Source organism: Phaethon aethereus, assembly GCF_964289735.1.
Source record: "Phaethon aethereus genome assembly, chromosome: 3".
Classification (NCBI taxonomy): domain Eukaryota; kingdom Metazoa; phylum Chordata; class Aves; order Phaethontiformes; family Phaethontidae; genus Phaethon; species Phaethon aethereus.
Window position 1 is genome coordinate 83,424,040 of NC_138576.1, and position 60,948 is coordinate 83,484,987.

At 49.0% G+C, this 60,948-nt stretch overlaps 3 protein-coding genes across 3 annotated transcripts; 1 reads left to right on the forward strand and 2 right to left on the reverse strand.

Annotated features, from left to right (window-relative positions):
- Positions 1-20,655: 20,655 nt before the first annotated feature.
- On the reverse strand, positions 20,656-25,562 carry RHOU (ras homolog family member U; the record flags this gene model as incomplete). Its single annotated transcript, XM_081997360.1, has 3 exons — positions 20,656-21,332; positions 24,423-24,481; positions 25,235-25,562. The coding sequence occupies 3 exons, from the start codon at positions 25,560-25,562 to the stop codon at positions 20,877-20,879; spliced, it is 843 nt and encodes a 280-aa protein (XP_081853486.1). The 3' UTR covers positions 20,656-20,876.
- A 27,097-nt stretch (positions 25,563-52,659) lies between these two features.
- On the reverse strand, positions 52,660-55,503 carry EXOC8 (exocyst complex component 8; the record flags this gene model as incomplete). The annotated part of the gene is made up of 2 exons (XM_081997941.1): positions 53,940-55,503; positions 52,660-53,268 (listed from the first exon to the last, which is right to left on the reverse strand). Exons 1-2 carry the CDS (start codon positions 55,449-55,451, stop codon positions 52,660-52,662), a joined length of 2,121 nt encoding a protein of 706 aa, XP_081854067.1. The 5' UTR covers positions 55,452-55,503.
- A 392-nt stretch (positions 55,504-55,895) lies between these two features.
- Positions 55,896-60,685, forward strand: SPRTN (SprT-like N-terminal domain; the record flags this gene model as incomplete). The annotated part of the gene is made up of 5 exons (XM_081998148.1): positions 55,896-56,152; positions 57,513-57,612; positions 58,441-58,569; positions 59,376-59,643; positions 59,949-60,685. The coding sequence occupies 5 exons, from the start codon at positions 55,896-55,898 to the stop codon at positions 60,683-60,685; spliced, it is 1,491 nt and encodes a 496-aa protein (XP_081854274.1).
- Positions 60,686-60,948: the final 263 nt, after the last annotated feature.

A 60,948-nucleotide genomic window follows, 5' to 3' on the forward strand; every position in this document is an offset into this window, starting at 1 on the left:
TTTGTGTTGTACACATACCTGCCTTACTTTTGACCTAATACTTCTAATACATCCAGGCTCTACTAGCAGCTTAATAAAACCAAGGTCTAATACTCAGAGTGAGGTCAGGGTAGCCTGCAACATCTGCTGTGAATATCTTCCAGCCATTGCTCTCTGCCAAGCCAGCCACCCTAACGCTGCACTGCAGGTCTTGCAGTGAAACTGGGGACAAGTGGGCTTTACTGGGCATGGAAGTCTGGCTACAGGAAATCCTTCATCCACATGGATCATTAACGCCTTTCTGAAATGGAGCCACTCTGCCAGGTCTCTCTCTGCCTCCACGTTCGCCCGCCAGTCAACCCAGACAAGCAGAGGGTCTGCCATCTCCATCCCTGGAGACTTTCAAGCCCTGACTGCATCAAGCCTGAGCAACCTGGCCTGACCTCAAAGCTGGCCTGGCTTTGAGCAGGCGTTGGTCTAAAGACTCCTGAGGTCTCTCCCAGCCTCAATTATCCTGTGATCCCATGATCCCAGCCCAGAAATTCCCTCCCAGACTTCTTGGAGGGCTCAGCCCCATCTCTGTCCCAGCAACAACTACAAGGCTTTATACTCTGAGCATTTTCTACCTCAGTATCAGAAACTAAAGGTGTGACTATACCACAGACTTTGTTTTTTCCTCACCTCACTTTCCCACAGGCAGGCAGTATTGATCTCTCCATCCTAGAAAGGACACTAAGGCACACTCGGGTGCCATAAGATGGGTCTGGTTGAGGAAGTAGAAAAAATCAAAGTTAATGGATCGTTGCAAGGAAAATAAGGATGGGTGACCAAAGGCCCACAATGACTCTGTCTAGTTTGATCAGTACTGTGGGAGGCCTTTGGCATACCTTAACTGAAGTCAAAGAGAGATTCCTGTTCAAAGGGGCACTTTCACATTGTGACCACAAACCCCGGTGCATGCCCCACTTGTCCTCACAATTGCTGATCACCTCAGCAATCTTCCCGCTGCCTGGACAAGCAATGTTTTAAAGTGTTTCTTTCAATTTTTTGACCCTCGTGCTCGTGTCTTTCTTAAGTTGCATCTACCTTTCTGTGCATGATGCCATGTATGTCACCTGAAAGCCTCAGTCTCCCGGTATATGTGGCACAACCTGCAAACCAAGTAGAGGATGAGGGCTTGGAAGCCATAGCTCTGTCCCCAGTATTAGCATCGCTTTTGCTTTCTGTGAGCTCACTTACACCAGTTCCTTTCTCTGCTTCCCTCTGTAGAAGGTGGAACCAAGCAGCAACCCACAGCGATGTGAGGATGTGAACATTTGCACGGCCTTAGCTGGAAGGTGCAAGAGAAGAGCAAAGCACTCTGCACATCAGATCAGCCCCCAGCTCCCTACTTTCTCTTCCCCTGAGAGGACGTACCCAGCCTCACTAAACTTCCACCTAGTTATGTTTCCTCCACTGCCTGCAGCACTCTGGCTGTGCTCCGCTGTATTTTTTCCACTTCAGTTGCCTCCTTTCTGTAGCAGCCAGAGCCGTGCGCCTACTCCAAAGGCAGCCCCCGCCAGCCATTATGCTGGGTCGTCGTCTTCCCCCCGACCTACACACAGGACTCCAGCAAGCCTTTTTTTTTGCCGCTAGGCTCTCTTTCAGAAACTTTGGGGAATACTTAGCACTTAGCTGCCTACACGTCCTGGCCTTTCTGCCTCTGGGAGCTCCACGGCAGGTGCCCGGCAGGCGGGGGCTGCGCGGCAGCCGCAGCTCTCCATAAAGCGCTCGCGCTGCCGCCAGCGCTGCCCTTTGAGCTCAACTACCAGCGCTTCACCTCCCAAGGCAAGAGGGAGATGAGGCCTTCCGTGAGCCTCTAGGTAACTTAGGGGAAGCATTTCAGGAGCTTTAGGAGCCCCATTTTCAGTGGTTTCCATGAAACTTAAGGACATATTCGCTTGGCGCTTTGTAAAATGGGGCTTGGGTGCTTGTGGGAAGTCTCTTCCCAGACTTTGCAGTAGATTCATCTGAAATGTCTTTACATGTGAGTGACATCTGCATGTGAGCCAGACACCCTGGTCTCAGTTAACAGAGATAAACAGGCATTTAAAGGAAACAATTCATCTTCTCCTATGGTAGATACCTAAAATACCCCAGAGCAGTCACAAAATGACTGCTTTCCTCCATAAACTATAAATTTAATTTAGAAAAGCAGCTCAACCCTCAACACATATTGGAGGATTCAGTTGCCTGGTGCTTTTTGAGCTGCCCTACCTCATCTTAGACATTCACATGGGCAGGCAGGTATATACATATATGTACAGGAGCCTGCAGGAAGCAAATGCCCTTGCAGCATGTCACCTGGACACCAGGTAAAGGATCCTGGATTCACTATCCTGTTACCAACAAGATGAGGGTTGCTGCTTTTGGAGTAGCTGGAATAATTTCCCTCCATTGCATCCCTGTATTTATATCCTACATGTGCTGGTGTAGCTGAAAACCAATGGCCCACAGTGTTCCACAACAAAGCAATGATTAGTGAAATAATAGTTGATTTTATTAAAAAGAAAATAAATCAAATGAGCTTCACGGCAACTGCCAGAGTAATGTGTGGGGGTATCATTCTGGTTCTGCAGATAACTACCCCAACCAGGAAATGTATGCAAGATGTCACGTTACAAGTGTTACATCATCAGGAAAAAATCTCAATGGCTGATCATCACCCGAGGGGCATGTCAGTGTTCCCACCTTCTGTGCAGAGAGAACTCTTATAGGAATTAACTCTTTCCTAGGTGATGCACACTGTTAGATTTTACCAGTATTTCTTCCACCTTGCTTGCCTAAAACGAATCGTTGCTCTCTTATTTTCCATTTTTCTCTTTCACTCAAGTCATAAACGGCATGACTTTGCAGTGACAGCTGTCTATCACATCTGCCGTGTGGCTGAGGACTTTTTCTCCTCCACTTCACTAGTGGATTTCTGCTGGATGCCGGGCAGGTGTTCACCACACACCTCATTCCCATAGAAGGCGATAAACGTCATCTGCTAAAAGCACCCCAGGCAGCCTCCCTGTTGTCTGGAGAGCTGTCCTTTGCCTTACATGAAGAAATATTCCCTGTGCCTCGCCAAAATGACCCATCCTGTGGTAATACTCAAGGCAGTGTGAACATATGTTTATTTTCCCTGAAATACATTCTGGGGGATGCAATGATAAAATGGGTTTTTACCAGCTCAGAGATCACACACTACAACTGGTCACTGCTGACACTGAGGGACTGATGCTGCCGGGATCAATGCCGTCCGCAGCCCCATGCCTAGGCAGGGCAAACCCTTCCAAATGAGGAAATCCCCCCTCATCCGGAGGAGCTGGAAGTGGTAGTGCCTTTCCTCAAGTTTCCACAGACTCCAAGCAATCTCCAGCCCCATAAAACTGTCCTTTCTAAGTCAGGGGAACAATGGAGAGAATATATTTCCTTCTCCTCCTTGACGTTTTGTACATAGAGACACTGATCTCAGTCCTCAGCAGGTGCCAAGGCATCTGAACTGTTCTTCATGCTGGATTGCTGTGGTTTGTGCCTGGAAACTGGAGTCCAAACAGTTCCTGCTCCCTCCAGTTCAAAGTTCACCTCTGTGCCCTGGGCCAGGCTCGCACAGGGCAGAGGGAGGTGTCCTGTGGGACAGAAGTGCCTGTAACCTCCAGCTTTTGTTCTCAGTTCTGCATCCCTCTTGCTTTCTCAGTCAGGTAGGACAGAAATTCCCAAGTGCCTTGTTTCATTTTACTCCTTTTTTTCCTTTCGCAGAACTGTGCTGCTGCATCTCTCGGTCTCTCCAAGGTTTCCCAAGCTGTCTATTGCATGGGCAGCATAGTCCACCTCCCCACTTACATATGTTACTGAGCCTCTTTTTAAGTTATCTTAAACCTGTGGTCTATGTCCAGAACACCCCTTCTCAGTTACCCAGTTTGCCACTGGCATGTTTTTTGCCCTTGTATTCACACCAAGAGGCCCAGTAAACTTGTGCTTACTTCTTCTAGAGGTCTTCCTCACTTTTGTCCTCTTCATCACATCCCTTCCTGCACACCAACTCCTGAAGACACCCTCTCCCTATCTCCCTGCTTTTTCTTTCTTGTGCATTCAAACAATATTTCCCTCCTCAGCCCTCACGTGCCTTCTCCCTCTCAGCTCCTCAGCGGTTATCTCCTTCCAAGCTTCGCTGAGCAAGGTCTGGGGGGTTGAATTCCCTTCCCTGCTCACAGCCACCAAGGCCAGAGATCACAGACACCTCCTGGACACTGAAGGCCATCAGTCCTGAGAAAGCCAGGGCCCAGGGGATGGATCTCCTCAACATCTCAGCCCCCAGGACCCCCTGCAACACATTGGCTCGCTCCTTCCTTCCTTCCTTCCTTCCTTCCTTCCTTCCTTCCTTCCTTCCTTCCTTCCTTCCTTCCTTCCTTCCTTCCTTCCTTCCTTCCTTCCTTCCTTCCTTCCTTCCTTCCTTCCTTCCTTCCTTCCTTCCTTCCTTCCTTCCCTCCCTCCCTCCCTCCCTCCCTTCCCTCCCTTCCCTTCCCTTCCCTTCCCTTCCCTTCCCTTCCCTTCCTTCCCTTCCCTTCCCTTCCCTTCCCTTCCCTTCCCTTCCCTTCCCTTCCCTTCCCTTCCCTTCCCTTCCCTTCCCTTCCCTTCCCTTCCCTTCCCTTCCCTTCCCTTCCCTTCCCTTCCCTTCCCTTCCTTCCCTTCCCTTCCCTTCCCTTCCCTTCCCTTCCCTTCCCTTCCCTTTCCCTTTCCCTTTCCCTTTCCCTTTCCCTTTCCCTTTCCCTTTCCCTTTCCCTTTCCCTTTCCCTTTCCCTTTCCCTTTCCCTTTCCCTTTCCCTTTCCCTTTCCCTTTCCCTTTCCCTTTCCCTTTCCCTTTCCCTTTCCCTTTCCCTTTCCCTTTCCCTTTCCCTTTCCCTTTCCCTTTCCCTTTCCCTTTCCCTTTCCCTTTCCCTTTCCCTTTCCCTTTCCCTTTCCCTTTCCCTTTCCCTTTCCCTTTCCCTTTCCCTTTCCCTTTCCCTTTCCCTTTCCCTTTCCCTTTCCCTTTCCCTTTCCCTTTCCCTTTCCCTTCCCTTCCCTTCCCTTCCCTTCTTTCTCTCGAATTCAATTCTTTCATTCTCTTTAATAATTCTCTCTCTTTCTCTCTAAGTCTCCAAACAAGTGACTGACTTTCCTCCAGAGGAACTAGAGGCCCCCCAGCACAAAGTACATACTGCGCTGCCCCTGAATGTCTCGATTCAGGAAGCTTTGAGCTCCCATTGTTTGCAGTTCACAGAGTTCACCTGCATTTTAGTCTCCTCATCTATTAAAGAAAACAAAGTGGAGAGAAGAGAGAAGGAGAAATACGGCTGTAAAAGCAGCAGTCGGTCAGAGAGCCCTCATGTTCCTGGTACCAGTTGTGGTCCAATCAGTCAGTCTCAAACAGCCCACTGGAGAATAACTGCCCAACTTACCCAAATTTATTTTCTTTAATAACAGAATCCTCCTGCGACCCTGTGGTTATTGCTGACACAAAGCAAGGCCTGCTCGAGCCTGATATCTGCTCCCTCGCTCCCTGCTGTGTGCTGAGCAACGGAGCCATCGCCCCTTGTTTTCTGCAGACGGCAGCTTTAAATCACTGCCGGCCACTTCTGCTGGCGAGGGCCGGGAGAGACGTTCCTGCACAGGTCACTCACTTGTGTGCGTTTGCCTGTGCGTGCTCAGGGAGACTTTAGCTTTTTCTGTTTTCTCCTTGCTCGGTAAAATAAAGCCCAAAATCCCAGGGACATCTGCTTACCGTTTGAGTACTTGGCTCCGTGAGGGCTATGAACACTGTTCAGGTGATGGAGGGACTGGACAATCACACAGATACTCAGCTGCAAAGAGAAAAGCGCTGTAAAATCTCCACGCTCGTGCTCCGGCCGAGTGGCATGGCTAGCTAGGAGGCTGGTGTGCACCAAGCTGCCAGACATCAAGATTAAACAAAGGAAAGTGCAAATTTCAGGGTTATAGGGCAGGTCCACACTGTGGGCAGAGTCTCGGGGCACAACATCCTATGTAATGTGTTTACTGCAAACTGTGATCCTTCTTTGGGGTGGGAGGTGTTCAAAAATCCTTGTGAGAAATGAGGAGGGGTGTTTTGGGGGGATTTCTGGAAGAGGAATCCTGCTCAGCCCTGGAGGTTCAACTATAAGGCAGGTCTTTGGTAGGTAAATGGATGTTCTTTAAGGGGTAGATTAAGGTTTCTTAGAGCTGACATAAAACCCACATTGCTCTTTATCTTAAAATAAAAAAGTGTCTATGCTTGTGTCTGTAGGGTAGGACAAATAAAAAACTTCTAGAACTAAACCTGCCTTTTTCAAACAGTATTGTTTTAGAAACTCGGAGGAAGTCCTCCTACAGACATTACCCCAGGCTTGAACCCTGCAGTGCAACCTCAGCACAAGAGTCCAAGTGCTGCACTACCTTCTTGCAAAGATTTGGTCACCCTGGAGGAGTCTGCTACCGCTAGCTGGAAGGCCCAAGGCACCGTAACAAAGCAGCACCCGTGAGCTCTCCCTCGGGGAATCCCAGGTGCTGGGCATAGGGCACACACGCTGCCTCAGCCATTGCCGCGGCACGACACAGCTCCAGCGAAAGGCACGTACCGAGCGCCTCGTGCTGCATGCGTGCGCCAAGCGATTCCTTTCCTACCAAGGTAGGAGAGTAAAGTTCTGAGGCTTCACACCAAGGGCTGTCCCCAGGCGCATGGTGTCCCTGCCACAGCCAGCAGTCGGGTGTGCATGGGAGTATCAGCTCTCTTCCGCTGCACAGCTCGGAGCTGGACGGGGCCGGGGAGCCTGGGTGTCCCGGAGCCCTGCCTGCGTGCCGCCCTCCACTCCGAGCCGCCCTGTGATGGCTGCCCTGGGGGACACCCTGTCCCCAGGGCAGGGCTGTGTCAAGCTCCTGCCTGCCTGGGCACCCCAGGAAAAGGCAGGGCTCCCTCTGCAATGCTGCTCGGACGTACAGCTTTCCCCTGGCTCCTGCCTTCCTGCCAAACGCCTTCTCCCTGTGGAAACCCAGGACCGTGTGACCACCAACCATAGGAGTGGTCTCAGCCAGATGAGTCGGGGTGGGAGCTGCCACGGCCGCGGTGCTGCCTGTCGCTGGAAGGGAAAATTTACACGTTGCTCATATGACTGGTCCTTCTGCTGGATGGCCTTCAAGGTTACATCACAGACTAAGCTTTGACTTCAGCTCCCACCTCTGAGAGCAGGCCTGCTGCCCAAGGATGGAGAGAGAACGTTTCACCCACTGAAGGACAGAGAGGTTTTTGACACTTGACTCGTTTGGCGAGAGGGAAGGCCTGGGTTACATTTTCTAGGCTTGTAGGTATAGACTAGATCTTGTGTTACGGTCCACTGGAAAGGAGTATTTGACCCTGCTGAGACAGTAAAACCAAAACACGGGCCAGCTTGGACACTTCACTTCAGTGAGGGTTTTAAAATCCTTTCCCTTTAAAGAGCTGCATTTTTTTCTAAAGCTCAAGGACTAATTACACAGGGAAATATCTGAGCTACGCCTGTACTGGAGAGCAGATTCAGGGAAAGGAAAATCCACTCCAAAAATGTAGGAATGGCCCCGCAAGGCAAAGTTTCAATCCAAACCCAAAGCCTTGCACGGTCCAGGAGAAGACGTGCTTTCCCTGGGAGGGAAGGACGGGGCCAAGCCCCTGCCCTGCCAAGGTTGGGCAAGACCAGAAGCGAGGAGGCAGAGAAGAAAAGCTGGAGCGCAAGGGAGGGAAGGCCGTTGGGGGTGCTCGGTAAGCCTGTAGTGAGAGAGCACGTGTGGCCCACAGGTATTTCAGGTATTTCCAGGTGAGGCAATCCCTTCTCCTGGGCTGCGTGGGCAGGGTGTGTGCTGCCGCACGCCCCAGGGCGCCTGGCTCAGGTCGCTGTGGGGACTGGGTGTAGCCGGGGCAGCACCGGGAGCGGGGAGCTGGGGAACTCCTCCACGTCCTCTGTGTAGCCGTCAGCCAGGGATGCAGGCAATTTAGGCTGGGCACATGCCGCTGACAGCTGAATAGCCGCAGCCCCTCCTGAAGTGAGCAGGACGGGTGTCTTTTTGCAGGACACTTGAGCGGGCAGGGCTGCTGCTTCTCACCCAGCGGAGACCTGCGGGTCAGCCCGTGGGGACGTCCTATCATCCTGTGACACATGGAATAATTAATGGACTTCAAGCTAAAAAGTTGGCACAGGCTGCGGACAAATGTGGTTTTTCCAGTCATTATCATACTTGTGCTTGGATGCAAGCCAATATGTATAAACCTTCCCGGGGACATTAATTGGCTTCTTATTGCCTGTCCCTCAATATGGTGGGGGGCGTGGGGCTGACGCTGTTTGGCTTTCCATAGGTTTGCTCAGTCCCCTAATCTTATGTGAAAATTATCTGGCATGAGTTCTGCAAGTCAGAATGGCAAAAGTATAATTAATTCCCTGTGTGGAATGAAAACAGCCAATTTTCCACAGCGTCAGCTTGAACATCAACAACTCATGGAAGTAATATGCAAAAAGCAGACAAAATTTGCACACAGACAGCAGATATACTGAATTTTTATGGGGCAGCAGTGTTTTATATGCTGCTGGATAAAAATGTCAATACAGATCTGAAGTGCTCTTCATTCCCTGCACAGGGGAATTACTTCAGTAAGTATCTCAATACAAGGAATTTGTTGAGAATGTATGCTCATGTGATATTTTTTCTAGATGTTAGCATTTTGCACACAGGTGCCCCACAGATTATCTCAGCATAGAATGGAAATTATTTTTCTCTAACCAGGGGTAGAGATTTGAATGTAAAACATTTTGGAAGCCCAAGCCCATCCCTTCCACTGCCTAAGGCTTTCTCTCCCTATAGCAGACTCTGTGTGCTTATGTGCTGTCTCCTTCCCACCTCGTGTTTGCTCCCGCCTTGCTGGTCAAGGGCTGGGCCCCTGGACCATTAGAAATTCATTTGCACAGTGTGCACCTGACTTAACAAAATCCGACAGCTCTAACAGAGGTCTTCATTCCTCTTTGATCCCCCAAAAGACATAGTGGTCACCACAGTCTGGCTGGCCTGCGGGCATGTCTGGAAGCCAGCTAAAACAGTCCCTGCGGGCTAATCCTGACCCTCCGACTGCTGGTTGCTCTGCATGGCTGATAACTTGATTTGGAGAGGATGGGTCTCCAAAGGAAAACCCGAGCTGTTGACGCACTGGGGAGGCCACGCTGTATTGCTTCTCATAATAAGTGGTGTTGAAAAGCACCTCTCAAGTCTCCATCCTGTTGTTTTGCTACAGGTGATTTGCAAAGCAAAGAAGAAAAGCGGGTTATGCTCAGATAGCGTCAAATACAACTTATTAACCGGGCCCTGGTGAGTATCTGGAACAGATGTTACAGATAGACGTCCCACCTCTCCGAAACCCTCTTGACACTTCCTGTTACATTCTGGGACAGTGGTGAAATTACATATTAGCACCAATGTCACAAAAGCCAGCATGTGCAAACAGTGAACTGAGACGTCTCTTTTTTTTTTTTTTTACTGCTATACTTAGAATAATGACTAGGTAGCGTAGGTGTAGGGTATATGCTGGCAAAGTGAATTCTTGGGTGCAACTACACCACTATGTATTACAGTGACAGTGTTGGTGTTCACAATGTCATTCTTTGTGACACTGCAAACCAACAATTTCAAATGAAACAATCTAATAAAGAGACTATGTATTCATATTTTCCTTTCCTCTACCTGCATATAGCCTTTATTAGTGGGAATAACAGAGGGAGAAATCCATTTGTTTCTTCACCCATTTCTACTTTACACTTCACAGGTCCCAGAAGCTTCTCACCATCTCAGGGACCACTTCTTCTTCTTCTCCTTTTTCAACAATTCTTAGCGAAAGGCCGTGATAGCTCTTTGCGTACGTAAAATGTAGCAGAAATATTAAACCAAAGATCAAAGGAAGTTCTGTTCCTCAGATATTTTCCCTGACCCTTTAAACTGGCTAGGTGCAGAATGAATAATAAGGACCAGACTCTGCCATCAATTACGCAGAGTTAAATCCAGAGTGGGCTGTTGTAAATCAAGTTACTTTAGAGTTCCACAGTGTAACTGGGAGGAGATTTGGGACCTGAATCTGCAGGCCAAAGAACCAGAGCGCAAAGGGAAAAACCTACCTCTCTTCCTCTTCATTTCACTTAAACTCTCTGGCTCTTCACATAAGCAGTCCCATCTGCCTGCTTAGAAAAGCACACAAAGCTAAGATCTTCCTCATCTACCCAGCCAGAGCAATCCCACCTTCAAGCACAGCCAAATGGACTACAGATAAATTAGATTTTTATTAAACTAATGTGGCAACATGCAGCCCAAAAGCACCATTTTATCAGCAGCTATAAAAGGTGGAGGGGAAAGGCCTGAATCGCTTGGGTACAAAGCTTACTGGAGGAGAAATAAAACCAAAAGACTTAAGTGTTGAGTAAAAGGTGTCTGGAAGGACATTCACACAATAAATTCCATCTCTCTCTCTTCCCATTACATGATGCTTTTCCCCTCACACAAGCCTAATGCTTTAATCTAGCTAAATATTTGCAAATTGGCACCACATCAGATCAAGACAATAGAGGGGAATAAGCAAAGTGATGCAAGTCATGATATACTTCTTATTACAGTGATAGTGTTTCACAAGATTAAAGGGGATTTTCTAGGCAATGGAGAAAAATCCAGCACCAGCTTTATTGAGCAAACGCCGCAGATGCTTCACCCGTTAATGTGTGGTAATGCAAACAGAGGAAATTATCTCCTTTTCCAAATGAGCACCATTAGTGCTGCTATTCCATTTATTACACATTTTCCCACTCAAGTGCTCACTTTTGAAAGGCGACGCGTGTTGTCTGTGGAGGCCTGGGTGGGCCAATGGAGTAGTCATTGAAGCAGAAGTCCCAGCCTGACTGCAGCACCCAGGGAATTTATCAGTCGGCAACACCGCTCTTGGGAGTAACATCGACAACCAGGATGAGGAAAGGAGAAAGGGGAAAAAAAAAGCAACCCCAAGCCCTTCCAACATGGGGATTTTATGGGCCACGTGTCCTGAGAACCTCCACTCTGGTCCACCCACTGAGACAAAGCTATTTGTAAACACCAGATTGTGCTGTCTTTTTGCCACCTTGAATGATAATCAACCAGAAACAGAAGTGCCTGGGTGAGAAACACAAAGTGTCAGGGGAAAATGAATGGGAACCTGCACAGGAACTGCTGTCCTCGCTATGGAAACACCCCTCTGAAGCCAACAGACTGGACTACAAAGCAAATGGGGGCTTGCATTAAAGCGGGACCCGAGGATCTAGCACTCCCCAGCCCCAAACACCTTTTTGTCCTGTTTATCACAGAAATGACAAGTGTCAGGACCACGAAGAGCCCCAGGGCCCTGCTTGGTTGCAGCCCTGCCCCTGCCCGCTGCCACTTCCGTTTCTCTCCACGTGCCCCTCTCTCCTCCATAGTCTTCTGCATCCAAAGCATAGGTCAAAATTTCAAGTCTCGTAAATGTTAAGACTCTCAGCTGTACAGTAAAGTGACGCAAAGGACCCATAAGAACGCTGCTGTGATGTGTCGATTCACTTTGAACTGTCGCAGATCGATAAGGATCTGGGGCTGCTGCCCTGGTTCACGCCAGAAAGCTTTATCAGCAAATGTAGCCTCCAGTCAGAACAACCTGGTCCCAATTAGGACCGACCTGTGACACTTTGAAGGAGTTTAGGGACTCCTTTAACTGATCCTTCAGATGAAGAACTCCAAAAATCTGGACTGGATCCCAAACAATAACCGTGCTTATCAAGGCATCCTTCTGTCATCAGGCTTGCCAAGGGCCTCCTGCCCGTTTCTCATCATTATTTTGATATTGCTGCTCCTAAAATCATTGAATGTAACAGTTGCTTCTCTGGATTCACAGGAGTAAAATACACGATCACCTCTACAGGCTGCACCTTGCATCCTGACAGTAAGTTCCCAGTGGGACAAGGGGGAGTTTCGCCTCTTTAAAAATTAGGTTAGAGTCCAACTTGATTGCTTCTTTTGCATTTTCCTGCTAAGGGTAGCAGTTATAATAATACCATATGCCATTTTTCCTAGCCTGGAGTAATAGTATATCAAATGCCCCCATTGCCTGAAGTCAAGCAACAGAAGATGTATAATCACTGAAAGCCTGGGACCACAATCTCCCAGAAAATTAGGAATACTTTAAGATTACTAGGCCAAATCTGCTCTCTGTGACCCCACTACAAACATTACATTTGCAGAAGTGCCTTTCACAACCAAATTTATTATGGGAACATTTTCAATGTCATTTTGATAAAATCTGCTGAGTTTCCATTCTAACTGGGCAAATGACACCTTCTGCACAAATTATTTGTCCAGTGAGTCAAAATCAGTTTTAAGTTATACTTTGAAGGACATGGAGAGCCCTTTCTCAAAGCACTTTGGCAGGAGAATATTATTTTGTGCTGTTGCTCTGCCTCCCACCTCAGGCACCTCAAGCATTTGTGCCTTCCCAAGGGCAAAATGTAACTGAGGATTTGTGCAATCAGATCTGGAACAATGACAAAGGGACTTGCTTTCCACCAGGTCAGGGATCAGTAAACCTGTTGAACAATCCCGGCTTGAGCTACCCACCAAAGTGGCCAAACACTTGTGTCACACCTGAAAATCTTGGCCTAGTGTGCTGGAGCCTTATAGTACTCCGGCACAATAGGAAATCTTCACTATCTGTGTCCTCCAGATGGAGGGGATGATGCAGAAAGCAGACACTTGACTTTCATCCTTGGTAAGATCACAGACCCGTATGAAAATTTGGATCAGAGGAACCGCTGGGCAGCTTCCCCTTCCCAGTACTGTACTGCTGTCACAACAAAGACTATTTCCCATATGTTCACGTGGAGGGTAGATACTAAAATAAAGAGTAACATAATGGACCACACAGGCAATACGGTCTGTTGGGAAAGTGCCGGCCTGCCTTCTCTGAAGGGAAATCCTTCTGGAAAGCTGCTGCAGTTGTAAGGGGTGAAGGGGGTCCCAGGACATAACATGATATGTATGGATTTCCAGAAAGTTTTTGACAAGTTTCAACACCAAAGCTTGTTGAAACGCCACCAGTAAAATGATGAGCATTACCAGGAAGAGTGCTGAAGAACAAAACATGGGGCATAGGCTTCTCCTGCGGCTCTGCTCTCCACCCCTCAGGAGTGGGACGGTGGGGTTTAGGGGAGACCCGGGGGGACGGCAACTGAAATGCTTGAGGGGATGGAGCAACTGTCCTATGAGGAGACTCTAAGAAAGGCTGTGATTCTTCACCCGGGGAGGAAAAAAGCAAATATGACAGCGGTTTACAAAACAGAGAAAGGCACTAGATCAAGTCACACTGTCATTTACCTGGTCATCTGGCCACCTATTTACCTGTATGGAATCTGCTCTTCACCACCTCCTACAATGCTGGAGCTGGGGGGCACGTGATGGAATGAACAGGAACTCAGTTTAAAACAAAGAAAAGCCAATACTTCTTTACGCAGCGGGTGTGGGACCTCTTGGGCTGGCTGTCCCGGGCAGCTGCGTAGACAGACGGCATCGGCAAGGGAGAAGGCAAATTCACAAATAACAGCTCCATGCAGATACTGAAAGGACCAGGCAGGGATGTACCCACCAATGTCTGCCTCGTACAACTGCCAGCCTCAGTCAAATGCTAGAGAAATGATTGATTTATACTTTAAAAACCCAAGGTTTCACATTACTTTGCATTTTCTGCTTGAATCCCTGCGTATCTTCTCGGGTGTTCAGCGACCCAGGTTTTGGCCTCCTTCTAGGTTACCCAGCCTAGATAAACATACGTGCTGCTGCAACTGTTTCCAGGAACACCTTCCTCTCCCTGCAGCCTCTTATCTCCCAGAGGAGATCGTCAGAGGGTACTTCAAAGCCCTTTGAAAATGGCCAGGGCTCTGCCTGTAGCCCAGCAGATACAGCCGCCGGTGCCGCCTTATCACCACCACCACGAGGAGCAGCGGGAGAGACTTTACCCCCTTGCTATCGCTGTCGCAATCTTCAGTCTTTGCTCTGCGGTACGCTGCCCGTCTTCTCCCCAGATTCACCCGGGTGGCTTGTGGCAGAGGGCGAAAATGAGGGGAAAGAAAAAAGAGTGCTTTTTCTCAGCCCTGAGGAACAGGGAAGCCTGAAGCCTGCTGAGCTTGTAATTAAAGTGTGGAAAGGCCATGACAGAGCTCAAAAGATGGAAGAATGGGATACAGGGAGCAGAAAAATGCTGAGCACCAGGCTTCGGGCGACATGCCGTTTTGAATTAAAAGTAAATGGGAAAATTGCCTATAGAGAGGGGAACGCAGGGGGAGCGGTGGCCATGGAAAGAGAGGATGACTGGGGTGGGGGGGCTACTGTTGGAGCACTGCCCTCAGATAAATCTGGTTCAGCATTCCTCCGCCGAAGGACTATGAGGCGTAGTGAGGCAGAGGAAAGCGGTGCAGCTGTTTCACGACGTTATTACCCCCGCTGTACCATGGAGGACCAAGTGCCTGCCAGAACAGAAGACAGGACTCCGTGCATGCAGTTCTCACTCCATCAGCAACTTGAGAATGGAAACGTCAAACATAAAAGTCACATTTCCGCCTGGAACTTGTTTTCTGCCATCGTTACCAAGTAGCACCACCACAGGGGCCGGCATCAGGGACACAGGCGAGGGTGGCCATTGAGGGCCCATGGCACACACGCAGCCAGGGACATCCCACCGTGATAGGAAAAGTAGCAGCTGTCTGGACAAGGCCCATGTCATATTTATCTCATCCATATTAACCTCATTTGGCCACTGCTGCTAAAATTACCATCTCAGAGAGAAGGATTTTAAAAAGATGTTTGGAGTTAACTGAGCACATTGTGGACAAGGAGTCAGAAAAATCAGATAGGTACATGGGGAGATTGGTGATTTTTTTAGAATGGGTGAGCAAAATAATTCGCAAGAGGTGTTGGGTTGGGATTGCATAAGCCAAGTGATTAAGCCTGTCCTCTGATGAACAATAACCAAAGGACTCCTACGTGACTCCGTGAGGCAGACACTGAAACTATCTCCTTTGGCTAATTAATGCTTATGCACAGAAATGGCAGGCTAAAATTTACAGAGGACTTGAAGTAGGTGGGCTGGACCCAGGGGACCACCAAGGGCAGCAAAACCCTGAGCAGCAGTAGAGGATCAATATTCATCCCTCCCAGTGAAGTTAGGGGGAAAGAGCCATATACAGGCAATGTCATTACAAGCACAGCTGCAACTCCAGAAGCTTAACAGGGATCCCTGCTTGAGACTTTTTCAGGCTACATAAACCTTCACAGGTCTGCAGCTTTCCTGATCTTGGTGAAATGATTCCTCTTTTGTCTCCAAATAATAAGGTCAGGATCCGACCTAAATGCACAACCTAAAGAACAACAGATGTTTGGGGACACTCTGGCACCCACCACTAGCGTCTGAATCGGTGTCTGCTGCAGGTCTCCTTGCTCTGTGCTGAAGAGCCCGAGGAGCTCCTCAGGAGATTGGTGCAGTCCCCTGCAGATCGGCAGAGCTGCTCCTCACACGTCCTCCTCTAAACACATTTCCCTTGCTCAATTAAAAAAGCTGGTTGAAGCTAGGACTTTATGCCTTTTTTTCATACACATCACTGATTAAAACAGTGTGGGGAAATAAATTGGTAACACTGGAGAATACTCTGCCTCAGACGGTAAAATTCATAGAATTACACAAGTGTTGTTCCCCAGGTTATACCATAGAGGACTGCACTAAACAGGTCATGAACAACCCTCATCACATTACATCGTCCCACTGGCTGCCAGCAATGTGGGAAGCTAAAGCTTCAGAAGGTCCTGTTGGATCTTGGGGCCCTGCTGTTGGCCTGAAACCCATCCTGCTCTTTCGAAAACATTAAATACATTAGGAGGGCCGTGCTGGTTGATGCCAAAAGTCCACCTCATCCCACATCCTGTCCCTAGCCAGCGCAGATGCTTGGGGAGAGAGTGTAAGAGCTGAGCAAACGCAGAGTGATTTTTCCCTATAGTGTGCAGTGATATTTCCTCCCAGCTTCCAGCTATCCGCAGCTTTGAGACTTCCTAAAGAAAAGGCTGTATTTTTGTACATAACAGCCCTCCTTGGGGCTGTTCATTTCCCCATGCACTTCTCTAATTGGGTTTTTAATCTGCTTAGGCCTAAAGTACGTAAAAGTACTTTCTATCACTCCCCATTGCCCAGGAGCCCTTTTGCCAGGTCTTCTGGGGCTTATAATGTCTCAGTCTCTCCTGAGAAGGTGTTTTTCCCCTCTCCCCACCTTGCTGCATGCCAGGGCAACACTAAAGGCAGAAGTCAATGGAGGTCTCTTCTGTACAAACCTCTGCGCGCATCGATTATGTGCTAGAGCTCAGAAAGGTTGCTCAATTGTAAGGGCACTCACATGCTTCAGCGATGTTCAGTGTTTAAGAATAATACATACAACAATATTAGGTCAGCTGCATGCCGTCATACAAAAAGGCCATCTCCTGCAGCAGTCTCTCCCTCTCTGTGGTCAGTAACTGATGTCTAGGAAGAAAATAAAAAGCAAAATAAGAGTGTGGTGAAGTTTCCTTAGAGACACCCTCCCTCAAAACTGCCACACTTCCTAATGTGTCAGCTCTAGTCAACCCTCAATCACACCCTAGAAGTATGTTCAATGCACAGAATACATGGGGAAAAATGGTAAAGGTGACAATTCTTTCCATGAGAAAAAAAAAAAGATCAATTTTTCCAAGACCACTTTAATTTGATATGAAAGAAAACAAAAATCCTCTCTTGGGAACTTCCGTCCATCACAAAGCAGCAGCGATTTCAGCATTCCTGGAAAACCTTATGTACAGCGGGCTTACTTCAGTACGCTCTTACCAGCTGCCGCTGCCAGCCCATCCGGTACCTGAGGCAGGGCAGCCGAAGGAGCACGCACAAAGTTACCCCGGCGTAAAGGATGACCCGAACTGCCTTAGCCCTGCCCAGATGTCGGGATGTGTAAGAGAGCAGCCCGTCTCAGCAGAAAAGCAACACCCCACAGGTAGCAGGGGGATTTTTGCGCCCGGATTTGGCAAGGGTGGGCTCGGAGCTCTCAGCTAGCGCAGCCCCTTCTCCTGCAAAGTCAGCGTGCAAAGGTGGGGCGATGACTGGGTCTCCAGCGAGCACACCCCGACTTCACGCCGTCCAGCACACAAACCCAGTGGAAGGGACTCTTCAAAGGCACCACGATGGCAGCGAGGATTCAACACCAGGCACTCGCCAGAAAGGAGCCCACTGGCGGGCCGGGCACTCGGGCAGGGTCGCCATGCTGCAGGCGTGACCAGGTGAACCAGCCCCCCGGCAGTCCCCGGCGTGTCGATTAACAACGCAGAAAAGAAGCCAAGGCTTTGTTTCAGTGAGGAACAGCACATCAGTCTCCTTCCTCCACTTCATGGAGGCCGCATGCGTTTTGATGGTTGAAAACACACCGGCCTTACGGGCCGGGAGACAGGCGGCATGGGAGGGCATCCCGGTGTGCCACCCCGATGCGCCCGCTCCGCTCAGCTCCCAGAAAAACAAACGCAGCGGTGACTGTTTACAAACCTTCATCCAGGGCGAAGGCCCTTCTCCGAAGCGGTTTCGCAGCAGGACCGCTGGCTCTGTGGGGACGCCCGGGGGTCTCGGTGCTGCTCCCCACTCAGCTAACACAGCCCCAGGGCAGCCATCACGGCACCGAAGGGCGGAAGGCCCCTGTGCCACGGCCACCCTGCGGCTGGGCACAACCAACCTCAAGCCTCGCGTGCTTTGGTCCTAGCACAAGGGACAGGACCCAGGGAGGAGGTGACCAGACCCTTGATGCCAAGAGGGAACGGGCTTCACTCTTCCAAAAATGCCCTCTGGCTCCCGGGGGGCACGCGTGGCGCAACGTGCGGCGGGCGAGACGCCATGCCACCCGCCTCAGTGTCCCCCCAGCGAGGCTGTGCTCCTCCTGCCCGCTCGCCCCACTTTCGGGGACCAGGCACAATGAGCCTGCCCGCGCCTCGCGGGACCACAGCAAGAGGCTGCCGTGCTGCCGGGGAGGCAGAAGGCCCGCCATCGCACCCTTCCCACCCAGCCCAGCCCGCTGGGGACGGGGCAGCACCGGGGGGAAAGTCTGTATTTTGTAAGCAGAGGCCTTTTGCTGGGCACCGGGAGCGCAGCCCCGGGCTGGCAGCATGGCTGCCTCCGCCCTGCCAGGTATCGGCATGGGGCTCGGCCAGGCACTGCCCGCCAGCCTCCCCGAGCGGGCAGCAGAGGCAGACGTGTACACAGGTCAGAATTTATTTCCAAATACCTCATTTATATCATTCTCACATGAAATATTTCTTTCAGAATATAGCCTACACTTAGAAAACAGAAGAGAGTTTTTTTTTAATAAGGCACATCAGATTATAGACTACATAGAGACATCTCCCCCTCACTTGTGCTCATAAAATACTGGTGATTTTAAAAGTAATATTTCTAAAACCTAGACCCTGTGTAGCCCCGTGTAGAGCAGTATTCGCAAAGTTATTAGACCTCAGTTTACACACACCTAGTAAAGGGCTATAACAAGTTGTATATACATCACATTTTCAGAAACAGTCACAGCTGGCTACATTTTAAAGTAATGCTACTCTGGGCTATGAAACAGGCTGCTTATAAAATATAACCTACTCCTTCCAGTACAGCATGATACAAAGCAGTATGATCTTGCAGAAGAAATATTGTTATTTTTGCAAATGGAAGCTGTTCAGATTTCCAGCCTGTCTCCTCCCCAAACCCACATTTTTGATCGACTGAGACCATTTTACAGAGAAAGCAAAGCACCCAAGAGAAATCTGGCTTTATGTTTTTCTCCAAGATGATGGTATGACCGCATATCTGAAATTCTGTCAAAGCATTCGAGTAAGAAATATAAAGGCTCAGATGTTAACTTCATGACCAGTAAACATTAAACCATTACCAACCAGATGCAACCAAGTTAAATGCATCCAGCTTCTGTGCTATGGAAACTGTTTTTCCAGGCTGTTCCAGTGCAGAAGCCAACACATTTTTATTGAATCAGGCCCTAGGTAAAGATTTCCATCCCATTTTCAAGTTTTCAGCAATGGAACATTACCCATTCTGCACTCATTTCGCTGTTGAGGAGGAAAAAATACTGCTTGTGGAGCCTATGCCAGTACAGCCCAGAATCCATTTACATAGTGTCATTTTCTTTAATGGGCCAGGAGGTAAACTGTGGTCAGCTTTATCAACAAAAATGGCTTCCACAGTTCTTCTTTATATCAGGCATTGATTCATTTCTGATGAAAAACGGGTTCTGGCTTTGTCACTGCAGTTTGGTTTAAGACTATGAAAAAGGTCACTTCAAGGCTATGGCCGAAGGAAAAACAAATTAAAAATCTGATCTTGAAATATCTAGGGGGGAAAAAAAAAGTAGTCAGGGCCATAAAAAAGCAGACAGACAGACAGCACATGCTAAACGTCCTCTGCAGAATAAGTTAAAATACTCATTCTTGCAGAGAGTCATGTTATCCCTCGGGTCTCTCGAATTTGCCAGGGCTGGAATTAGGCTTAGTTTAGTAGGAACCAGATCTAGTCAGAGAATAGGTGACACTCAACTCTGTACTATGTTGATCACTCAGCTACATTTTAGGCACATTTCAGTTATCTGTGGGACTGATCTGGGAAGAAAAAAATTATAATTTCCGGGGTGGCCTCAGCCAATTTCACAACTATGAGCTTGGACAAGATTCAACCACAAGCAACTGTTGCCTTTAGAAGGGAAACATAACTTGGTTGCACACAGCATCATGAAGAGGACACAGCAGCCTCAGTTTCTAGAGTCCAGTTTGTTATAAATCTTGATCTGCCTGATTTGTTATTTGTTTAGCAGCCTTAAAACGTAAGGGGGGGGCATCCTGCAATTATTGGCTGTAGACTTAAAACCAGATGTGGTTTACATGGTGCTGCATGGATATTTGTTACATTAAAAAAAAAAAAAAAATTAAAAAACCCCCAACACAACAGCATTTACATTCCTTTCAGCTGAGATAGATGAACTGTCATCACGTCTGCAACAGAGGAAATCGCCACTGCTCGAGGTAGCGAGTTAAAGCTTGGTCATGTCCTCGGGCTTCCACTCAGCTTCCTGGGAAGGGTAGGGGAAGGACAGAAAGGACTTTCACAAAGTCAAGAGGTGACAAACAAGATGTCAGCTCCATAAAGGATTAGGTTCCCTCACCGCATGCTGAAGGTATATTCATGACTTTTCCAACCATGGCATTTACGTATGGATTATGCCTCTCGCATACCCTTTTTAAAGCAATCCCTAAGAGCGTTGGCTTGGGAAGACACAACGAAGAGAGCAGAAGTGGGGTTTTAAAGCTACAAATGTCAGTTAGGAGGCACAGTGTTATTTTTCCCTTTGACCGTCCATGTACAGAGCTCTACGTTTCCGCCGTCGCTTGTGTGTTCCTCCTGCAAAGCCCTGGCAGCGAAGGCCTCTGGTGTGCTCCTCCCCATCGCATACACCTTATAACACAAGAAGTCGAATCCTTTTGACAAATCCCTCTACCCTTACAGACACGTGGCGCTCTTTAATGAGAGGTTTTAGTCACGAAACTGGATGCCAGACCTGATTTATAGGACTTATTTAACTAAGAATCCTTCTGCCACCCTCAAAAGGGCAACCGAGATATCCAGTAGCAACATATACACATACATACAGATCTACACTATACACTCGGGACAACACAGAATAAGAATTCAGCTAATATAGCCTCTATTCGATTTCCTCAGAGCAGCCCTCAGGTCCTTGCAACCCCTATACAAAACAGCAGTATTTTTTCCACCAGGATTTGGAGAGATTTTTCACCTTGTCTGGAGTCCTACACTTGGATTTCTTTGGTTGCTGCTGGGTATCCGAGTACTGAATACCAGCCACGATGGCTGCATCAAAGACCTCCTTGAGGTTTTTCTGAGTCAAAGCAGAGCACTCGATGTAGGAAGCAGCTTTTATTTCCTCGGCACAGAGCTTCGCAGCCTCCTCCGAGACCGGCTTTTCTTTGCACTTGTCCAGCTCTATGAGAACTTTGACATCCTCCCGGAGGTCCGACTGCGTCCCAACCAGGATAATGGGCGCCTTGGGGCAGTGGCATCGGATTTCGGGAACCCACTTCTCACTCACGTTCTGGAAGGACGAGGGGCTCACCACACTGAAGCACAGCAAGAAGATGTCCGTGTTGGTGTAGCACAGAGGCCTGAGCTTGTCAAATTCATCCTGCACGGAACGAAATCGCGTTAGCACCCAACAGAAAGAGCACATCAGCCCCGGAGGACACCCCGATATGCTCCCAGCTCTAGCCTGCCGCTGACGTTTGGAGGAGCTAAGGATCACCTGCCGCTGCCCTCTTGAGAGGCACCCTGGCATCAGCACCCAGACCACCCGATGTTAGGAGCAGAATCCGCCCGTACCCAGCCCGAGGTCTCACCCTGCACGGCTGCTAGCCAGCAGGCACCCCGCCACCATCGGGCACGCAGGACGAAGGTGGTGGCTTCCCCACGTAGCTGAGATTTTCTGACTAACGCCGCAGCTTGTTTCGAGTGCTTAAATATTTCCTTCGCTCTTTGTACACAGGCCCTCTGCCCTGTTTCAGCAAAGGAGCAACGCTGCGGGAAGCAGGTTACGGCACACAAGCGACGAAGCCAATGGTCGAAGTATGGGAGGGAGAAGGTACTTTGTACAGGTCCACCTCTTAGAGGGGTGAGTCAGTGAAGAGCCGCTCCGATGAGGAGCGCCCACCTACCTCAAAGCTGCTCTGCCGACACCCCTACCTGCAGGTACGGGCAAGAGTGGAGCAGCAAGAGCGGAGCAGTGAGTGTACCTTTCCTGGAATCAGCGTTTAAACTGGTGACTACTTAACAACATCCTACAGGATATGGGAATAACTTCCCTGCCATTGTGCCCAAGGATTTAAATCTGATGGCAGCAGTAACGACTCACAATGTGCAGGCTTAACATGCCAATGGCATAGAGTAAGAGCTTTACCTTTCCCTCCCACCCATGCCACATCAAACAAACTGCAAACAGGCCTCCCAGCACTACCTTTTTTTTTTTTTTTCCTTTTAGTGCAAACTCCAGCAAAGCAAGGCCCTTTTTCAGCTTCAGGAACTAGCCACAAGAAAGCCAAACACCTCATGGTAACAAAGGCGTGCTGATCCTCAGCGAAGAATGCAGCAAGAAGCAAGGGTTAACTCCAGGCAGGCTGTTTTTACGCTGACAGCAGGATAAAAGCAGGGTAACACTAGCAGCCTGAACAGGTAGGATTTGCCTCAGCGGTAGTGACATTTTAATTAAAACGGACCGTGTTCTCAAAAGCTCTGAACTGAAAGTGCAAAGAACACACACAGCTGAAAACATCTCCCTGGTACCAGCAGTTTACTGCTGAATTGCAAGTTCCATGTTAATCTTTGAGATGTGAAATTTTGCTTTAAAGCCTCTGGAGGCCCAGGATATGCAGTTTAAAGCTCCCTGGAAGCCTCAGAAGTCTTGTTCCGCTCGAATGAATTTCTTCCAGCAGTATCTCCGAGAGAGACAGTGATTTATAAAACACGAGTCAAGAAAGCAAGCTTCATTAGCTCTCTTGATTCTCAGATTAAGCCTCAGAGGAAACCAGGCTCTCACCGCTGGGCTGGAGAGAAACCCTGCATTTACTGAGAGATGCTGCTCTGAACGACAGGGCTGTTTACAGAAAGGCACCTTGCCATGTAATTACCTCTTCTTGCTGCGTGAGAAACCTCAAATGGGCTCGATTCAATGGGTTTGAAAGCCAAACACAGATCTTAAGGGTTTCTACCGAGGTGGAATAGTGCCCTTTATATCCCAAGTACACTCCTGCAGTTTCAACGGTAGGTACATGATGTGCCAGGGACTCTACACCTCTTCAGGCTGGTGATGCTGAAATACAAATTCCCCCTGCCTGGAGTGCTTTTTTAGCTGCACATTTCAGCAGCCATCTCACGGCAGCCGTTTTACCAAAGTATCCAGCTAGGTATCTTTTATTCAGGATGACTTCTGTCGGTTTAGATAATGCCTTCATTTTTAAGGCAGTGACTCTACCCATTCCAGCTGCAGTTCGGCAGCCAGAGCAAACACCTTAACCATTAAGGGCAGTGAAGGCAAGAGGTGACTGGGCCTGCCTGTCCCTCCTGCAGCTTGCGGCCGCGCCTCCCCAGGCGCTGTCTGTCCGCAGGCTGTCAGCCGACAGTGACTTCACCTGCCACACTCCGCTCATGAGCACAGACAGCCAAGGCTGCTGCGGTACCACCTCGTCACGAAATCATGGCACAGTTCTGCTGTTCTGCTTTGGATCGTTACCCGCAAAGGCTGCTTGTAGGATTTTAGCTTCGGTTTGTAGGGCACGTGGGTGTCCTACGCTGCTGTCTAGGACTGCACAGCCCTTCAAAGCCGTTTCCTAAGTAGGGCGCCCAGTTAGAACTCATCTAAATAGGTTTGTATGTTAAGGCCACTGAGATTTTTCAGGGTGGTTTTGGTGAAGGCGTAGACCCAGATCCACAAAGCTGCACAGGAACCTAACTCCCACTGCCTTCAAACATGAGCTTCGTAGCCAAATATTTTTGGCTACTTTTGGCTGTCCAGACTCAACCCCTGGCAAGCAGTGTTGCACGCTGCTCAGGGTGGTGCATGCCAGGGACTTGCACCAAATATGAAGTGGTATGAAACTGGCTCTTTTCATGTACCAGGCAAACTAGGAGCTGAGAGGCATCAGCCATCCTCAACCCTTCAGGACTTAGACTACAGCAAACCTCAGCTTTGGGGCGGCAGTGCTTTTTAAGGAGGTGGGAATGGCAAGTATGAAGTCTCCATGGACAAAACCCAAGAGGACTTTTTTTTCCCCTAAGCTCCTGCCCCTTCAAAAACACAGTCTCTATCTCCGGACACCTACAGCTGTGGATGATTTGCACATACACATCCGAAACACCGTAATTCCTAAACCGGCAGTTATTTAGCAAAAACAAAGACAGTGACAACTGCTCAAAGAGAAGACCAGGTGGCCCTTGAATCCCCAATATGTTCAGCCTTTCTAGTCAGGCTAAGCAGAGCAGCAGCTTGAGCCAGCAGAGCGGCAGCCTGTGCCCAGCCCCTATATGGAGGCGCAGTCTGTCCCCCACCCTTCAACAGACACCGGGCAAAGCAGTGGGTTAAGCAGCAGTGAAAATGCTAGCAGCTTAATAAGGCGATCAAACACTGGGAGTCCTTTCAAACCCATGAAGTCATCAGCAGGGCTACTTTTGCGCAACAACTCTTCCCCTCCCACTGTCACTTAAATCAAGTAAGTGGCTCACTGACCTGACCAGCCGTGTCGCAGAGCTGAAGTCTCACCGGCTTTCCATCAACAGACACGACAGCTTTGGAGAGAAAGGAGGAAAAAGTGCGGTTGAGTCCAACTTTACACGTTTTCCATTAAGGGAAAAAAAAAAAGAAAGGAAAGAAGATTTATCATCTTTCAGCTCATATAGTCTTCCATTAGTTTAGACTTAACAGAGCTGGAAGGGAGCCTATCGCCAACACTTGGGCAGACACAAGCCCTTCAGGGCTTCCCCATCCGTTTCACTGCAAGTGATGAGGTAGGCAATGACTGCGCCAGCCCTCAGCTGGCAGCGGGGGGGCGAGCCAAGGGCTCCCCTTTCCTGCTCCCCAGGCTTCAGTTAATTCTCGTCCTATACATCTTCAACGCGCCCGGGACGCAAAAAAAAAGAGAAAACCCAGAACCTCGCCCTTTGCAAGGGAGAGACAAGGCAAGCATTTCAGCTTCCCTTTCTGACGCGTCCCATCTGGCCGAGAGCTGGAAGTTTTAGACCGGAGAGTTCACAACTACAGCCCGGCTTATGGCCGCACGGCCGGGCGCGACACCAGCTGCCAGCCTGGCTCCGTTACACGGGAGATCAGCCGGTGCTGCGCGCTGCCGCGGCAGCCTAAGAAGCTCGGGACCTGCCCCGGTAGTGTCCTGCCGCCAAACAAATAAATGACAGAAATAACAGAAGCTGGACACCCCCCGCCCCAGCAGCCCCGCCACGGCCCCGGGCGGGCGGGCACCGGCGGGACGCGCCGCTACCCGCGGCGGCAGCACGCCCTTCATCCCGCGTCCCCCCGGCCCTTACCGGAGAAGTTGTCGAAGGCGGTGGGGATGTACTCGGTGGGGTACCCGTTGGTGGTGTAGCTCACCACCAGGCTGGTCTTTCCCACGGCGCCGTCCCCCACCAGCACGCACTTGATGCTGCGCCGCGGCTCGGCCCCCGCTCCGGCTCCGGCCCCCGCCGCGGCCCCGGCCCCGGTCCCCGCCGCCCGGCAGCGGCCGCCCAGCGCCGCCCCCAGTGCCGCCGCCGCCCGGCCGCTGCGCACCCTGCGCGGGGGCACCGGCGGCACCTCGCAGCCGCCCGGCACCGGCTTGCTGATGTAGCCCGCCTCGCCCTCCTGCTGCGGCGGCATCCGCGCGGCGACCCACAGCCCCGCCGGCCGGGGGACGGCGCGCGGCCCGGGGCCACCGGACGCGGGGAGACGGGGCGCGGCGGCGGGAGAGCGGTGCGGGGCCCCGGCGGGCCGGCAAGGGCGGCGCGACCGCCGCGAAGCCAGCCCCGGCGCCGCTACCTCTTCCCGGGCGCAGGCGGCGGCGGCGGCTCCCGGAGCAGGCAGCGGCGGCGGCGGGATCCCGGCTGCGCTGCACTCGCCTCGCCCCGCGCTACCTAGTCCCGACCGCCGGCCCCGCGCCACCGCGTGACATAGCGCCGCGCGGGGAGGAGCCGGCCCGGTACGGCCCGGCCCGGCCCGGCAGGCGGCGCCACAGCGCCCCGTGCCGCCCGCCCCGACGGCCGCGGGCAGGCGGGCAGGGGGCGGTGCCGCCGCCGCGCGGGCGCGCCCCTCATTGGCCCGCTCTCCCTGCCGCAGAGCGCGCCGACGGGCCGCGCGGCGCTATTGGCTGGCGCGGCGGGGGCGCGCCGTCCTCGCCGTCGGGGCTCGTGCCCGCCCCTCCGCGCCGCCGTGCGGGAGCGGGGCCTCCGCGGCAGCTCCGCCCGCCCCCGCGGCGTGCCCAAAGGCTCCCCGGTGCAAGGGAGCCCCTCGCCCCCGCCGGGAATAGCGCAGTCGATGGGGCGGGAGCGCGCTTACGTTTCGGCGGGCCCTCTCGGCGCGTTTGCCGCGGAAGCAGCGGGCGCTTGAGTAAGGTCCCACCTGCAGGCCTGGGGAGGGATAAACTGGGCCGTGTACCGTGGGAAAGGGGGGGGGGCTACGTTTTTAGCACCGTTGAAATAAATTGGCCTTTGGAGACTTTTGTGGTTGAGCCCAGAAAATTAAAGGCTGCTGAAAAGTTCGGCTTTGCCCTAAATTGGGAACATTATTAACATTATTTGGAACATTATTAACATTTTTTCTTCTTGGGGACCTTAACAGCACTGTACAAACACGAACGGTGCCACCTGGAGACTCTGGGATATGGCTGTTGGTATCCTCGTTTTGCAGACGGCGAGTACAGGTAGCCAAAACATCAGGATTTCAGCTTACCGTGTTCAGCATCACTGAGTTCCTCGTGCGACCTGGCGTGCTGGTTCCCCGTTGCCCTCACTGAAATGGAAACCCACATGATACAGCTAGTTTCGTACCGCAGCGCGTGCCGCGGCTGCCCGTCATGCCCCAACTGCCTGTCCCATGCTCGCTGGAGGAGCTGGAAATGTCGGACCTATGGGGCTATCATCTTGCTGCTTCTATAAACCCTGGAGCCACGTGGTCTGACCACTGAAGGCTCTGCCAAGTCTCGTCCCTCATGGAAATAAGCACTCGGTACAGCTAATTTTGCTCTCCTTATGTGGGGTCCTCCATAGGAACAGCCACTGTGGCTCTCCATAGAGACACTATTTTGGGCACTCCAAAGTAGGGCCAGAGCCAAGGTCCTCCCCGGCCAAAGGCAGCTAGGAAGACCCCAGGTTGTATTCCCTGTGCATGTGGGTGGAAAGGTGGGGAAGAAACAGCTCCCTGGAGTCCTGTGCCGGGGCAGCAGCAGCCACCCGCTCCCTGCAGGGAGCACAGCTGGGCAGAGGTGGAAGTACAGCAGCCAGCGGAGCACAGGGGCTTGGTGTGACCCCCATACTCAAGACCCATAGGGCCACCAACCCACGTATGGGACTCCCCAGTCCTGCAGAATTACCTTCCCCTAAATGAACAAAGACAGTGCAGTCACATGCAGGAGCTGGTGCCAGAGAGAGACATCACAGGGCAGCCATCTGCAACCCAGAGGCATTTCCCCACCGGGTGCTTTCATATATTGATCCCCCCAGTGATGAAGCCTGACAAGAGGAGATCACCCGGGCAGCTGAGCTTTGCCAGGATCGACAGCCAGAAGGATCGGAGTCGGAACATGCCTGCGCACAGGCATGTGCTAAAATAACAGAAATGGCTTAATTCCTACCTATGGTTATTTTGGTGCAAGTCCTCGTGGGGATGCCTAGGTTAGAACAAAAGCATTCTATTTAGTGTAATTATAGCCAGTCTACCTACAAGAGCAGAACTGCTTTAACAATACTGTTGCAGCATACTCCCTAGAGTATGGAAGCAGTTGTGCCGGGATAATGCTAATATGGTTTATGCTTGTCGGGAAGGGGAAAAACATTACGTGTGGAGGTGCAGGCTCACTTTGCAAACAGCTGCAGCTGTTTGAAAGGTTACCACCACGGCAGCCTGTTGCCGCACTTATTCCTGGGGTTGCTCCCTCCATAGCAGAGCCTGAAAGCCTGCATGCTCCACAGCCACCTGGCTGCAAAGTCACAGCATTTGTTTAATTCAGACAGCTTCAGCCCAGCAGAAGTTTCATTGAAAGGGGTGAGAAGCCTTTTGTGGCTGCTCTGCTGTAATGGTTGAGAGGGCTCAGAGCTACCTGGAGTGTAGTGACATCTTGAGCACCGATGCTGTTTCAACAGTGAGCCACACAGCTCAGTGTAGGAGTGATGCAGGTGACAAATCGCATCCCTGATCAAAATCAGGTACCAATCCCAGTACCAAAAATTGTTATAGGTCCTTCTTTTTCTTCAACTAAGCCAAGAGGAAAATGGGTGAATTGCAGAGAGACTTGTGTCCCTTCTTCTGAATGGACAACAAATCTCTTCAGTGAAACTTTGAAGGTAGTCAGGATCTATACAAGACAAGGAGTACTATCTTCGGTCATTTCTGAAGAACTGCATGAAGCACGGAGACTAGATGCTGTTATGTCTGATGTATTTGCTCCCTACTGCTCTGTGCAGGGGGCAGAGCCACATTTGCAGTCCAATGTCTCATTTTTGTTCTGCATGGTTCTGAGTGTCCACATAGCTGCATCTCTACACAAGACAAGGCGATGCTAACAAAAGGCACATACAATGGGAAAAGGTACGGCTTTTAAGACTAGTTCCCTGTGAGAGTTTAGTCTTCAGGCTCCGAGCAGCGCCCAAGAAAGTTGTCTCCCACATACATGAGATTTGATAGAAAGGCCTGTTGTGCCTGAGGAGCAGAGCTGTCAAGAGGAGTCTCCATCGCCATGCTGAGATGCTTGTTACGCTTCTCCTGCCAGAGCCCAGCAGTCGGTAGTTTTCCATCTCTAAAGATCCAGAGGAACTTTCCACCTCAGGGAACAAGAAATTGGAGAAAAGTCAACAGACCAGACTCGGTTCATACCACATTTATGCAAGGAAAGAAATAAAAGGAGAACTATAATTAAATTTTAAATATATTTTACTCTCAGCAGCATCCCATAAATCATGTACCTTGTTCATACTGTGGAATGGCATGTGATGCTGGAAGTCAGCGTGCAGTAAATAACGCTGATGGTAAATACGGTAAATACCGTATGCTGGTCGGCTCTGGCCATCTTGGGCAGCATGTGATGGCATGGTGCAGCCATGACAGCAGATGAATTTTTGTCCGTTTTGGACAGACATTCCTCAGTGTGCCAGCTGAAGGTGAGCAGACATACTGCGATCTCTGATGCCAGGATGGAATATGACTCTACTGAGGACACGAGGATGCCTGAGCAGTGTCACCTCTTATCTGCAGTGACAAATGGCAAATCCGTGGCCCGTATCAATGCTGCTATGAGAATTCGTTAGCATGAAAGACGCACAACCACAGGGGAAGCTCCTGTAGGTGGGAGATGAGAGGGCGGGCGCTATGCACTGGGTGACGATCCATTTGAACAGTGTCGAAAGACGATGTGAGAAAGCTCTTCACGCAAATGCTGCAAGCAAAAAACGCCACGTGCACATTTTTGAACACCTTCAGCAGACAAACAGTCAGTGCATTGAGCTAAGCGGGCTCCAGCGAGATGGCTATAACGGTCTGCATTGTTCCCATGCGCGGGGCGCGGGGCGTGAGTGGATTCAGGGCTGCATGGTTGCCCTATACCGTAATGTACCCCACCAAATACAGTAGCCTTTTGTGCAAAGGGGTGAGCTAAGCGGCTGCTCTGCAGAGGAGGGGGCCGTTTGCACCGCAGCGGCAAGTCGGAGCAGCTCCCGGGCAGCCGTGCTGGCGGTGGGCTGAGGGCGCGTTGATGGAGGGATGCTGTAACAGATAGCCGCTGTCTCCGAAGCTTTCGGCCGCAACCCTATCACACGCGCACGTCTTACAGGTTTGAACCCGATTGTTTTCAGAGCTGTGAGCTGGGGGATAAACAGGCTTAACTCCACATAGGTCAACACGGTGGCGGTTGTCTGTCTCAGGGCTGAATTTGGCGTGTTGTCAGCCAGTTCACAGAAAAGCTCTTGCTCTATCTTACTTGCTCGCGTTAGTCAAATATTATTCTTTGAGAAAAATGACAGAGAGAGGAAATCATTTTATCAGGACGTGAAGTAGGTCATTGTTATATCCTGGCTTATCATTTTCCCTGCGATATAAAAAATATGAACTGGATGCTGGCCTTGTAGAATGAAAGATTTCTTTTTTCTTTTTTTTTCTTGTAGAAACTTGAAAAGCCTGACACGGAGAGAGGCGAGGGAGTGAGGCGGCACGCTCCGAGCATGACGTGATGTACTGCTGCTTGTTCAAGGGAAGGGTACAGCCTGCTCTGCAGGGCTGTCACCAAGATCCAGCTCTTTGTCAGGAAGAGCAACCCCAAGGTCTGGAAAAAACCCATCTGTGATGCATCCCTTCATTTTCCAAAGAGCAGGATCACGGTGACACAGCTGAGCTGGCTTGTGGCAGGGGAGGTGGGGAGAAAAGAAAGGGGAAGTATGAGGGAGAAAAGAAAGGGGAAGTATGAGGGAGAAAAGAAAGGGCAACAACTTGGGAAAGAAAAGGCAGCTCGTATAAGGGGTAGCTCTGACCTGCTCTGACTCGAGAAGTGCTTTTCAGGCTGTTCTTTGAGAACTAGGAGGGAAAAGGGCTAGACAAGTACAAGATATTGCTGCTTGTATTATATATTTGATTTGTAATTAAAAAAAAAACATATTTGCCAGCACTTTTTTTAAAGAACATTTTCATCACCCAAGATATCTATCTCAGGGAAGTTTTCACTACCTGGGGAAAGGGATCAGTAAGCGGCATGCATTATTAACAAAATAAACTCTCCTCACCCCTCCAGCTAACTTCTGACAGAGAAGAGCTACCAAAAACTCACAGGCAAAAAGGATTGTTGAGATAAACCTGAAAAACAAAACAAAACGAAGTGCAATTGCTTCAAGCCTCCCAAATTCCTAGTTAATTCAGAAAACAAATTAATCCTAACCTCCTATCTGCAGTGCCTCCGCAGGGGAACCACGGTGGGAGGCAATCCCTTTATCTCGCTTTCAAAATCCTTTTCAGCTGATCTGGGGTCACAACTGCTGAAAAGTGCTGCATGTCCTGTGTTTTGTGTGACAGTCACCAATTTACTTGCTTGTCCTGAAGCCCCTCACTGCCCTAGGGCTGTCCCACACCCCTCCGGGTGCACCTGGGGTGGGAGCCCTGGTCTGAGCAGGGACACAGCGGTGGCCCCAGCAGGTCGCCTGGGCATTGCTGGGGACAGAGCGGGTAAGATCTCGGTGGTGGCAGAGAAATATCTCTGTAAGATAAATAACAAAGATACCAGTTTTGCCAAACATCTGAATGAAGGAACTGCTCCGGCCCTGTGGCATACTGCATTTCATTGTGCTCCCGCTTACTGGGGTTTATAACCCGGTTTACAGAAACAGCCCTTGTTTACAGAAACGATCTGGAGAGCAGGAAGTAACTCCAGGCACGAAGCTGGAGGAGAAGAAAACGTGCTCGGACGATGCGCTGCACATTGGTGGGGCTGGTGAGAGTGGCAGAGGAGAGAGCTGAGCAGAGAAATGGCATCTCAGTTTGGGCACACGTCTCTCAGGAGCCAGGGACAGAGCAGCTAGACCTCAAAACAGGCGTGGTATCTGCAGCACGGATGCTCTTTGCCACACTTCCTGTCAGCCCGTATGTGAATCCCCTTACTAGCTTTCCTTAGCTGCCACACCAGTTCCCGAGGTGGACTCCCAAAACAGCTGTCAAAACCCTAGTCTGCTGCTTTTTCCAGCAGCTGGGAAAAACTTTCCTTCCTACTACGCAACCCACTCCCTGTTAGGACAGACCAGTGGGCGATTTTTCTGCCACGGCCTTCCTGACATTTGTAGCGCTCCTGCTGCCTCTGCCGGTTCCTGCTCCAGCCCTGCTCTCATCCCTGCTGTGAGCGCTCTCTTCACCCGTGCTTGAGCTGAGGTGGCCTGCGTTTATGGGCATCTTCACGTGACCCCGCAGGTAGATCTCTATGGCCTTTGTGCCCAAGGCTAGGCTACGATCCGCCATCTCCTGTGTACACTCCTACCCCAGTCTTCAGTGTTGTAATCGGTGTTCCTGAAGTCGTCCGTATCTCAGAGGTACTCTCTGTACAGCAGGCATTTTCTTTTCTAGCCAATCTAAAAGACCTTTTTTCGTTTTCCTCTCAGGGTTATGCCAGGCATCTGTTTTGGTTTTATGCTAATTAGACACCCAGGGTCTCTGGGGATGAACCCCAGCAGTCCATGTGCACCAAAATTCATCACCGCCCACCATGTACCACCACCCGCACACCATACCCAAACCCCTCATCTTACCAGAGTTTCAGGCTTCAGGGCTACTTCAAAAGGGAGCCAAGTTCCAGAGCAACCTGCCAGACCTGGGGTTTTCTCCCCAAAATGTCCACCCTGGTGGCACCAGAGGTGTGAGGAGCCTGATCTCCCAGGTCTGCAGAGGGAGAGCGGGGAGGTGCTGGGAGGACTCCAGCTGCGCAACGGGAGATGCAGAGCTTGTGTCTGGACCAGGGAGTCCTCGGTGGCCAGACCTAAAAATGCTGACACTTCTACATGTTGATAAAGTAAATGCTCTTTGCAGTTTGGATCTGGGGCTGTATTTAAGAATAAGGTCCAGTTTGCAAATGAGTTGTGACAGAGGATAATGTGGTCAGACCTGGCTGGAGGCCGGGCTGATGGGGCAGAGCAGCGAGCACGGAGGGAGACAGTCAGCAATGAGGCAGCTGGAAGGAGGCAGGTTTTGCACGTCTTAAACCCAAATGCAAAGGGTTGCGAGAGGAAGGGGAATGCAAGGGAGCGGACACTCCGTGACTCCCGTAGGCGTTGGGAACCAGGACGCTGAACAGCCTCATAATGCTGAGCGGTATCTGACGGTGCTTGTAAAATATGCCCAGATCGGGCTGAAATGGTCGGTAGCCAGGGTGAACAGAGATCAGTACTCCCAGGGAGAACCCCACCGCCGCCCCACCGCTGGGCCGTGCACGTCCTTGCACGAGCCCACATTTCATGGGGGGTGAGAGCAGCTTCCTAACAGGGGACTTAACTTCTGTCAATGGTGCTGGGAGGTGAGGGGGGTGGAGAGACCCATCTCTCTGCAGGGACGCTCCCACGCTTGCTTCTGCAGCCACTGTCCCCAGTGAAGCTTGCCCCAGCCAACAGATCCGTGCTGACGTGCCTCCATGGGCAGTTTGGCCCGTGCATTTTTAGTTGGTTACTCTTAAAGCCTGAAAAACAACGATTGGTCCCGGTGTTATCTCTTTTGGAGCCGGACGTTTCCTCTTGCTATCAAACTTGGAAGAACCCCATGGCCACCGCTGAAAAGCCTTTTCCCTTTCCACGTTTAAAGATCTTTTCTGAAAGCAGTTGCTAAGGATCTTCTTGGTGATTAAAAGGCTTGGAACAAGCCAGCACAAGTGTCAGTTTTATTGAAAGTGAGCAGGCTGTGCTTCCCTGATAGCTGCCCGACTTCGAGGGCAGACGTCATGGGGCAGCATCCACAGCTGGCTCTGGGGCAGCTGAGCAGACGGGGAAAACCCGTGGCTTATTCTCTGCTGCGTGGTAACACGAAGGCAGGAAAGCAAAGAACATGATCCACTTGTTCAGGCAAACCCTGCCGTCCAAATCTGCAGTCCTGGCTCAGGTGTTTGTAGGGGTGCCTCCCAGGTGCCTCCCTGATCCCCAGCTTAGCTAAGCCAGTCCAGCGCTGAGTCCAGCCCATCTCCCCGGCGCTGACGGCCATAGCTGGGGAGGAGCAGGTACTTCCCAGCATGCTGTGCTTTGCCCCACCAGAAATCTGCTTCGGGAGAGGAACTGTAAACAGGTTTGGGATACTGGAAAGCAGTTAGCCAGGTGTTATGTTTCTCTTCTTTTTCAGGGTCGGGATAAAAACCTTCAATTCCCAGGTTTCCAGGCCAGAAATTTTCAGCCATAATAGGTATACATAATCAGATGTAGAAGCCAGCCACAATCTAAATTAATTTTTCCCTTTCAAGCACCCTGTGTCTACCTATGAGTCCCTTACTAACTGCTCTGTTAGCAGCCAGAGTGTCGCCTGGCCAGCGTACAAGGCCAGGCTCAGGAAATTGTCATTCTAGTCCCAGCTTTCCTGCTCACAAACCTCCCTCTGTCTGAGGATTTAGCTGGATTTAGAAAGAAAGAGTTGCCAGAGTGGTACTACCAACACGACTTTACAAGGCAAGCCCTTCCAGACTGGTTTATTTTCACCATCCTGCCTAGTTTAAAAGTTTTCTGAACATGTTGAGATTCAAAGGACTTCTTTGCTGGATAACCTTGCCAGACTAGCATCCTCTGTTAGCTGGGGAGGGAGGGAGGGAGGGAAAAGGCAGAATTCACGTGCCTAAAAACACAGCTCTACAGGAAAACTTGTATAGAGTGACAACTGAGCCTCAGTTTATCAGTGTATGAGAAGATACTTCTTAGATGTCTTGAAGTCCTCAGATTAAAAGTGTAAACAAGGGCAAAGCATTAGTGGTAAATAATGTGATCCTGGCTTCAAACCTACTTCTCCTGCAGCTTTACAGCTCTCCATACCTTTGAAAGAGAGTGCCAGAGCAAGGGGGACGAAACTGCTGAACCTCCCCCGGCTCCAACGGTGAAGGAGAGAGGTTTTTACGGAAAGGTGACCTAGGGGCTTTGAGCACCAGCCTCTCTTCGCTACAAATACAAACCACTAAAAGGCACCAGAGCTTTCCCACTGAAGCGAAGGCATCAGGAGCAGGAGATTAATAGGTTGCCAGCTGTGTCGGCATGATAAGCCAAGCGAGGACCCAGACGCTTGCAGTCGAACGTGGATTGAGACCTCAGCAGGGACACATGGCAAATGAGCCAGAAGCCACGCATGGAAAATGGAGCCAGGCAGCACGGGCAAACAGTTCTTATCTTCGCTTTACATCGATAGAAATGGCATTGTAAACGAGGCAGCAAAGTATTTGCTAGAGAGGAGGAGGGAAACGTCCACAAGCTTTTTTGGCTGTACGTGTGGCTTTTAACATGCTACTGTTTTCCTCAGAAACTTGTCTTTGAAAGCGACAGAGGCAGAAATCACCCAGCGAGTTCCTCCAGAAGGCTGCTTGGTTGCTTGCTTCGGTGGCTTTAGCTGGGCTGTGCCGGCAGGAATGCTGCCTGCCACTGCTGTTGCGCTCCAGAGGCAGCCGGGAAAGTACAACCTCTTAAACCAGCCCAAAACACAGCTGCAATAATTACCCCATCTACTCTGATTTAACAGGGAATGGGACTCGGGGGAGAGGCAGACCTCAGAAATCTGGGGCTCTCTGCAAGGTGATGCTTTCCGCAGCTGTCTCCCCATTTCCCACAGCTCCTGCTTCTCCAGCAGCAGAGCCCAATTACCTCTGTCGGCTTTTGCCTTGTTTTGCTTTCTGCTTTTATTGTTTTCTTTAAGGCTAATTAACAGAAGAGTGGATGAGGCCCAGATCTCTCGCCTGGATTTTTTTATTTGTTGGGAGTAGTTTTCATTTTGCTGAGTGTTCTTTTTCTTCTTAAGCTGCGTTGATCATGCAAGAAAAACATCTTTCCTACCAGAGGCGGTACCGAGCAAGGAGAAAACTCAGCAAGGAGAAGAATAATTAGGGAAAGGCCATAAGCATGTTTCACCTCCTCGACAGGGTACAATTTTGCAGCCCCACCCTGTGTGGTGATGGGCCCTCGCTGCACCTCCGCTGTCAGAGCCCTGGAGCAGGGAAAGGCACAAATATTCCCACCACGTAGGAGGTGTGCAGGTGTCAGCGGGAGGTGAGCCGGGAGGAACAGAAGGCCGGGATAAATACAGCTGAAACCTCACAGCCTGGATCCACGTGGTCCCTGGATCCATCCCTGCCCTGCGGAGCCTCGGGCTGCAAAGCTCGTCCATGGGCTACGGCCAGGGGTGGGCTCGTGGCAGCTGGGTAGGGCTTGGGGCAGGGCCACCCACCGGGCCACCAGCGGGGATCTGCGGCTCCCGACACCTCCCTCCTCCTGCCCCAAATCCTTGCCGCAGACGCGCAGGGCTCTGCAGGGACATTAAGTGTGAAGTAACCTGAGGGTGCTCTGTCAAAAGGTCCAGCTGTGACTTTTCAGGTATCAGAATAATGGTATTGCTTACTAAAAAAATCTCAAAATAGGATCGCAGAAAAAACAGTGCATTTTCACATAATGCGTTAATGGAAGAACACAGATTCTATGTATTCACAGTCCCTGGCACCATGGTGATGGGCACGATTCAAGAGCAGAGACTGATGACCCAGTAGCTAAAAGACTGATCACCTTCCTGTTAACACAGGCATGGAGAAAATTAACGTGGAAAGTTCATGATGCTGAACTGCTTTCTGTTTATCTCAGCAGAGGAACTCCAGGCAACGCAGCTGTAAAGCGCTGAGCACCCTCTGCTCTTCCTGACCCCACCAATTTCCTCTGCACAGACTATCCGTATGGATTTGACACGTGGTCTCCAAGAGGCCCTGAGGCCTCGTACATCCCAGTAAGACAAAGCGTACGGGGTGGAGGAGCCAGACCCCCACCTAACCTTCTGCAAGTCCCTAAGGGTCAAGTTAAGTGCAAGCCTGACCCTGTTCTCAAGACCAGACTTGCCCGGCACGTGCTTTAAGCCTCCCAGCCTCACCAGGCTGGGTTTTGTCTCAGCCACAGAGCTCCGAGGAGGTGACCCCGTCTCCCCTGTGCGCTCCGGGGCAGCTCAGCATCCCCACCAGACCTGGGGCACATCTCCTTGGCTGGCTCATCCTCACCATCCCGACGGGCTTCGGGCCCTGGGGCTGGGGCAGGAGGTGGGGAAACAAACGGGCTGTGGGATCTGAAGGCTTCTCTGGAGCCACGTCGCCCTGTCAGCCTGTTTCTCCCCTCAGACCCAGGGGCTGAGCAGCACTTCCCTGCCCTGCAGCCATGCTGGGGTAAGTCCATCAAAAGCTGTGCCGTGCTGAGACACCGAGGCTACAGCTGCACAAATTAATAAGACCGGCCAGAGGATGTTTTCCACGCTCGAGCCCCACCGGCGTGCCCAGCCATCCCCAGAGGGACGAGCTCTTGTACCCAAACCACCTGCCGGGAACCCTCCCTGGCCCACTCCAGCTCCCCAAACGTGCATGGGCTGCAGGGACATTCTCTTGGTTTGGGACAAACTCATGCAAGGGCAATGCCAACCATTTCACTGTATGGGCAACCGCCTGGGCCTGCGCCCTGCCTCCGCTTCGTTTATTAGTTTATTAGTACCTTGCTGCTGGCCTACGCTAGTCCAGACAGAGCGTCTGCCATTAACAAGGGCAATAAAATACCTACGAGGGAAAAGTCCAAAGCATTTAATCTGGGTTTATAAGAAAAAGGTGCTCCTTCCTCTGGGGTTTAAACTCTTTTGTCCTGGCCACTCCAGAGCCCAGTAGTGTGATTTTTTGTGCCGTGCCTAGCAGAAGGAGCCCCGGCTGCTGCGCATCGCTGACATCCCAGCAAGCAATAATACAGACACGTTTAAGACAGGCCTGCCTTCCAAGAATATAATGATCTGAGTGACCAGCTTACCAAAGGGAACAAAGAAATTATTATAGGGTCAGGTGAAAAATAAGAGGAAAAAAAACCTAGAAGAAAACAAAGAGACATTGACAAGGGGCACAAATGAGTTAGGTCTCCAGTGTCATTCTCCATCTGATAAAACAAAAATGTCCAGAGCAACAATTAACAAGAAAATAGGAGGGGTAAAATATCTCTGTTTAGCTCCAGGTACTGACTATACACAGAGCTGCTTTTTTTTTGTTTCTTTTTGTTCTTATGCTTGGGTCTTGGTTAATGTGGAGCTGGTTGCGTGTGTGTGCGCGTGCGTGGTGCAGTCCCCGTGGGTTTGGGAGCTGCCTTTTGTGAAGGGAAGCAAAGGACCAAAGTGGGTGCAGAGGAAAGGGGAATGTGCTTTGGGTGATCCTGGGAAATATAGCTCGGGGACAGGAATGAGAGCTTGAAAAGGACTCAAAACAAGAGGCAAATCCAGCAGGTGGTCAAGGAAGACAGCAATGAATAAAACCAAAGCAACAGAAAAGGAAGGGTGCAGACAGTGCCGTCCCGGGCTGCTCTGGGGTAAGGCGGCCGTCACTGGCTCGCTGGCAGGCAGCGAGGTGAAGGAGGCATGGGCTGCCCCCATGAAAGGGCCGCGTGAACAGCGGGGAGCTGAATACAGCTTGGCTTTGCCACTTTGAAGAGAAAGGGAATAATCTGTTCTCCACAGCACGTGGAGGTAAATAAGGCAAGAAATGATGAGCTAAATTGCAGCAGGGAAAACTCAATACAGATGGCAGGACAAACTTCCTAATGGTACGGACAGTTGCGTATTGCAGTTGCCTCCAGGGGCTGCGGCATCTCCCCAAGGTGAGACCCCGGGGCTGTCAGGACTGGTTAGGGACAGCTGATTGTATTTCTGGGCAGCTGGGATGTGCTGGTGTTTCCTGACAGCTTCTCTTCCAACTATGCGTTCGGAAAACAACCCAAGGCCTGTAACGTGCAATGGCTCCGTGATGATGTTCACTGACAACGCTACAGAAACCGGACAAAGCCTAGGATACATTTCAGTACTCTTGCTCTCTCACTGTAGTATTTGTTTGCATGTGGGAAAGTACTTGCGCCCGTTTGACTCACTACTTCTCCGCGCGCTCCACCGATCACCTCCTCTTGCCCCGTGGATCACCGGCGTGTCCCTGGAGGGCAGCCTGAAAACCACAGGGCTCGGTGTCCTCCTAGAAGCCCTTTTGGGTCCCTTCCCCGTGCGAGTGTGGCCAGTTGCCCAGCGCCGGGCACTGCCTGCGGCCAGGGCTCCGCTCGGCTCTGTGGGCGAGACGCAGGCGGGTGCTGGGTGCTGGAAGCTGCCCAAGAAGCCTGCGAGAAGACCTAGTCAAGAGCTGTCAGATGTACAGCTAGATCCTGTGAAATGCTGTCTGTTCCAGATTTCAGATTGCTCCCTCTCAGAGAAAGATCACAGAAACAAGAAATGACGCTTGCCTCTTGCAGTTTAGTGTTTGGAAGCAGCAGTTGTTCTTACCTATGTTATATCATTTACCTATGTTATATCATTTACCTGTATCATACCGTCGCTGTACGGTCTCGCTGGAAAAAAAGCCTCATTTGGTTTGCAGTGATTCCTCTCTCTCCTTCCCTGATGGATCGACAGACTCAGCTGGTGCCCCCGAAATTGGTCTGAATTCCTTCTACTTTTCACAGCAGCTAGTGGCGTCGTGAGTTATTCAGTCAAAGTTTGCCCAACAATCTTGCTGCCGTGGCACGAAGCAGAAGGGAGAAGCCCCATCTTTATTGCATTAGCTGTTGTAGTACAAATAGGTAACGCTTCTTTTGTCAGTAAACTGAAGAAACATGAAGATGAACAAATAAAAATACCTTTTTTTCTTCCGATGCAACAAGGGCTGGATTCCGCAAAGCCTCGTGCAGCTTGCTTCCCCGTTAACCCACGCGTGCGTCTTCTTGCGTTCAAGGCTTGACCCGAGCTCTTCTGCACGGCTTGTCCTTCAAAAGCTAAATGGCAGTAATAAATTGTCCTACTTAAACAAGGGACCTATTTCACCTTTCCACCACACTCATTAAAAAATGGCGGTGCTGAAGACGCTTAAAGATCAAAGGCCCAGTATGCAAAACAGGTCCTGTGTGCCCAACTGACGGGCTTCTGATGGATTTGTTGCTATGGTGTCACTGCCTTGACAAGTTAAAATATCCCTCGTCAGCCTCCGTGGGAGCCCAGGCAGAAAAGTAACCATCAAAAAATAACCGAATATTGTCTTTGCCTACAGCCACCGAGCAGTTAATTTTTGTATTAAGCTTTAATTAGCCTTAACATCACGTTTGGCTATTAACCCACCAACTGATCGTTAACTATACGGACTGAATGACTGATTTCCAGAGGATCGGTCCAAAGGTGGGTTGGCCTTTAGTTTTTATCTCAGGGACTTTAATATCTCCCACCAGCACACAGGCAACCTATTGAATCCCCCGTAAGACTCTGGGGCTGGGCACGGAGGTACTTGCAGGTTATCTGCCTAGGAACACACTGCTCGGAGCTGATAAACTCGCTGCGGCTCTATCCTGCTTTCCAGTTTACCCCAAGCCTGGCTAAGCGGCAGGAGTAACCTGACTGAATTGTTGTGGGTCACAGCTTGAGGTCTTTAATCAACATTCCCAGCTTAATCGGCGGGAGTTCAGCTCGCCTGAAACCCAAATCAGGCTATTTCTGCTATTTACCCTGGTGTTTGTCCTTTTCCTTTCAGGACAACTGGTTATGGATAAATGTAATATCGCTGCAGAAATGATCAAATGTCAGTTGGACGACTTTTTTTTTTACTCCCTCCAGCTTTGAAATGCCTACAGCTGAAATTTTCTAGCGTCAGCTTGCTTAGGCTGGTTAGAGACATCTGCTAACAAATGAAAGGAGCAAATTTTTTTTCATGAATAAACTCTTCTGACTCACAGTCCTTATCCTAAGCCACAAGACCATCCTTCCCTCCTGACTTAAGATCCGTAAGACCTAAGAAGCTGACTCTGACTCACGGGAGGAGGGCTGGGATTGGGCTCTATCTGCTACATGCATCTTTCTTCCGAACACCACGCAGCCAGAGCTAAGGTGGGAGAAAACCTCCGGTGCACTGGCCCTGGTTTCTCTCTGGGAATCACTGGGGTTTTGATTGCTCCCTTTGGTATGAGAATGAATTAAGCTTGCATTTGTAAATAGCAGTATAAACACCCCTGCGCCGACAGGCACAAACATCAGGAAATATGTAGTTCCACCAGCACTGCACCTTTGATCTTTAATTGTAAGTACCTCTGTCATACCAGGGGAAGCAGAACAACACATCTGGAACTAAAAGCTTCCTGCTAGATAGACTTCTCACACTAACTATTTCCAGGTTTTTTCCAGATAGAAGTTTTCAGCAAATTTTTTTCTCATTGAAAAACACTGGTTCCTTAAAACTGTTGTTTTTCTTGTGGGAGCTACAAAAGAAAACATGCCCAATACATTTCTCAAATAAAAATAAGGAAAAAAATTATGAATATCAAAGCATCATGTTTTTCCATTGTTGACATTTAGAATAGTGTTTTCTTTATTCAAACATCTACAATTTAAATAATTTTACTTTTAAGCAATCAAAAAAACCAGCTTGAAAGTATTGCAATGAAATATTTCTGTTGACTCAAACTTGGTTTTTATTGTTTGCCTGCAAATAATTTCCACGGCTTGACTTTCTATCCCGTTTTGTGACTTGAGGGACTTTCTCCATTTCAAGTACCTTCTCTCCACAGAAAATAGTAACCAGATATTTTGTGCCTGCATAAAAAATAGGATGAAGTTCCAGCTAAGACAGCCCACATGTGCCCTTGGAGTGCGCTCATAGAGGAGCAGCACACCGGTGCCATCGCTTTGGGTATACAGCAGGGCTCTGCTGCAAGTCAGGCAGGAGAGGAGCGCTCCATCAGATCAAACATGCTACCGGCCCCCTGCGAGGAGTTGCCAGCGTGAGGCTCAGCAGGACAAGAAAGTGGACAGGAATAGGCGAAAAACTGGGGGAGAATCATTTTTCTGCATATATTTACTGAATTTTCCATTTGCAGAAATGCAATCATGTCGATTCACAGTCATCAGGCTGAATGTCCCAGTGTAACAAGAGCACCCGGTTTCCAGTATTCATTTCTAATGCTAAAGTCCTGCAGAAAAGTCCATCACTCTGCAGAGGGAGGGACTGTTCCTGATGGTGACAACACTCACAGTGAAGTACCAGGCTGTAGCACCGGAGCCAAGATGACGCAGTGGCAGCTGCTTCTGCCTTTCTCTACCCACGTCGCATGCCTGCCTCCAGCCCTGCGCAGCGGTGGGACCGGGAGCGCACGAGTAAGTCTGGCTGCATCCCACACGTTTGTAAAGCTGCAGCAAGAGATTTTTCCAGCTCCCAGGGATGAAGTAGCACCTCTGCCAGTAGAGTTTATGACAAGGTCTCGGGCAAAAAAGTCCCAGTATAACTACAACCACCTCCACGGTCACAGTTGTCATCACCCCTGAGCGCAGAAACCACAATAATACCTAGACCCATGAGCAGCAGCACTGTGCCAGCCACACCTGCTGCACGCCCGGGGCTGGGACGCCAAGATGCTTGGGCTGCTGAGCTGCTGGGTGCGGCGCTGTGGGGATGCTGAGCTGCAGAGCTGCAGAGCTTTGGGGCTGCTAGACGGCTTGGATGTTGCACTGGATGGTGGGATGTGGGGATGCTGGGTGGTAGGGCTGCCGGACTGCAGGGCTCCTGGGCTGTAGGGCTGCTGGGATTCAGGGATGGGGGCCTGGATGCTCGGCTGTGGGGTCTGCCGGGCTAAAGATTGCACATTTGGATGCAGGGCTGCCGGGGTGCTTGGCTGTGGGACTGCTGGGAGGCTGCGCTGGGGGACTGCGAGGCTGCTGGGCAGGTGGGAGCACCGGGCGGGCGGCGGGTGGGAGGTGCGGGACCGCCGAGCTGCCGCGCTGGCTGCGGGGGGGCCCGGCCGCTGGGGTGCGGGGCGGCCCGGGCGCTGGGGTGCCGGGCGGGCGGCGGCGGCCGCCCCCTGCTGTCGATGCCGCCGCGGCCTCCTTTTGCAAGATCCTGACATACCGTGGGTTGTGGGGTTTTTCACCCATTGTGCCTAGAGCTGGCAAGAAAAGAGCCTGCGTTTTTCCGTGCGAGATGTCCTGTGGTGCCATTAGGTTACTGATTTATACCATTAGTCACAGCTTAGAGATCACAGCGTGGCACTCGGGGGCTATTTGTCCGCTAGCCGGAGTCACTCACAGGACACCAAACCTCAGCATCGTCCCCGTTTTCAGCTCGCTGTGGCCATGTGCGTGGCAGAGCTGCAAGCAAGAATGCCACCCGGCATCCTCAGCACCCCTCTTTCCAAACTGCAGGGCATCCCCATTAAGCAGCACGACAAACTTGTGCTTACAGGTCATTCCTTCCCCCAGGGACCCTGCAAGCTCCCTGGCCACCCATGGTAGGGCTACATTTTTATTCTCTTCTTGTATACTTTTGCTTTCTACCCTAAAAAAAAACCCACCTTCACTATCAGAAATGTCCTGTTACAAGTACAAATAGGCTGTGCTGCACTGCTTTCTTAATCTGCTCTTGGGTGAACTAAATAATTACTCACCTGGTTAACTACTTCTCATCAAATACAGACAGTACCAGCCCCTAGGACACTGCATGAAGTACAGTGAGTTTCCCAGAGCTGTCCTGTACCACTTGTGCAGTGTTAGCAGCACAGCTAGACCTCAGGGGATGAGATCCAGTACAGCGTGTTTCTCAGCCCTCGCATTGCTCTCTGGGCTGCTTCTGGAGTCTTTTCAAGCAGCCAAAATCTGATGCTTGAACTGCTCACCAACAGCAGGAGGAAAATGGTTTTTATCCAGTTTTAATTTGCAGACCCCAATATTTTCCAGTGGAGGTGCAGACCATCTGTCATGAATTTAGGGCAACTGACAACAGGGTTGATTTTCTTAGCTCCCTTTTCCCTACAGATAAGCCACAGATCCCCCCAGGGCCTGCAGACAATAGGTTGCAAACCGTTGGCGTTGATAGATGAGCTTCCTCCCCCTTCGCACAGCCTGGAAAACTGTTTGCTTGTCTCTTACTTAAACAAATTAAATATTCCAACCCCAAACAATGCTAGAGCTAATAACGAAAACAGGGACCAGTTTAGGATTTCAGTTTCCTACCTCGCAAACCTTTCCATCCCCACCCCTCTGCTCCAACACCCACTTTGTAGATTTTCATTTAATAACAAAGTGCACAGACGTATGGATGTGTGTGTGCGGACTCACAACGTTAAACAGAACATCTGAGTGAGGCAAGGGACAAAAAAAAATCATTCCAAAGATATCAGTGCTTCAAACTGCGGCCTTGATGCAGGGTTTGAGCTGACAAGGTGGTGAATTACATTCTTTTCTACAACAGCAACAAGAAAAAATCACTTTTTGCCTTTCCTATTCCTGAGATGCTCTTTTGCCTCAGCCAACCTATATTCCCCGTATCAGCGCCCAGGCATGGGAGCCGGTTGTAGGCAGAACCAAACACGTATAGCTGCAGCACCAGCACGAACACAGATATACAGGAGCAAGGACACATTTAGTGCTGTAGACTCCTGGAGGCAAGCTTGGCTTGCAGCTCCCCTACCCGTGTGCCAAGGTACTTGTATACTCTGCAGTACAGGCTTGTTCAAATCCTTGCACCACAAAATACTGAAACTATTTTAAGGGTGTGAAAGCATCTGGCCAGCAAACAAGATTTGTGTGTTTGGCCTGGCTTGATTAAAAACCTTGTTTCTTCCAGAATATTGGAAGTAATGAAAGTGCCTGCAGTAAAATACCCGATAAGTCTCTCCTCCTCTATAGAGAGAGTAAATGCATGTCATTTTCCAATTAGCTCTTGCTCTGAGCAATTATGTTGATCAAATAATTGAATAAGTGACAGGAATGTGAATTCTGGAGACAGTTAATTTCATTCATCTGCCAGTTTATAGTCTGACTTGCATGAACACATAAACCAGGCTAATGCGTTATTTATAACTTCGAAAATACAATTATAATAGTCAAACATGAAGAGTTGTGTGTCAGGCATGCAGAGAGGAAGGTTTCTGCCAGTAAATTATAACAGCAGCATAATGAGGGAGTTTGTTGTTCCTAGCCAGCATGTCAGACAGGAAGGATGTGTGGCTTGTGTTTGAAAATGCGAACAAGGTTGGTGTCAGCATTAGGAGGGGGGGAAATGGCCCTGACCTGAATGTGGGGAAGAGGGGGAGCTGAAGCCTTACCCTCCTGTTTTGTGAGACATGGTGTATGTGCTGCCCCAGGGACCATCAATGAGCGGCTAAACCTTTCCCCAGCTCTCCTTGCCCTGGTACATACATACCTCTCTCAAAAGTTAGACTGAGCATCATTTTTGAGGGAGAACCAGGACTGTGATCCTTTGCATGGAGGTGGGTGCAGAAGAGACGAACTAGGTGTTTTCTACTTGGGAGCGGTCTTGGACAAGCACCAGGGTATTCTGGAAAAAGCCCCAGTCAAGTGTGCTCGACATCGAAGTACTGGAACAAGTCTCACAAATCTGGTCCTGACTTCCATCAAAAGCATGAATCCTGTTTGGGAGTTGTCTTCAGAAATAATAATAATACTTAAAAAAAAAAGTTCTCAGCAGGAAAACAAACCATTTGTTTTTCTTCTTAAAGCTATCTTTAGATTGTCTTAACTGATTGTACCTTTTATCTGAACCCCCTGTAGCAACCTGGCCTACCATCCAACAGGAACTAATTAGCAGAGATATACAGTAATAAAAGTAGTGCACAGGCGTGAGCCATCGCCTCACAGGGAGAATTACCTGGATGAGCGCTAGGCTGACTGCAAGGAGGAAATTTGTGCAATTAATTGCTTCCTGATTAAAGGCATTTGCAGTCTGGCCCTTAAATCTTCGAGGCCTAAAAGCACACACAGAGGTAAACACGGAATTCGCCCACAGTAGTCAAAAACATTGCCCCAGACAGCAGGATTCAGTGCTGTAATTTTGGTTGGGAATAAACACTTTCCTGTCTCAGCACATTATAGCCCAAGCCAAGTACGTAGAAAGTGCTCCAGTCAAAACTAAAGAGCCACAGAAGGTCTTGCGTGGGTTTAAAACACTTTCTAAACCAGTTTGGTTGAACCTGTACCATTCTCCTGTGAGGACAGGATCTTAGGGGAATTAATTTCACAGAGTGTGAAGCAGCAGAGCCAGAAACCCCCCAGGATGTCTCGGGCTGGAAGGCTATTCAAGTGGTGATAAACTCCAGGGGAAAACAAAAAATGGTGACTGATTACAGGCACACCAGGAGAGGGGCTATTTGGCGTGAAGATGCCAGGCGGTGGCACAGGGGCCTTCTGCCCTGCCGCGCACATCACTTGTCGCCAAGCAAACGAGACGGGGTTTAATCCCCCCGGGAGGGACGAGACGTATTTGAGGCCGGGCGGACGGCAGGAGGGAAGCGCTGGCGGAGGGAGACGCTGGGTTTGGGTAAAACGAGGGAGGATGGAGGTGTGGGCGGGAGGCCGGGACTGCCGCCCCTGGTGCCAGCCGGCACTGGTGTGGGGCTCCGGTGGAGCCACGTCCCAGAACAGCAGCTGATCCAGCCTCGCTGTGCACCCTTCGTTACGCGGCAGGGTTTTCCCCGGGGCATTTCCACCACCCTGACGCAGCCCCACGTATCGCACCCGGTCAGATGAAGGAACTTTATTTTAGTGCGTCCAACTCTATTATTGCTGCCTCCCGGACAGTTGCAACGCTGGTGATTTATGGCCCCTACTGCTCCTGCTGAAGAAGGGGCAGGCTTTGTTTGGGACCACAGTTTGTCACACTAGAGCTGATGTGTCACAGAAACGCGCACTTTGTTTGTTCCTGTGCCGCTGTTGCTCTAGCATCGCCCCGCTATCGCTTCTTTCCCAGTTGGTTTTGCAAAATTGAACGGAAATTTACTGATGCTTCACGCATGAAAAGCACTTTAACATCTATTAACTCTGAGTAGAGGAGTGGGCCTCTCGGATTTAGAGGTACGTATTACGTTCTTCAATGTGTGCTTAAGCACCTTGCTGGATGGAAGTCAGAGGGACAAAGATCACAGATCCTTCCTTGCAACCCCCCAGTTCCCCTCCTCCCCACATAGACTGTCATTAGCGAGAGCGGGCAGGGAGGTACACGGCCTGAAGGACGTTAAGACAGATGCACGGACTGTAACTTAAGATGCAGTTTGGCTTCCTTCCTCCACAAAGCCAATCTGGCACCTCTGCTGGAGAAGTTACGTTGCGGAGTGGGAAAACAAACGATCCTGCCAATTGTTAGTGAGGGGGGAAAAAAAAAAGCAGAACAGGAGCTGCTTATCAGTGACCCACATTTTGAGAGGAAAATTCACTGAATCATGAGGAAGGAAGGATTCTCTGCAGAGCTTCAAGCGGTCTTCTGACAGCCCCATCCTGCAAGGAGCTGGGGCAGGGAGCTGGGCCTCTTCCTATTGTGAAAACTGGGTCTGGAGAGCTGAAAATGAACATAACAACAGGAGTCCCCAGACTGTAGCAGTGCTGTAAAGCTGTAATAAAAAATAAAAAAGACCCAAACACATTAGTCTTAACAAATCTGACTGGCACAGATGGTTGTCTATGAATTGTGATTTTAGAAACAGTAGGAATGATGCAAAGCCCAGAGAACTGGAAGTCTAGAAGTGTTTGAGGCAAAGTTTTCCCCTCGGCCCACAGTCAGGCTGGGGAGTGTCTGAAGTTCAGATCTCAATTTTGCCCCAAGTTTGCAGGTGTTGAGATTCACATGCCTCGTATCCCAAAGGACTTGGCAAACTCTCTCTCACCTTCACGAGGATTTCAATTTTGACTGGATCAGCTTTCTGGGAAGACAGAGAAAGAACTGTGTTTGTTGATGCAGCTAGCTGAAGAGCTGCATGATTTATTTTTTTTAAATAACTTGAAATCATCATTAATCCAAGCATCTCCAGGGACTTCCCAAGCAGCAGTGAAGTCAGTGCTACCTGCTCTTCCTCCTGGTCCACCTCCCTAACGCAATACATTTCAATAATCATGTGCCAACATATTAGCACATCCGAACAAGAGTCCCAACAGCTGCAGGGCCAAATTATATTTTGGGTAATCTAAGCCGATGCCTCAGAGTCCAGCTCTCTTCTCTGACATGAAGAGATTAATATCTCGGCTTTCATACCTGCTTTTAGCTCTTGTATTGGTCTATGAGAACAAATTGAATGCAATCGTGTCTGCTTGCATGTCCAGCGGATGCCTGTTTTCCCTGCGCCGAGGTGATGGTCACCAATGCAGGGCTCTTCCGGGACCCCCACTGGTAACCATGTGCCATCACAGCTCTCTTCAAGCAATTCGGGAGCAGGTGCTCACCATCCTCCCATATAATCTTCTGCTTGGGTGAGAAGTGGGGTGCTCAGGCCATCGAATGGAATGCAGCTGTGATCCAGCTACTGCAGAGAGGGACAGAGGATAAATACCACAGGGTCACAGAAGAGTGATCTAAAATTGCCTTAAAGCTGTCCTGTCAGTCACATAAACCACTGGGAAGGGGAATACTGCACAGGCCAGGCCTCTTGCTAGTACTTTCTCCTTGCTGTGTCAGACAGAGCACGTGTGCAGCAGAGAATCTAGTTCAGCCTGTGACCCTGAAATTGTGCCCTGTAACACAGTTCTTGCTGAGGCCACTGAAGTTTTATTAGCAAAGTTTCCTAACTACTCCAGAGGCAATTACTCTGTGTCCGAGATGGCTCAATCAAATTCTCATCTATTACTCTAGTCAGCATCCCTTGTAATTATAAAGGGCGTAAATCTATTTTCACAAAAACAGTATACTACATAAGATTGAGAAACATTCTTTCCACAGTTTGCAGTGTTTCTCCACTACATTTCAGAGTTTGTAGGATTGAATGCATATCACAATTCTTGAATTTCTGGAGTAAAGGATATATCCACAGGCTATGCACACAAAGCTCATTGACAGATAAGCCCCATTCTGGATTTGATTTTCTTCACAGAAAACACACTGGGAATTTGCAGAACTACTAATATTTTCAAGTAAAAGGTAAGCAAATTAAAACACAGGAGTTGTACAGCAAAAGGAACATAAAAAGTGCATAAGTTATGAAGATTGGTGGGGGGGACCTTCTGCATTATTGTGCTGGAGTGCAAAGCTGCACTTTAAGCATGAACTCCCATTGGAATTTCAGTCCAATATTGAAATAAAATGACATGAGGCCACACAAACTTGACTTTGAAAAGTCATTAAGATGAACATCTTACACGAGACAGCTGAAGATGGAACAAGCAATTTCTCACATCTCTGCAGGGCCTTGCAGTCCAGCAGAGTGTCTCTCAGGCAGAACAAAAGTCACATATTGATACATACCTTTAGAAAAAGTAGAAAGCTGAGATCCTCTGCAGGATGCCTGCCGATGATATGGAAACACAGCAGGAAAAGAAAACATGAAGAGTTAAGAAATTAACAGCACAAAAATTAGAAAATTAAGAAGAAAAGCACCACCAAGGAAGGAAAAAGAGTTGACCCTAACATCTGAATCATTCAGTGCAGCATCTTCATTCCCCAGCGTGCTACAAAAGCATCCCAAGCCACGCAGTAAGGTAGCACTGATTTAATGCCTGTGCCTGCCCACAGCATACTGAGGTTTCAGTGGAAAAAACTCCACCTAGCGAGGAGATGGACTGTACTGCACATTCAGCATTTGAGTTACGTATGAATGGACTCTGGTGACAAAATAATCTCTGCAAGGTAACAAACCTTATAGCGTTACGCTGCCCCGGTGTTAAGACCTCACCTATCTACCCAAAGTCCTACTAGACTGGAGTACAGCCTCTCCTCAATTTGAATCAGATACAATGTTGAAAAACATTTTCTTTCAACTTCACCTTATTACGACACACACTGACTTCGTAAGAATGTAACCGAAGTGATATCTTTGGCTTTCATCACTTGGCTGCCTCTTACATCTCCCTCACTAAGGACTGACCTGAAGCTCCTTGACTTCACTGGAAATTTATTAGTAGACTTGAACTTTGAACCAACATCCTCTTTCTGATGATGATGTAATAAAAACAGAAATACAGCACTAGTGTTGTATGTCCAAAAGTTTTAATACATGGTCCTCACTGTTGAGAAAAGGTATCACATTAAATTCTAATACATAAATCCACCTGAATTAAAAAAAAAAACAAAAACAAAAACTTCACTGTACACATCACAATTTTGTCACAGCAGTTAAAGGAAACCAGATTTTATATGCAACTGTCTCAAAACAAAAAAAAAAAAAAAAAACAAAAAACACAAAACAACCAGCTCTTCCCCAAATCAACAGAATTGCTATCGTATTATTCAGTAGTTACTGCAAATATCAACTTGAACAACAGTATCCCCACGAGTGTGGAGCTCAGGAAAAGTGCAATTCCAAATTACCATCTGCAAATCCAAAATTTATTAAACCATGACTCTCAGCATATGTTGACTTTTTCTGTTAACTGAATTAACATACCAAGCATGTTTAATTTAATTGCACACCATTTTCCTTAAGTTATTGTTTTTCTTTTATTATGACTTGAATAGATTCACAAGTTACAAAATATCAGTGCTACCTACAGCAGTTTATACAAATCCACGTGTGCTGAATTGCGACAGGCACACGAACATGATATTTGACCATCCAAATGAAAGGCCAGATTCCCTGATCTGTTAAAACCTACATCAATGTAAGTCCACTACTCCATGGATGATGGCACAGACAAGATCAGTAGACCCTGCACGCCATGAATAGATTGATGAAGGGAGCAGTGACAGAGGCATAACATAGCATATGGCAGAATTAAGTTCTACATTTCATCCTCTGACGAGGATAAGATGTGCTACACCAGCTTGCAACAGAAGCATGAATAGGGTTCTCCACCTATTCAATCTTACGCCGGAGCTGGGAATTGGGAAACTACAATTCATCTTCTTACACAAAATCCTCAAGCATCACAATAATAAAGTCTTGAGCTGCAGTTCCACAGGTTACCCTTCTCTGGCATGGAAAAAAAAAAAAAAATTACATAAGGCTCATCTGTGTTCATTCTGCTTTCTTCTACTGTAAAGAAAACAATAAAATACACCTGTCTTCGGAGAAAAAAACCCCTCCCTTCTCCCTCATCCAAAATACCCATCATCATGGAGAGCTCTCACTTGTAAACCACTTGAAATTATTTCTCAGGTTAAGTAAGGCCAGGTTGCTACCTTTGCCCACTTTAAACAGATGACAGAGAATACAATATTTGATATACTTCACTAGGTTCTGGTATCAAAAATAGTTCACAAGTCAAATAATGCCTGTGTGGCTCTCTCTTGGACATAACATGTTCACACAAGTTCTAACTCTCACTGTCCTCGTACCTTAAAATAAAATTATAGCTATTCCAGTGGTTTTCGATCAGTTTTAGCAACGAGCAAAGAGTTACCCTTTAAAACCACTTTGTATGCTTTTTTTCTGTGATTTGTTAGCAAAAGGCCCAAACCCCAGAAAGCAAGTGAGCAGAGACAGTAGGATGCTTTGCAAAAATCTGACAGTTCAAAAGGCATCCAAAGAGCAAGAGAACAAAGACTAGCCACTGAAGTGAAAACTGCGTTGAACTGGCACTGTGAAAATAGGGAGAAATGAAGAAACTCCAGTATAAGCAGTTATGCAGAATGTTTTACTAGTGATATCTTCTGTTTGTTCAGGCTGTCACAAGACATTTATTACCATGATACAAATTGCAAAAGCTTTCATTTGAAAGAGCAAGAGGAACAGGGGAACAGGATACTTGATTATTCCAGTTAAGAACACTGACTGAGAGTCTAATACAAGGTTACTTAGCTGTAACATGATTTTCTCACAACTAAGAAAGTCTGCACTAATGGCGAAAAAGTTTACACAGCTTCGAAGATGATGCTGACAGCTTTCCAAAGCCAGCCTTTACTAAGACTTGGATTATTTTATTTTCAGAGACACATACTGAACGAGATACCCATCACCATGCAGTCCAAACATAGAAGCATTTGCATAAACTTCCCCCATCTACATTAAGAGTTCCCAGCTGAATAAGATAGTACTTCTTGGTTATTGCTGTATTACAGGAAACAATACTAATATTTGCAGGAGAGACAGAGTATGGATTTTGAAGATTACATCATTCACAAAAAGCCTCACACCCAGTCTCTTCATCCTGTGCTGCTTCTGTACAGCAGAAATAGCATTGTTTCTTCCAAAGGAAACAGTATCTTCAGACCCTCGCCCTGCACTGCACAATCTCAAGAGCATTGATGCCTCTTCATTACAGTTTCCATGAGTAGGTAATGGCCCATAATGCATTTATGACAGCACCTCAAGCAAGAATGCACCCTTCATCAAGTGGACTTGACCCCAATGAAGACCATGAGAAAACAAGGAAGGGAAGAAAGTTATTCTCACTTCTCCTCTGAAGGGAACAAAAGTTTCTCATGGCAGAAGACTTGTTTTTGGATAGCTGTAATTTAAGTTGACAGGCCAGCTTATTAAATAGAAGCAGCCCCTTCACCCAAACACAAAAACCTATACAAAAAGCATTTTTAAATTAGATCTGCCTCTGAAATGAATGAAGAGAATTTGAATGTTGGAGAAACTGAAGAATCTGCTTTGCCACCAAGCAAATCAGACCGTGCAAATCCATGTTGTTTATCTGCAGTGCTGAGTCACATCTGGATGGTGGACGTGCCTCACCGAATACCACACCCTGTAAGCATTTCAGCACTTCCCCCTCCTATCAGAATGCTGCCTTAAAAAAGAATTCCTACGCTGACATGATGAGACGTGACCTTTTCCTGCCATATGGTGTACATATATTTAAGACTGTCACAAACATTTAGCCAAAACTTGTGTATTACAGTATTTCCCCAGTCACAAACACTATACAAGCCAGTCTTACAGCATATGCTGTCCAAGGGGATGTGACCCTGGCCTTACTTCTTGCTCCCCCTACCCCCCATCCACCAAGAAAAGCATTGCATCCTTGCAGGCTTTGATTGTATGTCTTCAGCTTCTGGAATGCAGCAGTTAGACTTCTGCATTTTTCAGGGACTCAGAAAACCCATTTAGTTCATATATTCAATGTACAACATTTTCAGTAAGTGCTTTCACACTCTGTTCATAAGAGCAGTTAGTCCACTTCACACCACAGAGGTGGTACTTTCTGGATTTACACGCATCAGTCTTGAAGCATTTCTCAGATCCTGTAGCTGCTTGGCTGGCTTTCCAACTCCTTCCTCAAATCTTTTTTCCACAACAGGAAGGACAGTTTCATACAGGAAGGATGCATTCTGCCTAATGAATGCTTTCTTCTCAGGGTCCTGTTCACACCGTAAACTGTAATCAACATGCTGGACAGCCACCAGGATGATTTCCACGAGACTCTCCAAAAGAACCATATGCAGCTCTGGAAAGTAAAGCTTTAATGCCTCCTCCAAGAAGGCCATAGTCTGCTTAGTGAAAGCTACTACAGTATAGCTAAGGTTGACCCAGCAGTCATCACCTGTGTATTGGTCAAAATTGCCCACCCCACAGCTCCTCATCTCCTCCCTGAGTTTCCCCAGTGCCTCTGGAGTCATTAGGTTCATCTTTCTCCACATCTCCTCCGAGTTGCGGTGTTTGGTGGCCTCGATGATGATATCTTTGTAGCTCTGTAAAGCACCTTTGATATCCTTCACCAGAAGGGCATGGATGATGAAGGTGAGATCCAGTCCAATCTCGCTAAGCTGCTTGCAGTGCTCTTTAGCTACCTTGGGTATTAACAAAAAGCAAAGGGTGTTAATAGTGTGCAGGCCCCCTTTACATTTTACACTTTCACCAAATTTATTATTCTCAGAAAACGGGGAAGCATAAGTCATACTTCATTTATTTCTCTTGCTTTAAGAAATTCCTTATTAATGAGAAATTAATAACTGAAAGATAAAACCTGCCCGTAAAAACTACTCTGGACAATTACATTATAGCCTCCAGACACAGGTTTGGGGTTTTTTTTTTCCCTATAAGCAGATGGAAGAAACCATAACCTGAGAAAGTTAGTCTTGCAAAAAATTATGGAAATATAGTCCAGGACAGGCTTGGAAAACAAACAAAAATTCTTCAAAATACTCATCATTCAGATGTAGCTTGTGTAAATTTTATCACCTCCTACTGGTTAAAGGCAAATTAAGAATAAACACATTTTGCATTTCTGATAAAGGCAGGGTTTTTCTTGCTGTGTATTTTCATCTTAATGCTTTCCTCTGTTAAATTGAAAAAAAACCAAACCAAGCCCAAATTAAATATTAACTTTTCAAAGCATGAAACCTCTCCAGAGACCCACTCGAGAGTCAACAACTAATCTAGGGTTAGAAAAGAGGATTTACAAGTTTTGCAGCCTTTGTGTTGGCCATCATGTTGCACTACCCTCTTTGGACCCTCTTACCTTGACGCACTCTGCTGCAGTCGACAAGCTCTCTTTACTATCAAATACTTGCTTGCTGAAGGCATCTACAAACATCCTCATGGAAGAGCGGGCCCAGACAACGAAGGCTGAGTAGCAGCCGTTGTTGCCAGCAAAGTCTGTCTCAAACTCTCTCGCCGTCTCTAGAAGGCTGGTGAAGAAGACATGGCAGAGCTTGTGGATGTAGAGCAGTGTGGCGCCCTCGATGCGCAGCTGTCGGATGGCCGTCTGCACCGCAGCTGCCCGGTTCTTCAAGAAGAGCTCACACGCCTTGGTGGACTGGCCCAAGCGAATGAGCTGGGACACGGCTCGGCGGGTGGCCCGTGGCCCTCCCCGCAGCGAGCGGTCTGGAGACAGCTCAAACACCAGCACATCTGTAAGCTGCCGGACCCGCTCATCCACTTTGGCCCGCAGCTCCTTCACGGGCTGGCTTGCGGGCTTGTCCCCCAGATACTCGTTAAGTTTATCCAAGAGGTCCACCGCCCCCTCAAAGTCCCGCTGAGCGATGCAGACATCCAAGTCCTCTGGCAGCTCCTGGATCCACTCAAGTGAGAGGTCGACCACCTCCTCCTCAGCAGAGGGCTCTTCTTCCTCCTCCTCCTCCTCCTCCTCAAAGGGATTGGTGGATTCGGGGGGTGTCGGAACAGGCCGGGGCAGGGCCTCCTGCTCCAGGCGTCGCTTCTCACTGAGGGCCCGGTTGCGCTTGGTCTCCTCCAGCACCTCCAGCCACTCCTTCTTGATCTTGGCATTCTCGGCCTGGAAGATGCGACTCTCAGGGAACATGAGCAGCTTGAACATGTCCTTCATGGGTGGGTTGTCCTTGACGTTGACCACAGCCAGCCCATCGAGGGGGTAGAGCGCGTCGTAGCGGTAGGCGCCACGGCGGTTTGGCAGGGCAGTGGCCACGAGCAGGCAGTCGTTCATGAGGAAGGCATGCACCCGCTGGATCTGTGCCATGTGGTCGGCATCGTACTCCACCAGGTCGCCGTTGTAGACCAGGTACTTGCCGGGGCTCTCGGGCAAGAGGTCACGGCAGCCCTCCACCTTCTCCAGGAGGGTGGTAAGCGTGCGCTGCCGCCCCTCCTCGCTGGCCGCAGCCTCTTTGGCCGACAGCGGCAGGAAGGGGTCGGCGGCGGCAGCGCGGCGGGCGCCCAGGGCGGGGTCGTCGCGATCGGCCTGGAGGAGCAGGGCCTGGGTGACAGCCTCCATGATGCCCTTCTGCTCGGTGAGGATGTGGCTGAGCTGGTACATCTCGCTCTCCAGGTAGCTGATCTCCCGCGCCGTCTCGATGAACTGCCGGTAGTTCTGGTAGACGTTGCGCTTCAGGCTCTGGGCCGTCTCCTCGCTCAGCGCCTGGATGCGCTGCCGGTGCTCCTGCAGGTCCCGGTCCCCGTCCGACTGCTGCGATAGCTGCTTCACATACTCCCCCGCCGCGAAGCCCCCCGACTCCAGCTGCCGCCGCAGCCGGCTCCCGCCGCCTTCGCCCAACGCCATCGCCGCGCCTCCTGCCGCCCCGCCGGCCGGCGCCCGCCCCGCCGCCGCAGCCGCTGCCGCCGCCGGGGAGACCGCCGCTGCGCCTGCGCCCAGCGGTACGTACGCCGCCTGCGCCAGCATCGCCCCGGCGAACGCGCATGCGCGAGCGCCCCACCGGAAAGCAGCTACCCGGAGCTTTGCGGGGCCGCCTCGCTGGGGAAGCACCGGCCTCGGACGGGGCGGGGCGGGGCAGGGGAGGACTTGAGCACGGATCCCGCCTCGCGCATGCGCCAGAAGGGTGGGGGGGAACAGCCTTTGCAGGCGTTCGGCGCCTGCGTGGTCGGAACGAGGTGGTGGCGTTTGCGTTGTTTGTAGCGCAGTGCGCGTGCGCCGGGGCCTTCTGCGGCAGACGGGGCGGCTTTAGCGCCCGGCCGTTGGGGTGGCCCCGCGGCGGCGCTGCGCGGGATGGAGGAGGACTTCGTGCTGGCGCTCCAGCTCCAGGAGCTGTGGGAAGCGGAGGATAAGGAGGAGGCGGAGGCAGCAGTGTGCCCAGAGGCCTCGCCGGACCCCTCGCCCCTCCGGCCGCTGTCGGTGGTCGACGAGGCCTGGGAGCTGCTGGACCCCAGCCCCGACGTGCACGGCCTCTTCGTGCAGTTCAACGAGGCGCTCTTCTGGGGGCGCCTGGCGGCTGTCGAGGTGTCGTGGAGCCCACGCATGACCCTGTACGCCAGCGGGTGGCGGGGGGCGCTGGGTCGGCTGTCAGGGCGGCCCTGCCTGGGCGGGGGGAGCGGCCTCGGTTGGGGCGGGGAGCTGGCGTGCGGAGGGGCTCGCCAGGAGCGGGGAGCCGGCGGGGGAAGCCGGTCCTTCCGAGCAGCGCTGCCGGATGGTGTTCCCGGCCTCGGGTTTCAGAAGGTGCCGTGCCTCTGAACGGCCCCAGCAGTGTGCTGCTGCTGTATCGGAGCTGTCGGAAGAGCCGCTGACCCATCAAATACGCTACGGCTCATTTCGTCATGTAGTTACGGGGATTGGGGAGGGGGAGGAAAAGCTGTCACTTGTCAGTGTGCTGCTCCCAACTGAGGCTTCGTAGGCACCATGTACTAGTGCCACAGCTTCTCTTCCAGGTATCTGAATGTCCTGCTTGTCTAACATAGCTCGTACTCCAGGATGTGGGTTGGTCACTGTCACTGTTTTGTCCTTCACTTGTCACCTTTGCCAGCTATAGATGGCTTTTCCCATGGTGCAGGAAAAACTGGAGAGATGTTAAATTGATATAAATAACTTGGTCTTAAAGTGTGTATGTCGACACTTAAAGGAATATACCTGTATTGCTGTCATTTTTCTTGTTCTCCGTTTTTATGATGGATTTACAGCATGGCAGAAGGCGATACAGAATGGTAATAGTATATTAACAAGACTTAGACTAGGAAGGGGAATATACAAGAAATCTGATACTAAAAAAGAGCTTTGAAGTGCAGGCTGCAGTTCTGCAGCAATCAGCTAATGCAGTTGCTGGCCGCTGGAATCCTGCCCCCTCTTGTCCTTTGCTGGTTGCAGTACTCTTTAGATGCTTGAAAATATTTGGGTGCTGAACCTGGTAGAAGACAACTCAATAACAAACAAACAAAAAAAGAAGTGTTTTCTGCTGGATTACTATGCATAAGTGATGATATGTAAAGGTTCAGTAAGAGTCAAAAGCTGGAGCAGGGTGAGGGGTGAAGTTGCAGCAACCAGCAGTTAAGTCAGTATTGGCTGCTGTGAATCTCCAGCCTCTGATTTATGTATTTTCTTCCATCAGGAGGAAAATTTTTTTCCATCTAACAAAAACAGCCCTTTGCCTCCTAAACAGGTTAGCTTGGAACAGTCCATTGTGATTTTTTTCTTTTTTTAATTGCTAGCTTTGAATTAAGTGATTACAAGAAATCTAATAGATTTTTTCAAGTAACCATTAAAAGTGTTTCTTCATGTTCTGAGTTACCTAGCCTGTGTTGGAAGAGGCCGGCATTTTAACTCCCAGTTCTCAATGTTCTTCATGCGCTACAGAAACAAGTAGCTTTTCATATTTTATTTCTGTGTCTCTTTCAGCTGTGCTGGAGTGTGCAGATATGAAGGAAGAGGTGGAATGTGTTCGATTCGTCTAAGTGAGCCGCTCCTAAAGTTAAGACCAAGGAAGGATCTTGTTGAGGTATTTGAAGATTGCTTGTGAAGATTTGAATCTGCACATAAGATGTATTGTGCCTTCCCCCCATACACGCATTTTGTATTTCATAGTGGAATTCTTATATATAGTGACTTGTAGATTGTAAAATAATGGTGGCTTTATTGCTATGTTTGTGTTGCTTATGTGGGCAACGTCACAGTAATCTTTCAGTTTTATATTTCTAAATGAGCAACTCTGAGTAAGAGTCTGAAGTCACTTGTTTATTTTACTGACTATAAAGGAAAAAAAAAAAACAACTTTTTTTTTTTTCTCCTAAATTATCCTCTAATATTAAGAATAAACATGGTCAGAAAGCATAATCAGAAAGTGATTGTAGTTTCATCTTTTAGGTCAAAAGGCCAACAGCAGAAAATAAGGATATAGGATATGAGTGTAAACATAACTTTGTGTTGTTTCTTGCGCTTCTGTCAGGGCTGCTTGTTTGACTTTGCTCAACATTCATATTTGCTTAATGAACAGAAGTGGGGTAGAGTTTCAACCTTCTCACAAGTGTGTCTCTGGTTGTAGAGGGGATGATCTCTTTAAAGATCTGACTTAAATTTGAGGATTATTTCTCCTGTTTAGAATGTCTCTTACTGTAGTAATATTCTCCAGCATGTTTTGGTGGTATGGGAATAGAGGTAATTTGATTTGACAGGTAGAACAAGCATTATATTTTATGATCCAGACTGAACATGTGAATGCATGAAAATAAGATCAGTACCAAGATAAATATAAAGGATACTTTCAGCTTAATTTTGAAAATATGTGTAATGCTTTTCAGTAAATAGCTAATCACTTGCATCGTTTCAGACACTGTTGCATGAAATGATCCATGCCCTGCTTTTTGTTACTAATAATGACAAAGATCGTGAATCTCATGGACCAGAGTTCTGCAAACACATGCGTCGCATTAATCGCTTGACTGGAGCCAATGTAACAGTAAGCATAATCCACTTAACGTAACTTAATAGAGGATTTTTTCCTGATTTGGTTTTTCAGTATGCCTGGTGTGGTATGAGTAATATACTTGTTCTTGTTAGACACTCTGCAATTTGCACCAATACAAATTTGCATCCAAGTGTGTGCCAGTTCCATAGTTATTTTGTTGGGGATGATGGTGGGAACAGGTTGAGGAAGATGTGGCGAGTTGTTCGTCATACAATTTTCAAGTATACTTTCTGTAAGTACTTTTCTTTAAACTTCTGTTTTAAACTTGAAACAACTTAATGATACCAGGGACAGAATGGCTCCATGTTCAGAATAATATTTGGGGAAAAGCAATCTGTTTTAGTTAAAAAGTGTATCAGTAAAGGCTAATGGGTTGATGATATTTAAAAATCATGTGTCTGATAAGATCAACTAGGATAATAGCTGGAGGGAGAATATAATACTGGTATTGTTTACAATGCATTCTAAGCAGTATGTCACTTAGGGTGAAATTGTAGAGAGATTTTCAAAGTGATTTTGTTGCAATTCAAACAGGATAGCCAGGACATATTCCTCCATATCCTGTCTTTTTTGGTTTTTTTTTTTTTTTTAAAGCTTTGTTTTAATGGTATCTAAATGTTGATCAAACTTTACCCAGGTTCAGCCCTTTTAAGTGGTAATGTAAAAATCACAGTAGTAATGGAAGGAATAAAATGGTAATATGGGTGAGTTTTTTTTAAATATTGTAGAGCTGGTGATATAAAATCAGAAACTTTCTGAATGATTGCTTTTTTTTTTTTTTTTTTTTTTAAACCTAGATCTATCATACTTTTCATGATGAGGTGGATTTGTACCGCCAGCACTGGTGGCGATGCAATGGGCCCTGTCAAAATAGAAAACCTTACTTTGGATATGTGAAACGTTCGATGAATAGAGCACCCTCTGCACGAGACTTCTGGTGGGTTGAGCATCAAGAGACATGTGGAGGTACATTCACAAAAGTGAAGGAGCCAGAGAACTTCTCTAAGAAATCCAAGGAGAAAACTCAGACAGCAGAATTTCCAAATTCTGAGTCAACTAACAAAGGTATTTAAAATAATTCTTTTTTTCTTTTCCAAACTGTTTTTCTCCAAACAGTTCCTTGAACAAATACAGATCAACCACTACATGAGCTTTGTTTAGATATTACTGTTACGTAGCAAAGAACATGGCCTATTTTATTTGTGCATTTCTAGGCTCCTTCTCAGCTTAATTGTTTGCAAAAGGTTTAGTTTGCTACAGTGTTTTCAAGCAGCAGATTTTTCGGCCCAAGCACTTAAAATACTAAGCCCATGATTTGTATATGAAAAAATTACTAACTTTTCTTACTTTCTTCTCTTCTTATTTTGCAGGCAAGACACAAACGCATGATATGCAAGATCTGATGCCTTTTAGTGGAAAGGGATATCGACTTGGAGGAGGAGACGGTGGACTCTTGGAAAAAAGCACAAATTCCAGCAGCAGGGTTAGAAACAGTGAAACACCTGGTTCACAGCATCGTTCAGCAGTAAAGACAATACCAATCCCGAAAAATGAGATCAAATTTGAAAAATCACCCCGTAGTGGCATCTTCTTTCCACTTTATACCGATGATGCCAGTGAGAAGATCAACTTAGCTTCAAAGCGTGAGTTTCCTAAACCTTCTGTTGCTAATACAAAAGCTTACAAGAATGTTGATGGATCACCTGTTAAAATTGCTCGTATTATGGAAGAAAAATCAAACCAAGGTTCTGCAAATGGCAAGAGGGTTATGCCGCTTCATAACAGGCCACCGAAACAAATTTGTTTTGAGCAGACAACAGCAGCTCAGGTTGCATCTGAGAAAAAAAGCCCTGAGTCTACTCATACACTGCAGCAATGGCCAAAAATGCAAGACAAAACTGCCTTTGAAAACTATTTCATTAAGAAAGGGAGTACTGATGTCACTTTAAGTATAAATACACCTATGAAAACCAAAGCTGAATCTACAGTGTCCTCCGCAAGTTCCAGCACTGCCCTAAGGCAGGATAAAAAAGTCAGTTGTCCTGTTTGCCACACTGAGGTTTTGGAGTCTAAAATAAATGAACACCTTGATTCTTGTCTTGCATAAAACCTTTCACAAAGCTGTCTCAAAAAGATAAACCAGGGCTGAAAACACTGCTTGAAAACTACTTTGCTCAGGGTTTGCTTAGCTGTGGTTACTTCCCTGTGTGCCTGTTTTGAACTGGAATTTAAACTACTGTCAGCATGCTGAACAACAAGTTTTGTGGAGCTGCACCTCAGCACTGACTAGGAAGCTAGCTGCTACTTGTGTTCCAAAGAATTGAACGCTTGTGTTTTAGTAGGTGGACGTTTGTGCCAACGCTCTTGCTG